This window comes from Durio zibethinus, chromosome 25, assembly GCF_047325235.1.
Source record: "Durio zibethinus cultivar Kanyao isolate XHJ-2024 chromosome 25, ASM4732523v1, whole genome shotgun sequence".
Lineage (NCBI taxonomy): Eukaryota > Viridiplantae > Streptophyta > Magnoliopsida > Malvales > Malvaceae > Durio > Durio zibethinus.
Window position 1 is genome coordinate 8945831 of NC_143186.1, and position 56464 is coordinate 9002294.

At 28.5% G+C, this 56464-nt stretch overlaps 1 protein-coding gene, 1 long non-coding RNA gene and 1 pseudogene across 5 annotated transcripts; 2 read left to right on the forward strand and 1 right to left on the reverse strand.

The window, feature by feature from the left end:
- Positions 1 to 13565: 13565 nt before the first annotated feature.
- On the forward strand, positions 13566 to 18266 carry LOC111276056 (uncharacterized). The gene is made up of 3 exons (XM_022861795.2): positions 13566 to 14051; positions 16705 to 16893; positions 17126 to 18266. The coding sequence occupies exons 1-3, from the start codon at positions 13872 to 13874 to the stop codon at positions 17696 to 17698; spliced, it is 942 nt and encodes a 313-aa protein (XP_022717530.2). The 5' UTR covers positions 13566 to 13871; the 3' UTR covers positions 17699 to 18266.
- Positions 18267 to 19574: 1308 nt separating this feature from the next.
- On the reverse strand, positions 19575 to 34963 carry LOC111276615 (mitogen-activated protein kinase kinase kinase 20-like; annotated as a pseudogene).
- Positions 34964 to 36820: 1857 nt separating this feature from the next.
- On the forward strand, positions 36821 to 40487 carry LOC111276614 (uncharacterized). Of its 4 annotated transcripts, XR_016333805.1 has the most exons (8): positions 36821 to 37435; positions 37594 to 37616; positions 37747 to 37800; positions 38090 to 38228; positions 38843 to 39419; positions 39575 to 39682; positions 39788 to 39918; positions 40298 to 40487. It is a non-coding gene; the product is annotated as an uncharacterized LOC111276614 (long non-coding RNA). The 4 variants fall into 4 exon arrangements; XR_016333804.1 differs by having other exon boundaries at positions 36829 to 37435; positions 39270 to 39682; XR_016333802.1 differs by having other exon boundaries at positions 36830 to 37435; positions 39257 to 39682.
- Positions 40488 to 56464: the final 15977 nt, after the last annotated feature.

A 56464-nucleotide genomic window follows, 5' to 3' on the forward strand; every position in this document is an offset into this window, starting at 1 on the left:
ATTTTGAAAAATATTTTTTTTAAACAAATTTTTTTTGTTTTCATAAATATTTTTTGAAAACTTAAAAAAAGATTTTGTTATATTATTTTGAAAACTTTATTTGAAAAGATTTTTTTATTTTTATTTTTATTTTTTTATTTGAAAAGTTTTTTTATTTTTTATAGAATCATTTTTTAAAAACTCATTTATTTTTAGAAATAAAATTTTTTAAAAATAAAACCTAAATAATAATAATAAATTAAAAATAAAATGAGTTAAGAAATAAAATAAAAATAAAATTAGAAAATAAAAAAAATGAAAAAAGAAAAACCTATAGATCCGTGGACTTACCGCTAGACATGGATGAAAGGGTGTCGTCACAAATTTTTTTACTTAGGTGTGATTGGTCACCTGATATAGATTCTGATCTACGAAACTAGATGTTAAATTAGAGAGTCAGTTACGGATGAAGAAGGTTATAGCACCCCCACAACGTTTATCCAAAAGATGATACCAGTTTGATTTCAAATTATCTAAGCCTTGATTATATTTATTATTTACTGAATTAATTTAATATTGAAAATCAATCTTAAAATTACCTCAATAATTTGGTAATAATTTAAGATAATCTTCTCACTTCAGAAGTATTCATAGAGACTAGTATCCAATTCTGAAGAAGCTTCATCGTCAAATTTATTAACATATTTTATCCAAAAAAAATAAAATCTCCCAATAGTTTGGTAGAACTTAAAAATAATCTTCTAATAGTTTAGATGATAAAAATTATTTTTTATTTTTTATTTTTTGCAAAAATCGATTTATGAAACTTCCCAATAATTTGGTGGATTTTATTTAAAAATTAAACCTGTGAAAATTCTTCAATGGTTTAGTGGAATTCATGAATTTATTTTGTAAGGATTTTTATTTGAAAAATATTTTTTTATATAAATATTTTTTGAAAACTTTTACTTTTAAAAATAAAATGGCAAAAATAAAATTTCTTTAAAACAAAACCAAAAAAAAATAAAAATAAAATGAGTTAAAAATAAAATAAAATCAAATCAAAAAAATAAAAATAAAATGAAAAAATAAAAACTTACTATCTAGTCGGGTCGGTACCAGGACCAACGTACGGATCCTCGTTGGGTCACTTACGGGTCAAAGCTTTCGAAATGCTATTGTTTTGCAATAGTATAAAAGCTAAAGCTTAAGCGTTTTCTTCAAAATTACCCGAGCCACTCTCTCTGAAGCTTTAGGATTCTCTCCCTTCTCTCTAAAATCCCCTAAGAAATCCATTGAACACTTTAACCAAAAACCAAGAATTCCACCGATTTTTGGAAAAATCATAAAAAAATTTAACCAAAAACTGAAAAACCAACCAATTTCTAGAAATATGGTCGAAATATGGCAAAAAAATTCAATTGGTCGTCGAAAACTTCAATGAAAAACTCATGTTCATCCCAAAAAACCTAAAAAAACCCAAATTTCTTCAAATTTTTTCAGACTTCTCCCAAATTTACCCCGATTGCTCCCATAATTATCCAAAATCCTATTTCCAACCCCAGAAACCTAAAATCAAATCTAAAAACTTTAGATTAAACCCCAAATCCCAAAATCAAACTTCTAGAATATTCCTATTGCCTAAAATTTTTTCAGACATTTTTCTCTACAAATTTTCTATTCAAAATTTTTTTTGTGTGTATTTGACTTCTGTGGAGCTATCTCAATTTATAGGCATCTTAGAATCCAATTTTTGGAAACGGACAGAATTAATCCCATGCTTGAATCCTAGGATTGAATTTTATCCAAGCATGATTTTAGGTCTCTAGATTTCAGTCAATCACATTGATATGATCTTATATTTACTTTGACCAAACTGGCAAGATTCTGATTTCGAATTTCCATGTTCACATGTAGATTGGAGCAAAAAAAGAAAGAGGAAAAGAAAGAAAAGAAAAGAAAGAAAAAATGAAAATAAAATAATAATAATGATATTAATAATAGTATACCATAATATTATATTATAATATATACTATAATAATAACAAAAATACTAATAATAAAAGGAATCAATCCAATTAGGCCTAGACACAAATAGATGTCTACAATAATTATCTTAATTTCAAGTGACAAGTGTAATAATTCCAATTTTAAGCTTAAGTATGAGATTCAATTAACAATGGGGAATTCATTTTGGTTTTAGAAAAAGAACGATAATCTTTCTAGAACACAGAAAATAGGTATTTTAAAAACATCCATGGAATCAAATATCAATTCTTTAAATAATGAACATTTGAACAAACTTGACCTACTCAGGCCAAATATTTTTTCAAAAACTTGTTACGTTTGCAATCTTACTAAGTTTGATCTAATATAACTAATCATTGTCCTACACTTGCACTTGATGGAAACTTGCCCTAAAAGTCATTTCCTTTAACTTTGATGTGAATTTGTCTAGCTATGTATTGTTTTTTCATTTCTTGAAAGGCTTCCTCCGAGTTCCACCTTTATTTAAACCACCTTTTCATGTTTTCAGTTTAAATGGTCCCCCTTTAGGTTCAAACTACCCTATTCAGGTTTTCAATCTGAATCATCTCTTTTTTTTTCTTTTTTTTTCTTTTTCTATGTTTGTCTTTTTCATTTTTGCTTTTTTTTTCTTTTTTATGTTTGCTTTTTTTTTAAGCAAAATATTTCTTAACAATGTATAAATTCACAGGATTTGATAATTCATCACCATTCATTTCTGTCAGGATCAAAACTCGATTCTTTTTACTATGTATAAACTTTCCCAATTAGATGTCCATTTCCCTTTGCTATTATGTTGATTTTGTAGGATCTTCTTTAAAACCACTTCACCTTCACAAAAGCACCGAGGTCATACCTTTTTATCATGTGCCTACATCATCTTTTTTTGGTACAGTTACCCATGGCTAAGTGCTAAAACTTTTTCTCTTCAATGAGGTTTAGTCGTTCGAAGCGATCCCAAATCTAGTTTGCCTCATCTAATTTTACCTTTATCAAAACTCTTATAAAAAAAATTTTCTCTTCGATCGGTAATATAACTTTCATCCCATACACTAGTGAAAATAATGTGGCCTTTATGGAAGTTCAAATTGATGCTCTATAAGCAAGTAAGGCACAAGGTAATTTTTCGTGCCAGTCCATATATATATATATATCGATCATTTTCTCCAATATTCTTTTGATATTTTTGTTCACAACCTTTACCGCACTGCTCTTTTTTGGGCAATATAACATTGAATGATGGTGCTTTATCTTGAACTATGCACACACCTCATTCATCATTTTGCTATTCAAATTGCTAACATTATCAAAAATGATCCTTTCTAAAAGCCCAGACTAACATATTCTCTCTCTTTATGAATCTGCATATCACTGGTCGTATAATAGTAGCATATAAAGTTGTTTCCACCCACTTGAAGTAATCAATTATTAATAAAATAAAATGATCCTATTCGAAGCTTTTGGGGTTACAAGTTCGATCGTATCCATTCTCCACATAAAGAATGGTCATGGTGGTGCTAAGACATGTAATGAGACTAGAGGGGAATGAATCTTATTCACGTAAATTTGACACTTATGACACTTTCTAGCATAACTGATACAATTATTTTCTAATGTAGACCGATAGTAACCCGTTCTCATAATCTGTCTAGCCATCATATATTCATTGGCATGCATCACATAAATTTCTTCGTGCACTTCAAGTATCTTTCTTGTTTCAACAATGTTTACACACCTTAACAATATCTAGTTTCAACTTTTCCTATATAGAATTTTCCCATCAAGCATAAACCCTACTGCTAATCTTTAAAAATTCTTTTGTCATTCTTTAAGGCCTGCTCAAGGTAGTTTTAGCACTTAATATAGTGTATAATGTCATAATACCGTGATCACTGATCTACCTCTTTTTTCACATTCGAATAATAGGGAGGTGAATCTCTCATTTGTACTCTAATGGGTTAGATTCCTATATTGTCATTTAACTTAAACATTGCTGTGAAAGGCTAAGGCATCAGCAATCTAATTTTCTTCTCAAGAAACATATTGAAACTAGACCTCTTTGAACTGTCTTATCAAGTTAGTTATGTGTTTTTGGTATAACACCAATTTCAGGTCTCTAGTCTCCTATTTGCCTTTCAGTTAGTAATTTACCAAACCTAAATCCTTATATACTTCTAGTACTTCAATGTTCTTTTTAATGACCTATACAAACTCATGGCATATGCTTTATATTCAACAACATTATTTATGCAATTGAAATCCAACCTTATAGTGCATGAGTAGTAATTTCCTTCCGGGGATATTAGTACTACCCCAATGCCATGCCCCATTATATTTGATGCCCCATTAAAAAACATATTCCATAATTTTCTTACAGACTCTTCATCTTCATCCTGCAAGATCGCCAGAAGTTTTCAAACTTCATGGGTTCATAGTCTTTTATAGTTTGGTCAATAAAAAAGTCAACTATCGTACTCTCTTTTATGGATTTTTACGTCACATACATAATATCGTATTCCAAAAGCATAACCTACTATCTCGCTATCTTACCTGATAGAGATTATTTCTCAAAAATGTACTTGAAGGGATTCAACTTTAATATAAGTAAAGTTGTATGATAAAACATATATTATCTGAACCTACATGTAATCCAAACCAAGGCATAACATATTTTTTTCTAATTAGGAATACTTAAATCCATACTCCATAAACTTCTTACTTAAATAATATATAGCATGTTCATTCTTACTAGTCTCATCTCTTTGCCCTAATACGTATCCCATCAATTTCTCCTACACTGTTAGATACAAAATCAGTGGCCTTCCTGCAACTGGTGATACGAACACCCATGGGCTTGTCAAGTACTCCTTAATCTTTTCAAAGACATTTTGGCATTTTTCATTAAAAAAAAATGAAACTCTCCGCTATATAAAACACCATCTACCACTATTCAAAACCCAAAAACCACCAACAAATTCTTTTTTCCTCTTTTTTTATTATATAAATCCCAAAAAGATACCCAAAAAAATTAAACTCGAAACCCTAAAAATACTCAATGATAGAAATTTTTTTTATTATTTTTCATTATAAATTGTTTGTGTATCTTTGCTTATCTCTATGTGTATTGTATATATACGAGTTTCATTGAGAAAATTTCTAGGTTTTGAATCAATGAGGAGATCAAATAGACTATGACATGCAAAAAATTTCTTGCTTTTTTTTCTTCTTTTCTTTTTTGAATTTTGATTCTTAGTTTTTTTGCCAATTTCCCTTTATTTATTTTCTTAATTTTCAAGTAATTTTTATTTCTTTTTTTTTTTTTTGCTTTCCAAAATTTTTTTATGACTATTCGATTTGATTTATTTCTTTTTCGTTATATGATTTTTCAAGTGCTAAATTTGTTTTTTGGCTATAAGGTGTTAAATTTCTTGAATCTTTTGTTTTTCAATTTTTAGGTTCATCTTCATTCATTTTATCCATCTCTTTTTTTTTTTTTCTAAATTTTCTAAATTTTTATCTTTTTTAGAAATTTTGCTACTTTTGTTTTTTTTTTTTTAATTTATAGTAAATTTAAGGGATAATATTACAAATGCCTTTTAAATTATAGTAAAATGTTTAATGTGATACTTGAATTTTAAAAATTTCTAATGTAATATCTAAATTATGAGTTTATTAACTAATGTGGTACTTTAAAGGTTGTTTGTTCATAACGTATCATCATTTAAAGTTAATCACATTAGGGTTGAATATCATATTAGTTAATAAATTCATAATTTAAGTACTGTATTAAAGATTTTTTAAATTCAAGTACCATATTAAAATTTTACTATAATTACCCTAAATTTAAAATAAAAAATAAATAAAATCAAAATAAGAAAAATACGTTTTTTATGTAGGCCAGCTTGCATTTGATTTGAAGTCCTAGTTAGAAAATTAGAATTTGTATCCAAAAATTGAGTTCTAAATTTGGTTTAGTAAAATTTGAATCTACAAACATCAAAGAATGAACTCAAACTAAATAAAATGTAAGAAAGAAAATGGACCAATCACGATTTAAATCAAATAAATTCAAATAATCCCAAAAAAATTGAGTATTTAGACTTGGTAAACTTCAATTGCTCTTAATTTAAAAAATGTTTGGAAGATTATGGGAACGGATTGGTCCAATTCCCAAACAACACCTTAGCGCGATGGGAAAAGGCTCAACTCTATATATATACTTTCATATTAAAACTATCCTTTAAGGATTATCATGCTATCACAGCTCTAATATTTAAAATAATTATTTTACTTTTAATTAATAATATTTTATATAATTATACTATTAAAACTATCTCCATTGGTAGAGGTGATAATGATTCAGATTAGATCGAATTTGATTTGACTTTTTTAGATAATGCATAGTTTATAAATTTTTAAAATTTAATCTAAATTTAGATCGGCCTTCTCTTAAAATCAATTTGATCTTAACTGAATTTTATCGATCCGATTTAATTCATCGTTTTTTATTATTTATTTTTTATATATTATTTTAATATAATTTTTAATATATTTAAATAAATTTATATATAAAATAATTATTTTTATTTTATAAAAATTTGAAATGTAGAAAAAGTAATAAAAATATAAAATTTAATTCAATTTTTTTTTTTTTGGTTTTCACATCTTGATTCAAAATCCAATTTGAATTTAATATATATATATATATATATATATATTGTTAATATCCGGATTTAGCCTGAACCGAATAAAAAAAATCGAACTGAATTGAACTAAATACTACAATTTGAAATTGATTTTCATTTTTTTTCCTCAGCCCTATCCATTGGGTGTATTTTTGATAATTCAAAAATTAAAAAAACAATAACAAAAACAAATCCAAAATAATCATTAAAAAATTCAAAGCTTCGAGCCTCAAAAAAAAAAAATACGAATCCAAATAGAAAATTAAAAAGTAAAAAAAAAAACTAATTAAAAAAAAAGAGAATTCAAACTTACCCAAAAAAATCATCAAAACATCCAAACCTCCATAACTTCAAACACAACACCAGAAAGTTCAAACCAAAAAATGTGCAACAAAAATCATTTTTAAAAAAATGAGACTTTTAGGCTTCAACAGATTTTAAAAATAAAAAATGAAAAATTTAGTTGTAATGGAGATGGTAAGGAAAAAAAATACTACAAGACACCATATCATGAAAGCAGATTTGAACTTTAAAACAATTAAAAGTTTTCAAAAATTTTAGGCATAGAAAATTGATTAAAATAATGAAAAGCTTGATAAATAGAGTGAAAATGTTGTATATTTTTTCAATTTGTTTTTAATTATTTGAAGTAACAATTTATTTAATAAAATTTCTTTTTTATATTTATTTAATTATACAACATTTTTTTATTACCGAAATAATTATTTTATTATTTAATTTATTCAAATAATTTTTATTTTTATTTATTTTTTAAATAATTTGATAAATTTAACTTATGTACAAAATTAAAATTATATAAACAAAAAAAATGGACTAACAAATATTTAAATTATTATTGCTTCATCCAAATTTATTAGGCCCGGAAAAGTTGAGTTCAGCACCTTTGCTTTAATTTTTTTTTTTTTCATTTTTTGCTTATTACTATTGATCATTTTTGTTTCTCGGTAAAATCCTAAACTTGTGGTTTTTTTTTTTTTTTTTTTCATTTGTTCATTTTGTTCTCTTTTTAGTTTTTATCTTTCTCTCTTTACGTTTCCCCTCTATGTATTATTTTTTATTCAAAAGATTCAAATCTAAATTATTTAATGAATTAAGGTCATATTTTTTGTACATGAGATTATGATAGGATAAAATAAAATGATATTATAAATTAAATTAAATTAAATAATTTTATCTTATTTTGTGTTTAACATATATAAAAATTAGGATATAATAACGTATTTATTTATCAAAATTATCTTTCCTTAAATTTTATATAATTTAAATTATTGATATAATTTTTAAAGATATAATTAGATATATAAGTTTAATTTCATTATTACCTTTAAAAATTAAATTAATAATTTAAATTATATAATCGTTGAAGAAGAATAATTTTGATCAAAAAATAAATTATGTTATCCTAATACTTGAATATATCAAATATAAAATAAGATAATATTATTTTATTTTATTTTATTTATAATATCATCTTATTCTATTTTATCATAATTTTATATACAAGATACATCTTAAATACATATACTTTATATTTAAAAATAATAATTTATATTTTAAAATAAAAAAAAAAACCCAGAGAGTAGCTGGAGACAAACATTAGTGAAGCTTTAAAGTGAACCCATCCTAAAACGGATCGGTCGTGCAAAGATATTAAGTGTAGATAAATGCAACATATTTTCTATTTTTCATTACCCATAGTCGCATTTTGGCTTTAATAATCAAATAGATTATGATGTCATCAATTAATCGAATAGATTAAGACGCGTCTCAAGACTTGGATCATTTTAGTTATGTATAGAATTAGGTTTGGATTTTAATTGTTAAGTTATCAAAAGATTATTCGTGTTGGTTTAAAGTAAGGTTAACGTGGATAATTAGCCTCCATATATGTCGGGTTTTTTGTCTGACCCACAAGTCTAGACGAATTTGATCAAACTCTGAATAAAGACATCAAACATTACTTAATGAATAAAAAATTTTATTTATTTTAATTTTAAAATATATTTAAAAATGTTAAGATATTTATCTCCAAAAATATTAAAATATTAAATATTTTAATATATTTTTAAATTTTTTGAGCGTATTGAATCTCTCAGGTTCGGTCAAAATGAGCTTTAAACAAATATTTCCAAAGACCAACTGGGAGGCTTACGGACACCAATGTATCACTTCTAATGTACATTTTTGTAAATGATGAGTTTTTATTACCCTTTTGTCTTTTAACGCATAGGTTTTTTTTTTTTTTTTTGCCTTATTATTTCATTTTTCCTAGACTAATGTAATCTTCGAATTTGTATCTCTTGTTTTAACACTTACAAAAGTCAAAAAGGAAAAGTGAAAACAAGTAAGAAAAAATATTTGTTGATACGAGTGGTAATGAATTCAATTTTTTTTAAAATAAGATTTTGATTTTGAGTATTATAAATGAAAAAAATAGACATTAAAATAATTTATTTCTCTTATAAAATATAATCCGATTTAATTTTAAAATAATCGAAATTTAAAATTATTATTGAACACCGAAAAATCTAAAAAAAATTTTTTTTAAAATTTTAAAGTTTTAGGTTATTTTATGTTTAAATAATTGTGAGTATTAATTATTTTGAGTTTAAATCACTTTTAAGTATGTATCATTTGGGGTTGAAAATAACTTTGCTTCCTGTTATATATTAACATCTATACCAATAAATTAAAGTTACCCCCAATCTTAATTTATTACTACATCAGGAATTTTATTGTTCCTATAACTATCATTTATACCAATAAATCAAAGTTATTCCCAATCCCTATTTTTTCAAAACAATCAATTTATATGAGAGGCTGGAAAGAACGAATTACGAGTTTAAAATTAGCGATAATCAAATTTCTAACCTATTAATTTTGCAGTACAATTCAAAAGAAAAGGTATTCAAAATTTTTTAAATTCACATAAAAAAGAGATATTTTTCTTTATTTTCAATTAATTCATCAACATGAAACAAAATGAAACAAACAGTTATTGCTTTGGCAAATTTCAAAGGTCTATGAAACACGGAAACGTTATCCACAGAAGAAAACTCAAAAAAAAAAAAAAAAAAACAAAAAAACAAAACAAAACAAAAAAAAACAAGGGATAATGCCACCATGACAGCTGAAGTATTGATTGTTGGAACATTTTTAAAATAATAAATTACATAAATTACATGTGAAAGTGAAAAATTATATTTATTTAAATATCATAATTATTTATTAAGAGTTATTTTTTATAAAAAGTTATGTCTATATAAATAAGTATTTTTATGAATAATTGTGTCTGCACAAAAAAACTTTTATTTAATTATAAATAAAATATTTTTGGTTTTTAGAGGATACAAGATAAAATTATCGTAAATAAAATCCGGAAAAAGTCTCACATGTTTTTTATAATTAAATCATATAATTATATTTTTATATCATTGAATGCTTAATAAATTGATTTTGTCAATACAAAACGTAATTAATTATTAAATTTATTATATTTTTTAAATTTATTATCAATAATTTTTTACATCTCAATTAATCGAGTGATGAGAATGAATAAAATCTTAAAAGAAAAGTAACATTACTATATGCCTTGAAACTTTTCTCAAATTCTCAAAATTTTCAAATCTCAATATCTAACAATTTTAAAGTTTTATCTTCACATTTTTATGAAAATTTTTTATTAAAGGCCATGGGAGCGAATGACAAATTTATAATTTATGTTAGGGATTGAATTTTTATGAAAATAAAATTTCAACAGTTGGTCAACATTGCAATAATACCAAGAGACAAGGAAATAAACTTAAAAAAAAAAAAAGACAAGAAACTAGCGAAGTTTGTGTCGATAGGAGATCTTAACAAATGGGATATTCGAATAGCAATATTCGTGCTTATGTGGCATCTCTATATGGTTGTTATAAGAAAGGCTTGCTTTCTTTATTGCCAAATTAATATATATTTATTAATTAATCCTGCATGCTTATGTGGTATCTCTATAAATTCTGCATAGTTTTATTCATTACCAAATTAATATATATTTATTAATTAATGACATTAAAAAGCGTTTAAATATGATAACTTGTAAAATATAAAAAAAAAATGAATGTACATCTTTTGTTTTCTTAATAAAAAATATCTTTTTTTTGTTCTTATATTTAACTCATTTTTATTTTTATTTTCTAAAATTTTGTTTTTATTTTCAATTACCAAACATGTATTTACTTATTTTTTTATTTTCCAAAAAAATAAAAATAGAAAATAGTTTTATTTTCTAAAATCAAATACTACCTAAGATTCCATTTGACCGTCAGTCTTACACTTTTTTTTTACTATTTGCTATTTGTTTTTGGTTTTTATTAAAATTTTATTTTTTTTTCCATTCATTTTGTGCTTAAAAGAGGAAAAAACAAAAAATAAAAATAAAAATATTTACCAAAATCTAAGTAAAAGTATTCTTGTTTAATAAAAAATCAAATATATTTATTTAGATAAAAAAATTAATTTTAATTTAAAGCAGACAATTTTAATATTTATATTTTTTTATTTTTATTTTTTATAAAATTCTAAAAAAATTTATTCAATTAAATAATTTTTTAAATTAATTTGTTTTAATTTTAAAAATTAATAAATTGAATCCAAAATGTTAAAATTTTGAATAGCTTAAATTATTCAAATCCAAAATAATCTAAACTCAAAATGAATCAAATTTGAAATAATTCAAATTTATAATAATTTAAATCCAAAATCACTCAAATCTATAACTATAATATAAAAGTAACCTCTCAATTTTTACTATTCATATAGTATTCATTGAGGCTCTTGATTTTACACCATTTGTCATCTTTTTATTGGCCATCTTATAAGGTTTTTTAAGCTTTTAAATTAAAATTTTTGTTTAAACATGGGTGAAACTAAAGCTTACGAAGAAGCTTCTCCATTTTTTTTATGATTTCATTGTTATTGAAATAAATCATCGTTGAAGTTATCCAGAAGCTTCTAGAGACAGATGATCATGAAAAGTCAAAAAAAAAAAAAAAAAAGCGAATGAGAAATTGGGAAGGCAATGCAAGAAGGAAAGAATCACCAACCAACATTGACAGAAGCTGCAATTGGCGTTGAAGAACTAAATGGAGAGGTAGGGAGAAAAAGAGGGATAGAGTGATGATATGAGCGAGTCTTTGATTCAAATAGAGAGTCAAACAAATATATCAATATTCGATATGAACCGTAGATCTCTGAAGTTTGCCTTTATGAAGATCGCATCTCTCAAGTGTTAGTTTTGAATTTGTGGGTTTTATTGTTTTTATTCCTTTTAATTAATTGAATAGGTAATATGAGATTTTTTAGTGTATTGTATCAGATAGATAAAGAGTGATTTGGAATTGAAAGAAATATCGCGTGTGCTTGAGATTATAAAAGTTGATGCAATGATAAGATTGACGCATAGAGAAATTTATCTTTGTAAATTGAAATTTGGCTTCTGCTTTTCCTCTTGATATTTGATTTTTAATTTTGTTTAATTAAGCTGTTTGTTTTGGTTTATATGAAAACAGATTTGGTTATGTGTCCATTTTAGCTTTGGATGATTCAAACCAAAGGCATTCACTTGCACTGTATCTTTTAGGTAGAGTAGCCCAAGTACATGAATTCATTTTCATTTGTATTTAGCTACGTTTTTCATTTTAAAAGTTAATATTTACCAAAGGTTGTTATTGTATACTCCATTACAAAGCATGTCACTAAATTAAAGTTTTTAGTTCTTTTGGCCATTTTTAATTGTTAAATTTTATGATATTGGATGTTTAGAGTATACAAAATGCTACTTAACTATTATCGTATAGGAGTTGAATCATTCTATACATAATTTATTTTATACAATATTTTAACATAATATTGACTCAATTTTTTGTGATCTTTTCAATAACAATCCCTTTGTGCTTTACTAATTCTAATTTGCTTGCTAATTTGTTAGATAAAATAATGATTATAAGACAAAATTTTCTAAAATTATTCCTTTCCTGCAATGTACTTTTATTTATTCATTCTTTTAATTGAAATTCAATGATGTCTTTTGATATAGGCAAGAGTTTATTGATTTAAAAGGAATAATTTATTTTTAATTTAATTTAGAGATATATACTTTGATAATTAAAATTTCATTATGTATAAAAACAACAACATTATTTTTTGTTTTTGAATATGTTATGGTATCCAAGATTTTAAATAAGTTATGATCAAATGTAGTTAAGCTTTATAATATTATTTGTTGAATAATCTCTTTACTTGCCGATTAATTTTGACATCAAAGCAAAGCTTTAGAAAAAACATTATGGATGAATTTGCTAAATAATGAGAAAAAGATAAACTAAATATAAGATTTTGTGTCTTTTCAATTTCTTTTATTCCCTTATTATATATATGTTTATTTAAAATTATATACTTTAAGATTTTTTTCATTGTTGATAAATTAATATTTTTTTAATTATAATTAATTATTTATGTACTATTAGTGAAAAATTATATATTTTTTATTAATATTTTTTAAAAATTTTATATTTAATTATTTTCTACTTAAATTTTATTAATTTCGATGATTAAATCTCTCAGCAAAGTGTGAGTCTCTTTCTAGTATGAAAATATTACAAACTCAAAATTTATTCAAAAATTTTAAAACATTAATTTATATAAAAAAAAAAAATCCCACTCGGCCAGCCAATAGGTCTAGGCGGGACCTGGGATAGACACAGCAACGTTGAAATGTAATTAGTTGATGACTTGGTTGTGGGTGGCTCGCCCATCACGCTAAACCGCACCTGTCTCTTCATGATCCACTGTCCAGTGGCTACAAATCGACCACCTCTTTCCCACTAAAATTTCAAAACCCTTTCGAAAGTGAAATTCAAAACACACCTCATTTTTAAATTATCTCAATTATTAAAAAAAAAAAAACAGAATAATAAAATCCCTGTCTTAAGCTTCACTAATCACAAAGACAATTATCATTTTCTGGAAACGCCACCTCACTCTGTGTCTCTCTATCTCTCTTATTTTTTTTAATTCTTTTTTGAACTATTTTCTGTTCCATCTATAATCAAAAATAGATTAACCAGATCGGAAGAACTGGGTGGCGGGGAGGGGAGGGGAGGGGAGGGGAGGGTGAATATGGCGACGACGTCGTTTAACAAGATCGAGAGAGCCCACCAGATGTACAGAGAAGGGAGGTACGAGGAAGCGCTGGGTTACTACACGGAGGCCTTGGCGGTAGCCAAAACGAAGCCTCAAAAGATCGCTTTGCACAGTAATAGAGCTGCTTGTTACTTGAAATTACATCATTTCAAAAAGGTTTCTCTTTCTTTTTTTTTTTTTATTGTTCTTTTGAATTTCCTTTGATTTTGCTTATCGGGGTTTTCTCCTTTTAATAGTTATCTTGCTCCAGATCAGATTGGATTTTACGACTTTGGGAACATCGAAAAAAATTGGTTTTTACTGTTTTGTTTCGACTTTTTTTTTTAGGTGTAATATAATATTTTCGTGGATAAAAGTTGCTTTTTGAGAGTTTTATTAATCTGATTTTGATGAATGAATATGCAAATAATAAAACAATTTTTTCTATATTTTATTCAGGATATTATTTATTTATATTTTCAATAATCTTGAATAATTTTATTTTTTAAGAAAAAAGATCAATATTTCTTTATGTTTCTAGATATTTTAGTAAAAAGTGAAATTCTTTCACTAAAATTTCAGTAAAATTTTGAAATTTATTTATTAATAAAATTATTTAATGATTTTAAGATTTAGAATAGAGATGACAAAAAGAAAGTAGAAACTAAGCCTGGTATAGTTTAGATGTTTTGTGCTAATACTTTAGTGTTTGGTATCATTTTAAAATCACCATGGAAAAAATCATTGAGGTGATTTTATTATCAAGATCTTCATGCTTTGCGATTATTTTATTTGATTAATAATAATTATTAATTCATTCGAATTAAACATCATTGTTTTTTGCTATTGTTAAAAATTAAAAATTATTTTATTTAACAGTACGAAAATAACTATTTTTATTGTAATAATTACACAAGTTAGTGATTTAAATATTGTTTAAAAATAATAATTCATAAAACATAATAATATTTTATTTATTTTATAATAAATGTAATTAAATTATTAAATATATTTATTTATCAAGTAAACTAATTTTTATAATATAATTTATGTAAAAAAGTTTGAACTAGAAAATAAAACCAATCTATTAAATTCATAATAAAAAAAAATTATATTATATATAGAACATTAGAAAAAGTAAAAAATACACAAATTAATTTTAAATTTGTTATAACGAATATTAGTTTGAAAATATAAAAATTTATAACTATAAAATAATTATAATTTTAAGATGAATCAAATTTTTAATTTACATATTAAATAAGTAATATTGATTATTATTAATTTTACATATCACTTTACTAAGTGATAAAAGTTTCACTTTTTTGGATGAGAATTAGATTAATTTCCAAGACAATAATTTGATCACTTTTAATGATCCAAAATCACTATCACGTAGGATTATCAAATGATTACCAAACACGGAAATTTAATCATTATGTGGAAATCATCAAGATTTTTGGAGTAATCACCTATACCAAACACTACCTAAGAGTGGCATTTAGTAGATTTGGGATCAAATTCCCAACATTTGGTATGACGTTCTTTGTAAAAAAAATTGAAACAGTAATGTAGATAACAAGGGTTCCTTGTTTTATAAGATTGTTATCTAAATAGAAATAATGTTGAAGCTATTAATTCAAATTTAGGATTGTAACAAAAGTTGTTTCCTAACATAGATATAGGGGTGTCTACGAAGAGAGCTTTCAATGAACGTAAACGTGTTTGGCTTCTGTTCGTTTATTAATTTTAATAAACAATCTTGAATAGTATTTTAAACGAACTGAACACGTATAGAGTTTTGTTTGGTTCGTTTATGTTCATGGACAAACTCATTTAAGATTATTTGGAACTTGTTTGTTTATTACTTATTTATTGTTTGTTTATAATAATAATAACAAAATTATATTTTTATCTTTTATCCTAATTCTATTTTAAGATTTGTTTATATTTGTTTGAGTTTATTTATGTTCATTTAAGGTTTGTTCATTTAAATTTGTTTGGTTTTGATTTGTTTATTGTTCATGAACATGTTCGTTTATATATGTTTATGAACATATTTGTTTAATGTGCACGAACTAGTTTGTTTAATTTAATTGAACCAAACACGAACTGAATGTGGATATTTTATCATTTAATCAAACCAAACTCAAATGAAAAGAGTAATTTTTTTGCCAAATACGAATTGAGCCTGAACACTTCTAAAAATAAACAAACAAACTACAAACATATGTTCATTTATTCATATTCGGTTCATTTATAGTCCTACATAGATAGTGTTGCTTTCACTCTAGATAGTAATAATCAGCTTTTGTTCCTTGTTTGCCATGATTCAATAGCCTATAGGATAATACAGTATTCAAATGTGAACAACTAACTTATAGGAAGTGTAATGGTTTCTACAACTTTTAGTGGTTTTGATGTTTGATGAAGGATACACATAACTTGCTCACCTACACTGAGTCGTGTTTATGCATCTATGCATGTGCCTGCACACTCACACACACACTCATTCTTAAGAAACTTTAAAAATTTTTTGGATATTCCAAAAAATGTTCTGGAACAGCAATAGCAACAGTTATGAATTTCCCACTAGGTGAGATTGGTGCTGGGGATTAAATTTTTGCCATTATCCTTAGTTTACGAGCATATCTTAGAAGGATCATGTGGAAAAACTTATTAACAAATTCTTTTTGCTTCTACATTTTTCTTTGATATGTGTGGCATGTTAGTGTGTTTTTGTTATTCATGGAATGCAACATACGGATTGTCCATTTTACTTTAATGGATCGAACCTGTTGTCCGTGAACTAATGTTAATTCAAATATAGGCAGCAGAGGAATGTACCTCAGTTCTTGAGCTTGACCACAATCACACTGGAGCTTTGATGTTGCGAGCACAAACACTAGTCACGCTAAAGGAGTACAATTCAGCCCTCTTTGATGTCAACCAACTCATAGAGTTGAATCCCTCTTCAGAAGTTTATCACAACCTTCAAGCTCGTTTGAGGACGCAAGTGGTATATCCTCTTATCTCTATTTGGCTCTAGATCTTTCTCTACTATTCTACACGGTGTCCTACTTGTTAAAGCAGTACTTTGTCTGCTCTTGGCTCTTACAAAATCAATTGCTCATTCATTGTCATTGGGGAAGCTATTACCACAATGGTTCCAATAGTTATGTCTTAAGCTGACTTGTATTTGATCTTTCAGATGTTAGTAACTGAATTTTGTTTTCTTTGCTTAAGGAAAGGCACTTGCTCCAATACCTGAATCTGAAGCAGAGTTAGAAGAAGAGGAAGAAGAGCATGGGCAACCCAGTACAGTGAAGAAAGAAGAGGAACAAGATGACAGAAGGGAAGACATAGTGGTGCCAGCTGTTCAGAAAGATCTTAATGTTGACCTTAGTGAGGATCTGGTAAAAGAAGAAATGATTGCCCCTGGGAAACCCGACGTCAATGAATCCCCTGAGCAGGAAACAGATTATAAGAATGTGCCTGAAAGAAATCCTGGAGTTGCTGCTCCTCAAGAACAGAACGACGAGGATTTCAAAGGATGTCAGGCAATCCCTAAACCCAAGGGACATTCAGATCAGAACAATGTGCCTCAAAGAATTGGAGTTGCTGCTTCTCTAGAACAGGGGATCAAAGATTCCAAGGGATGGCAGGCGATCCCTAAACCAAAGGGACACTCAGCTCTGGACTATGCAAGGTGGGACAGAGTTGAAGATGACTCTAGTGAAGATGATGATGATGATGACGATGAGGAGTCTCAGCCTCAATACCGGTTCCGGGTAAGAACTGTTGGTATGCGACCAGTGAAGTGAAATGTGATGAAATAAAAAAAAAAAAAAAAAGGACTGATGTAAATAACTTTTTTGATTCCTATTATCTTCACAAAGAGTCTCCTATGTTGAGGAAAGTGTAGTTTGAGAAGCTGTGTTTGATCCATCATGTTTAAACATCCAAAGCCAGGGGCATCATATTTTACAGTTGCCTCGCTGGTTTGAGTTCCTCCCAATCAAACTGCCATTCAAAATTTCAGGCTGCCTCCATTATTTTGGAAATGGCTGCACATATTAACGGATGGTCCTCATTGATTTCAGAGTCAGGTGATGCTATTATTTGCCTGCCTTTTGAAGTAAAATTCAGAGTCTGACTCTCCTCTGATTGCTTAAAATGCATCAACGGAGATGAGGATTTTGAATCTGCTAGCTTGTTTACATTGGAGGAACAATTTTAGACATCAAAAGTTATCTTATTTTCTGGAAATTAGTACAAAGTTTGTATTTTATTTATTTGTATATTTATTACTGAAGAGTTCTTGGTTATATTTGATTATTTTGCTCTGGTCAATTCAATAATAACTTAACCGGCTGTAATTGCTGTTGTTGATTCTGTGACTAAAATATTTTGATTCCCAAGGAATGGAATGCGTATCTTGAGTTAAGCCATTACTCCTGTGGGATGGTTTTTATGATTGTCTTGTCATAAATTCTGCCTGAAAGGAGCCTTGATTGTAAATCAGAATAAATGTCAAATGCATTTTTGTTCAAATTCGATTCTCATCAATAAACACAATACAAAAGACCTCTATCAGTAGCAATCGATGAACCCGCGGATGTAGAACCCCTACCATATCTAGAAATCATCACCTTTCTATGATCTCTCAATCTATTTTCTGCTCTGTAAGAAGGAATAAAAAAAAATAATGAAAACATGGCTGAAAACAATAAGCGGGCGGGATTAATTTCTAGTTTGTTCATTCTGTTCGATGCCAATTCCCTGAACAATGTCCAAAGTTGCTTGCTCGCAAGAAGCTTTGCCTCCATCTAACAATTTTCCAGTACCAACATTAAAGCTTAATGGCGATAGCAAGCTAGGAAAATATGGGAGCCCAAAAAAATGACAAGTAAATCTATCATGAACCTCCTTAGAGCCAAAATGCTTCAATAGTGTTTTTCTTTGGGGTTAAATAAAAGTTCAGGATAGGAGAAGCTTCTTTATTTCAAGGCTAGAATAGATTGTAGGTCTTCTAAATAATTTACAATGGATTTACAAATCATCCAATTAAAAAAACTGTTAGTGACAAGATTCAAACCTACATCTTAAGAACGAAATATTTAGACCTTACCAATTCAATCAACCTCGGCACTTCAATAATGTTCTTATTTTAAAGTTGTAAGAAAAGATTTTGTAATATAAAACCAAAACCAAAACCTTATCATGGAAAGCTAGAGGGACTAGTAAAAGATGGATATAAGAATTGGCATGAGGCAGCCCTGCCATTAGTAGCATAGCTTCCGGATTAAACTGGCTTGAATGCTCTCCACAGAATTCAAGAACAGGAAAACAATATTTGATTGCCCATTTAGGTTCATCATAGTCTTTCATGATAAGAACCTATGTAATGGAAACAAGATTCTGACTCCCCAAATCAAAACACTACAATCAAAGGGTTTCAGACCTGGTAATTCAGGGACTTGAGATAATTGTATCCAAATCAAAAAGTTATAACATGGTGGTTATATGTCAGCCAATGAAACCTACCAGCAACAAAAACCATCCAATTCGGGTAAATTTTTAGTCAAATTCGCAGTGTTCCATGGATGTTTTCCAACTATTTGTTTCAGAAGAGTAAATTCTCCAGGAATATGTGCTTGGTTTATCATCTGGGAAAGGATAGATGCTTACCAACTTAAAACAAGGTCCTGAAGTGATGGCTAATCCTAAGGCTTCAGTAACAGGACGTGGTTCATGAGGTTTTACAGCAATCCATTCTTTGGTAGCTGGAACATTAATTCAAAATTAAAATTTTATTATACTTGCAATAGTAATTACATTAATATTACTAAAAAAAAAATTTAGGATTTAGGATTTCAGTGGGCCATTTGCCCCCGCTGCTGCCATTGTAAATCCTTCCCTACTGGAAAATCGAAAGGACATCTTGGCGAAACTGAAAATTCTTGAAAAGAACATTTTGGAGATGTTGATGCTTCTTCTACACGTCGATTCAGTGCAATAGTCTCATCATCACCAGCCATAAAAGGATGATCCAGGAGCATCTCAGCAGTCCATCTGTTCTTTGGATCCTTAACAAAGCACTTCCCAAGAAAATCTTTTCCTTCATCAGATAATTCAGCAGGTATTGCAGGCAATTCATCACTAACACCAATCTTAATCAACAAAGCCGCCATGTCTGTTCCTGGTTTGAAATTCCAGCCTGGTTTGCCTGTAAACATCTCGACAATAGCACATCCAAGTGCCCAGATATCGACAGGTGAATCATACTCGTTTTCCTTAACCGACTCTGGTGCGATATTGAGTGGAGTTCCCCTGATTTCTATCCTCCTCTGGTCTTCGTCTTCTTCCCCGTTTCTCTTTGCCAATCCAAAATCAGCTATCTTGACATCCCCATTACCAAACAAAAGAATATTTTGAATTTTAATATCACAATGAGCAAACCCTTGGCCATGAAGAAAGCGTAGCCCTTTGAGTATCGATCTTGTATATCTTCTAACATCGGATTCTATCATCTTTCCACCGCTTTTCTTGACCTGATCAGCCAAGCTTCCTTTATTAGCTTACTCCAAGAACAAATTATACAACTTCTCACCGTTTGTAGACATCGAATTTTGTCTGAGTCTATTAGATTAATTTTTGTTTACTATTATTTTTGATACTATTATAAAACATAATAATTAATTAAAACAAAAAAAAAAATAGAAACAGAACCAAAAAAAAATTGGGATGGCAGCGGTGCCTTGCACGGCACCACTGGCCACCCACCCCTGACCTCTCACCATACCTTGCAACCACCCTGCCACATCTTACAACCACTATCCGTCCCCCTCTTGAGCTCTTTAAAACCCCCCAGCCTCTTCCCATTAAGGCTTTGGGAAACAGAAAAAAATCTCTCAAACAGCTAAAAAACACAAACAAACCCAAAAACCCCAACGCCAAAATAGAAAGCCAAAAAAATCAACACGAAAAAAACACAAAATAGAAACCACAGTCCTCGTCGATTCGACGAGGAACCCAGTGCCAAGGAGATACCTGCAACAAAAAAGAAAGATCATTAGTTTGAGTCTTTAAGAAAAAAAAAAGGGAGTCAAAAACTTCAAAATTCGATCTACGAGAATTGAGGCTGTTTTCGATCAAAGGGGTACTAGATCTGAGCTCAGGAGGTTAAACGGAACCTCCTGATCAATTTTGAAAATTTTCGATCATCGACGCCATCGTTGGACATGACCTAGGCAGCGGTCGACCTGGCGGTCCGGTGACCAGACGGCGAGAGCCCCGACGCTCTCCGCCAGAGCTCTCTCTCCCCTTTTTTTTTTTTTAAACAAAGAAGAATAAACAAAAAAAAAAAAACTTTAGTTATATATAGAAAAGCAAAGCTCAAAACGACGTCGTTTCGGGCAGGAAAGGATCCGCGCGTGAACCCGAATCCGACCCGAGTTTCGCGCAATCGATCGGCCAACCCGGTTCCTCAGCAACTCTGGATCGGTTTGATCAGACCGGACTGAACCGCTCCCTAGACGGATCCGAACCGTTCCTCAACTGGCTCAATCGAACCGCGCGTCGAACCGACTCCTTTTTAGTCCAACCGAACCTCCGTTGATTGGATCGTTAACCGGTCTGGTTCAGGTTAAAAAATTATTTTTTTATTTTTTTATATATTATTATTTTTGCTATTTTAAGTTTTTATATTTATGTATGATAAGATCTTAAATTTGTTAGGATAATTTTTTAATTGTTTTAATAATAATAAAAATGAAAACAAGTAAGATAATAAATAAATATATATTAAAAATGCTCAAAAAAAAAAAATAATAATAATAATAGAATGATATTTTTATATTCCTTGCCTAGATGTTGGAGGAAATTAAATCATGTTTCAAAAAATAATAATTTCGCCTAGATGTTGAAGAATTATTATTATAAAAAAATACTAAATAAGCTAATAATATTTTTGATAACAAGTTTTCATAAAAAAGAATTTTTTTTAAACAGTTTTTTTTATAAAAAAAATATATATGTTGTTTAAATTATTTTTTTTAAAAATCATAAAAAATCGAATTTGCTCTAAAATTTCGCCTAGATGTTAGAGATTTTTAGAGATATTCGTGTTTTAAAATCCTAAAATTAAAACCAAACCTTAAAATCCAAAACTCTAAAATCCAAACCCTTAAAATCCAAAATCCTAAACCTTCCATATCCTAAAACTAAATTCTAAAACCTTTAAATCCCAAAATTGACAAACCTTCAAAATCCTAAAATTTAAAATCTCAAACCTTAAGATCCAAAGCCTAAAAATTCAAATTTCTAAAAACCCCTAAAATCCAAATGTAAAGACCCAAATTTGATACGCATTTTCGAATCTTTAAAATCTTGAAACCTTAACCTTTAAAGCCTCCACCCAAGCCCTTACTCAAACCCATTTTGAAACTCTAAAGATATGTGTGAAAATCTCAAGTTGAGTAATTTATTCCCGAATGCCGCTTAGATAATGGGGTATTTAGGAAAGTTTATTCCATTGAGTTTTTCAAACGAATCCTTAATTCGCTTTAATAATAGAGTTAATAAATAAAAAGTATACTAGTAAATTAGGATCTTAATATAAACAGTCGTACTTAAGTTCTGTCTAGATGCTGGAGAGTCGGGGTGGTCTCATTATACTTAAGAACCCAACTCTAAAATTGCATTTCATCTTACATAATATTCATTGACATATATACGTCATCATGTTATTCGTGTTGTATCTCTCTATCCTTAACATTTATTTGCTACCTAATAATATTGTTATTTATTTTCTCATATAGAACTTTTTTTACCAAAAAAAATACATATTTTAAAAAATTGATATTATAAAATAAAAAATAACATTTCGAAGGAAATAATTCTTGGTACTCTACCTAGATGTTGGAGAGTCACTAACATTTATCTTCTATAAAGATTGTTATTTCATTTTAAGGATTATCGTGTTAAATCTTAAGCGAAAAAAGTTATTTTAAGTTCTGTCTAGATGTTTGAGAATTTTGAAATAATTCTTTAACTTCAAGATTTTTTCTATATTCCTAAATAAAGAGCTTTAGCAAAATTTTATTTTTCCAAATGAAGGGAATTACTATTAAATTTTAAGTTAAAACCATTTTTATCCAACACCGAAAATAGCGCATAATTAAATGGTACTAATTTATGGGCGTTGTGGGGGTGCTAATCATTCTCCACACGTAACCGACTCCCAAGTCTAACCTGATTTTTCGTAGATCGAAATTTATCTTTTTGATAAACTTTAAACTCGTTTTTATAGTTTTGTTAAAAAGATAAACTTTTAGATGGCCATTCACACCCTAAAAAAGATTGGTGGTGACTCTATTTTTATTTCTCTCGATTTTAAAATTTTTTACGTCTGGCGGTCCCAAAACTATTACGACAGCTTGGCGACTCCACTGGAAAATTTTGAGAGTCAGGCCAAATTTTAGTTATGCGCTATAATAGCTGTTGAATTTAATTGGTTTTATTTGATAGTTAATTTAATTCTCTTTATTTTAATTTTTCAAAATATATATACATACAAGTTAATAGATAAAATAAATTGCTTGTTAGCTATTACTTTATTTTGATTTTGTGTTTATGATTTATTCATGCTATTTTGATTAATACATTACTTTGCACACACTTTGCATATTTACTCGCATACATGAGCTCTAGACCGGGGCTCTTTCCCTTTTATGAGGAAGTGAAGTAGCTACGCTTTCGTGAGGTGATAACCTTCGCATTTGCTAGTGAAACACTTCCACTTAGATTGAACCCTTTCCGTTAGTAGCCTATGATGAGTGAGGATCGAAAAATCTTACTAGTCTATAACAAATGATGATGTGAGGAATAGTTTGAGAACCGTTAGACACATAAACCTTAACCCAGCATATCGTGAGCCATGTAAAGCTAGCCTAGGGTAGAGCCTTGCCGATCTTTTTATAGAAATAACAAAAAATGATGATAAAAGAAAAGCATTTTCTTGAAAAAAAATAAATTTTCTCTTTACATGTAGTTCATTCACTTGGTAATTGTTCAAATTTTACATTTAAAATATTTTAGAATAAAGTGATTTTTTTAAGCATTATCCAACAAGCCAAAAAATAAAAAATAAAAAAAAAGGTTTTCAAAAAAAATTAAAGATTTTTCTTAAATTCTTTGTTTATTGGCCCAATCAAAAAACCAATTTTCATGTCCTAGTTATTTTTTTTTCCCTCTAAAAAAATTTTTTTTATATATTTTGTTTCATCTTTTGCATTTCATACATCATAAAAAATAATACATGTATCCCATCCCATATGCATCATAAAAGGTAGTGTCAATTTCACTTGGTTGGCATAATACAAGCATTGCATTTCATGTAAAAATATAACTTACACTTTATAGGTTCATGCATTCCATTAGTCATAGGAATACATCTCATCATTCATGTAAATATGTCATTGCATTTCGTGCATATAGATTCATGAATAATAGGGTCGTATAGAACATACATTGCATTTCATATCCCATTATCTCTGCAATATAACATTATATTCCTTGTATACACATTCATGGTTGATAAAAATTTTTATTTAGGTCCTTGTACATATAAAAATCCATTGTCATAGGCATATATGCATTTCATGACATTCTTTAGCCATCATATTCATGTGTTCATAAACATACTTTGTGTGTCATTGTTTTTGTGATATTCATTCAATAAGGGTAGTAATCTAGAATTTTTTGTCTAAGTCTTAGAATAAAATGTCATGTTGGTAGAAATTAGAATGGCAAAAATGGAAGATCAATTGGAAGCAAGGATTAGTAATTTGGAGTTGAATCAAGAGGAATTATGGCTTGAGCTTTGAGAGATGAAATAACAGATAGCTTAATTGATAAAAATGGTTAGAGGTAGTGATGGAGTTGAGTTTGTTCCTCCTCAAGGATCGTTGTCATTTTCGATTCCATCAAGTCAAGGTCAATCGGCTCTTGTTGGTCTTAGCACTTTTTCAGAACAAACTAAGGCATTGGGTGATTTGAACAGTGATCAAGGTTTGGGCGAACTCAAGAGAAGAATAGGTGAACTAGCCACGCAAATGACTGAGCTCAAAAGTTTGATTTTCAAGAATGAGTCACTTGGCTTCAACCAACCATCACCAACTATCCCAAGTCCAAACCCGTACCTAAATCCTTCTTATGACTACTTCCAACCTCTTTTCCAAGCACCTAGGATTAGGCCCTCAAATTTCATGCAACCACCAAGAATTTCACACTTGAACCCATATCCATCATCTCATATTTCACAATTGCCTATTCAACATGTTATCTCGTCACTACCTTTTGAACCTAATCTTCGATCCAAAGTATTTTAATTCACCTTAAGACCAACTAAGCTATAATCTTTTTTAGTAAAGCAAACCAACCATAGGACAGAAAAACTCTGGCAACACCAAAGGAAAAATCTCTGTTGATCCAATACGCATGTCCTACATAGAGTTGTATCCATTACTTCTAGAAAACTATCTCATTGCCCCTATCCCTACTGAACCTCGCAAACCACCTTTCTCCGAATGGTATGAACCCAATGCTCGATGTGAATACCATTTTGGCATCATTGGCCATTCTTTGGAAAATTACACAGTTTTTAAATATAAGGTGCAAGGATTGATGAAAGCTAGATATCTTAGTTTTGCTAGCAAAATGACATCAGTTATTCATGAGAACCTTTCATTGATCCATGCTGAGATAGCAGGTAGTGTTGTAGGTAATAGTAAAGTTGATCGAAATGATGAATAAAAAGCTTTTAAAGCAAAAGGTTGTCCTTCCCAGCAATCATAGTCAACTGTTTTTAGAATTTTAAGGTGAAACGAAGGGGAATGAGAGTAGGTTTAGCACTTTTTGGTCTTAGCCCTAGAATGTTCATGATGTGTAAACTTGATGCTTTTGGAAATGAATGAAAACTTCTTTTGACCTAAATTTTCTATGAATTGATGCATCTATTTATTTTATTGGCGTGCCTAAAAGAGTGTAAGAAAGAATGATGGTTGCAAGTATGTCTTCACCAAACTTTTGAGATAGAAGAGATATATCTAGATGACCCATTTTGAATATATGATGGAATTCAAGTTTCTCCTCACCAAAATAACAAAATTTGACTTGTATACCATGCATCATTTGCTTGAATTCATTGCTTTTCGTGCTAGCTAAGGACAAGGAATGATAATTGTAAATATACTTTCATCAAACCTTCGAAGCAATTTTTTTTATATAATAGAATTCATGCCATGCATTTTTGACTTCTGGTAATTAATAAAAGGTTCAAGGATAGCTATCCTAGGAAACGAGATCAGTGTATTTATAGCATTCAAGCTAGTATCGAAATCATGAAAAATGAAAATACCAGTCGAATGGACAGAGTAAAAAAGGCCTAAGGAGAAATTAGTGAAACAGTTACAGGAATGCAACAAAACATGAACAGACAGTCGGCAAAATTAAAATAGATGTTAGCGAAGTTGACAAAGGAAAAAGAATTGTTGAAACATACAAGGCAAGGGAGGAAACAACTGTTGAGACACCATTGTATCCATTTGGGTTCACATATATTCAAGACCCTCATATCCTGCAAGCACCTCCAGCAAATCATCAATCTTATATTGGCTTTTCTGCTAAGATGCCATCAATTCAGACAAATGTTGATCTCAAGTGCACTTTTAATGACTCCATTGCTGTGCCTAATAGGGATAATCCTAAAGAATCAAAAAAATTAAATAGTGTGCCAGATCCATCAAGAGATACGATAATGAAAGATAAATTTGATCTGTTGAAAGAGAGATTAAAGGTAATTAAAGGCCATGATGTGTACGAGAATGTTGACGCCAATGAACTTAGTCTAGTGCCTGATCTCATTATTTCATCAAGATTCAAAGCCCCAGATTTTGAAAAGTATAACGAAACTGAATGTCCTAAAATACATTTGGCTTAATACTGTCACAAAATGGTTGGGTATGCTGGTGATGAAAAGCTGCTTATTCATGTCTTTTAAGAAAGTTTGACTAGGGTAGCAGCTAATTGGTATTATAGTCTGAAAAGCAATCAAATTCATACTTAGAGGAATTTATCACGGGCATTCTTGAAGCAATACCAGTATATGTTAGAGTTGGCTCCAGATCGATTAACCCTTCAAAATATGAGAAAAAACTCCAATGAAAGCTACAAAGAATATGTTGTTAGATGGAAGAATATGGCATCGTAAGTACAACCACCTTTTACCAATAAGGAGTTGAATTCCCTATTTATGGATACCCTTCCTTCTCTCTATTATGATAAATTGATCAATAATACTTCATCAGAGTTTGTGATTTTATTATTTGTTGTAGGTAGAATTGAGGATGGTATAAGAAGGGGAAGAATTATAGATACTGGTGATGAAAAAAGAGGAGATATTTTTGTAAAATAAGCCCAAGAAACAATTGCTAAATGGCAAAATGAAAGAAATCTCATCATGATGTAGGAAGATCCAACAGATGATTATTCACAATGGTTACCATATTATCCCCAACCAATATTTTTAATCGATGATTTTCCTCGACCACTTCATCTGTATGCTCAAATTCTTTCACTACAAATAGAACCAAGGATCAACTTAAGCCATTCACAAAGTCGTAAGAGAAAGAGAGCCAAAGTGTATCATTCACTTTCAATACCTTATATTGAGCTTTTTACTTTACTAATCAAGAATCATATGATCTCTGTTGTTCCTGCAAGACCTAGAAAACCTTCGTACTGAAATGGTATGATCTTAATGTTAAATGTGAATTTCATGATGGAGTTAAAAGGCATTCCATAGAAGATTATACCGTCTTCAAGGATAAAATTCAAGCTTTGATCGATATAGATGCTGCAAAGTTTAAAGAGCTAGTTGGTGGTCTTAATGATTGATAGTAGTATAGTTACAAGTTAGTGATGCTAAAGTTGAAACATCAAGGGAAAAATTTTTGTTTGTGTAACTTTGGATATCATATCAAGAGTACGATCAAGATGATAATTTTTTTGGTCAAGTTCTAAGGTTTGCATTGCATAAGTAAACATTGTGCATCATAGTATTTTATGATTATATTATCATTTGAGGCCTTTTACTTCGTATAAGTTTTTATATATAGTTGGTTTTTTTTTTTTTTTTTAAAAAGAGAAAAGATGTTAAATATGAATAAAGTCTCATTTGGTTAAGTACCAAGGCTAGAGAAATGTCTTTAAAAAAAGGCAATAAAAAAGCAACAAAAAAAAAAGAAAAAAAGATGTTTTAAGTCATTTTAAGTCTAAGATGAATTAACGATCACTATTAAAAATTTTTCAAATACCTAAATGCCAATTTGCTCATTCAATTGACCCCATTTCATCAGTCATGACCTCTTAATAGCCTTGAATTCGAATTTGTGAACCTTATTTTCACTTGATATTATTGTTATATCAAAAGGCAATATTCTTTTCTAAGGCAATAAACAAATGAAATAGCCATTGAAAAAATGTGTGGTTCCTAGAAAATCAAGTCTATATGACTTTCTTTTTTTTTAGAATTCAAATGCGATAATTTGATATGACAAGATTATGCTGTAGTTCCAAAATTTTCAAATTCAAGTTTTGTAAAATGCACTCAAGCATACTACCCTTTCAGCTTTTTATCCCAAAATTGACCCGATCTTTTGTCTTTAGGTATATTTGTTAGAAAAGAAATACCTCATTACCTCTAAGGCAACTTGACTTATGATTAGCCCTTTTGTTCTCTTTTTGTGGGGTAACTTAGATTATTTGATACCTTAAATATGTTTACCCCACATAATCATTTTCTCATCCATTCTATATGACCTTTCTCTTGTAATTACTTTCATTATAGGTGGTTTGCTAAAATGGGGCATCTTCCATGAAACATGTTACTGGCAAAATGAATCTAAGTGTGAGCTATGTGGGCATAAAAAAAAACAACAACAAAAAAAAGGGAAAAAAAGAAAAAAAAAAGGCAAAAAAATTGGTTATGACATCATGCACTTAAAAAATTTGAGCAAATCCAAAAAAAGTCCTGACAAAGTCAAAGTTTTGAAAAAAAAAAAAAAGACAAAAAAAACCTAAAAATTTTTTATATAAAAACCTTTTTTCAAGTTCATTTTCCTTAAGAGCAGTCTTCAATTTAAATGTTTATGCTTGAAATGATAAATAACCATCTTTCATTATCTCTTCACAAAAATAAAAATTTATCTCTTGTTACCCCTTTAAGCCTGATTGAATTTTTTCAAAATAAACCCTGACTAAGGATCACCTTTCACATTGGGGGTAAAAAAAAAGAAAAGAATGCATTTGAAGGTTAAGAATGAGAATGTCTAATAGAATCTCATGTGATAGGGGTAAAAACCCAATATAAAAGTTCATAAAAGTTTTGAATTCACTCAGTGAAAGAATGCAAAAGAAAAATGAAAAATGAAAGGAAAGGAAGAATAAAAGAAGGAAAAAAAAAGAAAAAAATGAATGAGTGGAAAGCATAAAATAGAATATACCTTAGAATGTATCCTTCCAATGAAAAATGATCATTAGTTTCAAATACCCTTAAATACTTATTTTGGGCCTTTTTATCCTTTCCTTTAGCAACCATGAACCTTAACCTGTATTACAACCTTTGAAAAGTCCATATTGGATCAGGTATGAAAGCTTAAACTGGAAGAGTTTCTCTTAAAAAAATAAACATGAATCTTTTGAGTTTTCCTTTTATTGCCTAATTTCTTGTTTGAACCATTAAACCTTTTCGAAAAAAATTTTTTCCTCTTTTTGATTAGATTTGAATTCTCAAGTGCATGGTATGTAAAAAAAATCAAATAAAAAAAATAAAAAAATAAAAATAAAAGTGGCTCTAGGGTGAAAACCCTCAAAAGGGCAGTGTAGAACCAACCCTGAAAGGTCACTCTTGATGCTAAGTATGATGGATGCTAAACAAGAGTAAAGCCAAACCTTTTTGAAAGATCTGAAATATCAAAGCCATAAAAGTCTGAGATGGGTTGATGTCAAAAATCTTAATTTTTGTTTATTCTCAAATAACCCTTTAAAATCTCAAGCCCTTACAATTGATCTTGACATATATCAAAATGTCGCATTTGGAGACTAAGAAAAATGTTGAATATGTTTGATTTTCAAGGAATTCATGCTTTTAGAAAAGTTTATGTTTCATTTGTGAGCTTGCATGAAAAATTATATGCTTCTTTCACTCCCTTCAAGGGTTGGAATCTTTTGAATAAACATCGCTATCTACAAAACTATTACATCCATTTGGAAAAAAAATCCTCACCTTTTTCATTTTTGATAGAGATCGCCAAATTTTTAAAAAAGAAAATTTAAGCCTAGTTTATCTGGCCATCAATGACATTTAAGCCTAGTTTATCTGACCATCAATGAAGTTTTAAACCTAGTTTATTTGACCATTAATGAAGCTTTAAGCCCAGTTTATCTAGCCTCAAATGAGGTTTTAAGCCCAGTTTAGCTGGCATTCAATAAAATTTAAGCCCAATTTATTTGGCCCCAAAAGAAGTTCTAGAGTTTTAAGGTTCTATCCAAAATAAAAAAAAAATCTCGATGCAAAACCTTTTGAAAGATCTTGCATTTGCATTACTTGTATCATGAGAAAGACATTTGACCTACAAAAAAAAAAGGATATTCAAATTTGCATCACTCATCTGTGCATCATGAAAGGGATATTTGCATTTGTATCACTTACATCTGTACCATAAAAAAAACATTCGCATTCGCATCACTTGCATTTGCACATGCACAAGATATTTGTATTCACACCATAAGAAAATTCGTATTTGCACCATGGCATCCGCATCCTAAGAAAAGGTATTTGTAAGAGCATTTACATGAAAAGAACATTGTCATTGTCAAATATAGTTGCATCAAGCATTCACATTTTTGCATTTGCATTGAGATTTGTATTTTTATCAACATTTCCATTAGCATCATTTGATCAAGATAGACATTTGTATCATTGATTGCATTTATTAACTCTGATTAGGGAAAAGCCATTTTAAAAAAAAATTATAAGTTTTCAAAGTTATATTGCCTCTGATTGAGAGGAGCATTTAAAGATCTTGATTTCTAAGACTTTCGGGCATAATTTTGATTTGCAGTGTTATTTCGATCGATTCTTTAATTTTGACTTGCTGTGTTGTCCTAGTCGATTTTGTAAGACTTCTGGGCATGATTTCTATAAGACCTTTGGAGGTAATTTTGATTCGCGGTGTTATCCCGATAGATTTTTTTTTTTAATTTCGACTTGCGGTGTTGTCTCAATCGATTCTGTAAGACCTTCAGGCATGATTTCTGAGACTTTCGAACATAATTTTAATTCGTGGTGTTATCCCGATCGATTCTTTAATTTTGACTTGTGGTGTTGTCCCTGTCGATTCTGTAAAACCTTCGAGCATAATTTTGATTCGCAGTGTTATCCCGATCAATTCTTTAATTTTAACTTACGGTGTTGTCCCAGTCGATTCTGTAAGACCTCCGGGCATAATTTGGATTCACGGTGTTACCCGCTTGATTCATTATTCTTGACTTGCAGTGTTATCCCAATCGATTCTGTAAGACCTCCGAGCATGATTTTTGTAAGATCTCCAAGCATAATTTCGATTCGCGATATTATTTTGATCGATTTTTTTTTAATTTCGACTTGCGGTGTTGTCTTAGTCAATTCTGTAAGACCTCCGGACATGATTTCTAAGACCTCCAGGTATAATTTTGATTCACGGTGTTATCCCGATCGATTCTTTACTTTTAAACTCGCGGTGTTGTCCCGATTATTTTTATTTACGTCTCGACTTGCGGTGTCGTCCCGATCATTTTCTTTATCACTTGACTTGTGGTTAAAAAAAAAAAACTTTTGAAAAATCCACGATTTGCTTTCAGACAAAATCGTTGTCTTTGTCTTTGCCTTATTTTTTATTCTCAGTAATGTGTAAAGAAGGGCAGCTGTAGACATCGAATTTTATCTGGGTCTACTAGATTAATTTTTGTTTACTAATATTTTTGATACTATTATAAAACATAATAATTAATTAAAAAAATAAAAAAAATAAAAACAGAACAAAAAAAAAATTAGGATGGCAGTGGTGCCTTGCACGGCACCACTAGCCACCCACCTCTGTCCCTTCACCATACCCTACAATCACCCTGCCACTTCTTACAACCACTATCCACCCCCCTCTTAAGCTCTTTAAAACCCCCCAGCCTCTTCCCCTTAAGATTCTGGGAAACAAAAAAAAAAACCTCTCAGGCAGAAGCTAAAAAACACAAATAAACCCAGAAACCCCAATGCCAAAACAGAAAGCCAAAAAACTCAACACGAAAAAAACACAAAAACAAAAACTACAGTCCTCACCAAATCGACGAGGAACCAAGCACCAAGGAGATACCTGCAACAAAAAAGAAAGATCATTAGTTTAAGTCTTTAAGAAAAAAAAAAGGGGGTCAGAAACTTCAAAACTCGATCTATGAGAATCGAGGCTGTTTCTGGTGAAAGGAGTTCCAGATCTAAGCTCAGGAGGTTGAACGAAACTTGCTAGTCAATTTTAAAAATTTTTGATCATCGACGACCACCGCCGGCAGTGACCAAAGCAACGATCGACACGACGGTCCGACGATCGGACAGCAAGAGCCCCGGCACTCTCCCCTAGAGCTCTCTCTCTTTTTTTTTTTTTGAAACAAAGAAAAATAAACAAAAAAAAACTTTAGTTATATATAGAAAAGCAAAGCTCAAAACGACGTCATTTTGGGCAGGGGTGGATCCGCACGTGGACCCGGACTCGACTCGAGGTCCGTGCAATCGACCCGTCAACCCGGTTCCTCAGTAACTCTGGACCGATCTGACCAAATTGGACCGAACCACTCCCTAGACTGGTCCGAACCGTTTCTTAACCAGCTCAATCGAACCACGCGTCGAACTAACCTTTTTTTGGTCCAATCGAACCGTTGTTGATCGGATCATTAACCGATCCAGTTCAAGTAAAAAAAATTTTTAAAAAAATTTTTAAATTTTTTATATATTATTATTTTTGTTATTTCAAGTTTTTATATTTATGCATGTTAAGTTCTTAAATTTGTTAGGATAATTTTTTAATTATTTTAATAATAATAAAAATGAAAACAAGTAAGATAATAAATAAATATATATTAAAAATGCTCAAAATAATAATAATAATAATAATAAAATGATATTTTTATATTCCCTGCCTAGATGTTGGAGGAAGAATTAAATCATATTTCAAAAAATAATAATTTCGTTTAGATGTTGAAGAATTATTATTATAAAAAGATACTAAATAAGTTAATAATAGTTTTGATAATAAGTTTTCATAAAAAAAGAAATCTTTTTAAACAATTTTTTTATAAAAAGAAAATATATGTTTTTTTTAATTTTTTTTAAAAAATCATAAAAAATCAAATTTGCTCTGAAAGTCTGTTTAGATATTGGAGATTTTTAGAGATATTCGTGTTTTAAAATCCTAAAATTAAAACCAAACCTCAAAATTCAAAATCTCTAAAATTCAAACCCCTAAAACCCAAAATCCTAAACCTTCCATATCCTAAAACTAAATTCTAAAACCTTTAAATCCCGAAATTGAAACCCCAAACCCTTAAAATCTTAAAATTAAAAATCTCAAACCTTAAGATCCAAAGTCTAAAAATCCAAATTTCTAAAAACCCCTAAAATCCAAATGTAAAGACCCAAATTTGATACGCATTTTCGAATCTTTAAAATCTTGAAACCCTAACCTTTAAAACCTCCACCTAAGCCCTTACTCAAACCCATTCTGAAACTTTAAAGATATGTGTGAAAATCTCAAGTTGAGTAATTTATTCCCGAATGCTGCCTATATGATGGGGTATTTAGGAAATTTTATTCCATTGAGTTTTTCAAACGAATCCTTAATTCGCTTTAATAATAAGGTTAAAAAATAAAAAGTATACTAGTAAATTGGGATCTTAAACATAAACAATCGCACTTAAGCTCTGCCTAGATGTTGGAGAGTCGAGATGGTCTCATTATACTTAAGAACCCAACTCTAAAATTGTATTTCATCTTACATAATATTCATTGACATATATACGTCATCATGTTATTCGTGTTGTATCTCTCTGTCCTTAACATTTATTTGCTACCTAACAATATTGTTATTTATTTTCTCATATAGAACTTTTTTTACCAAAAAAAATACATATTTTAAAATTTTGATATTATAAAATAAAAAATAACATTTCGAAGGAAATAATTTTTGGTATTCTGCCTAGATGTTAGAGAGTCACTAATACTTATCTTTTATAAATTTTGTTATTTTATTTTAAGGATTATCGTGTTAAATCTTAAGCGAAAAGAGTTATTTTAAATTATGCCTAGATGTTGAAAAATTTTAAAATAATTCTTTAACTTCAAAATTTTTTCAATATTCCTAAATAAAGAGCTTTAGCAAAATTTTATTTTTTCAAATGAAGGAAATTACTATTAAATTTCAAGTCAAAATCATTTTTATCTAACACCGAAAATAGCGCATAATTAAATGGTACCAATTTATAGACATTGTAGGGGTGCTAAACCTTTCCCACACGTAATCAACTTTCGAGCTTAATCTGATTTTTCGTAAATCGAAATTTATCTTTTTGATAAATTTTAAACTCATTTTTATAGTTTTGTTAAAAAAATAAACTTTTAGATGATCAATCATACCTTAAAAAAAATTAATGATGATTTTTCTTTTATTTTTTTCGATTTTAAAATTTTTTATGTCTGATGATTCTAAAACCGTTACGATGATACCGTTCTCAACTGTATAATCATCGCCAAAACAACGAATGATTTGTGGGCAAAAACCAAGTTGATCATGCACTTCCTTTTCGTTCTTGAGAGAAACAGAGTCGATGGTTTCACAAGATTTGACAGCCATTACAGGAGATTTTGGAAAACCATGTTTAGGTATCACCAAGTTGACGTTGCCAAAACTTCCACATCCAATCGTATCCCCTCGAATCCACTCCATTGGAGACTCCAAGTTCCACTAAAGAATTCAAGGTTGTTTTCTCAGTTGGGTTTCGCTAGAAATGGAAGGCTTTTATTTGCTTCCTTCTTTACTAGAAAGAAGGGAACGCCAATTGGAGTAAACAGAGGTCAAGGGCTTTACAGTGGTGCAAAGTGCATATATATATATATATATATATTACAAAAAGGTTAAATCATTCGCTGGACGGGACGTAGATCCTGTTTAAATTGATTAAAAAAGAAAATATATTAGAAAATTCCAAAACTTTCTTACCGTTAAATAAAAAAATTTAAATCATTAACTCTAAACTCCAAAAAATTCTTTCACATACGGGAGAATATAAATGTACGGTTAATATTTGATTTATATAAAAGGATATTTAATGTACTAGATATAAAAATAAATCTAAATTTTTATTAAATTTATAATTAATGAATCATCAGACGTAATCCAATAAAATTTGAATAGATTCATTATTAAATTTTAGTGGATTAATTATTAGATTAAATTTGATTTAAAAACTTTGAGAATTGAAGTTGATTTGAACTTGATTGATACTCATATTTTATGCTCAAATTTGAATTATAATTTATTTGAGCCATTTGAATTTAATTTAAGTGGTTTAATTATATTCAATAAAATTTTAAATATTGATATTTAATATTATATTTTTATTATTTATTTATACATATTAAATATATTTTAAAAAATAAAAATTAAATTAAATTCATAAATTTATTAAATTAATACGATAATACTCGAATTTACATTAACTAGATCAAATTTGAGCTAAGCTCGACAATATACAAATCAAACATTATTTTTGACCATGCCAACTCCAAACAGTTTACAAGTAATTTGACTTCAGGTATAGCGAGACACAATTTTCGAGGTCAATTGACATCACTCAAATTTAAAAAGTTTAAGTTATATATATATATATATATATATATATATATATAGAATAATAAGATTAGTGTAATTTTATTGTAATGACCCTACTCAAATTTAATTAAAATATAAAGTGATGGTAAGAAACTAAAATTATTAGTTATTTTTATAAAAAAATATTAATATTTAGATTTTGAAGAATATAAAATCTTTGAATTTTGTAAAAATATGACCATGTATTAAGTAATATGAAAAATATCCAAATAAGTTTTCAAACTTTACTCAAAAAATAAAAATAAATTCTTCATCTTTTATTACATAAAATTAAAATTATAAACTTTTATTTTATTATAATCAATATTTTGTTAAAATTTTTTTAGTTGGATGTGTAATTTATAAAATGCTTATTTTAATAAATAACAAAAAAATCAAACAACATTCAATTCAATTTATAAATTTAAAATTAATTATATGATTAGCTTATTACATAAGATAATATCATATTATAGTAATTTTTAACTGAAATAGGCTTTTTTAATATTAAAAAATTGAATTTAATTCAAAAATTTTAATAATACAATGTAAAAAAAAATTGTCTATAAAATATATATATATATTTTGTCATTTAAGGGGAGCAAAATTTTATATTAAGGGGAAAAAAAAAGCTGTAATTCGAACTCTAATTTTGATGTTTTTTTTAAATAATCTTAATTACTAAATCAAATAGTTGAAAGATAATAAAAAATATGATTATAAAATATGAATTAGTTACTGAATATGACCCCATTAAAGTTATTTTCTAGCTACGTCATTAATTTGACTCATTTATACTTTCAGTCGTCAGTATTACACCGAACATTTGGCTCTATTATAAAAAAAGAAAAATAGGTTTTTAATAACGTAACTAAAAGATTATCGAAGGAAAATTTTTATCGCCAAAAGTCATTAATATTGGCAGATTGGGACGGATTACCTATGATTTCCGCGAATTGAATTTCTAATTTTATTGACGAAAATCCATGGCTAAAGACAAAAATTACCAACGAAAAGATTTTCTGTCACTAAAAGTTGTTAATTTTCCTGTCAAAAATCATACACTGATGCCAATTTTAGCTTCTCTTTATTTCAACGGATTCAACAACAAATATTCCGTCCCTAATTAAATTTAGTCACCGGCGATGAAAATATTCGTCGCTATTTTTTGTCGCCAACACTTAAATAAGAAGGAATTTTTGTTTAGCAATGGATTTTACCGACGGAAAAGTGGCATCGTTAATCAAAATTGGGTTTAAAATTGCATAAAAAATCATCTAATTAAAAGGGTTTAAATTGCATATTTTTTTTGTTTCTCGTCTCCTTCCTCATGTCCTTCTCCCTCCCCAGCCAACCCCAACGCTCCAGCCTCTGCCCCGGCTCCGGTGTGGTCCGTCCGACCGACGCCCCAGATTCCGTCCATTCAACCCAGATGCAGCAGCCCTTTCGTCTTCCTTTCTCTTCCCGTTTCCTCTCCTTTCCCTGGCAGGCCTCCTTTCCGCCGTGCCCTCTTGCTTTTTTCGCGGCCCCCTTTTCACAGATTCGAGGGTGGGTTTTTGGATTTTGGTGTTTTTTCTGTTTATTTTTTTTTTAATTTGAAATTTGTTACAATTGCAAAATTTTATATTTAAAGTATTACACCAGTTTGTAAACATTGCTTGTTTATCTCCCTTCTCTTACGGTTTTTCTGCGGTCTCCACTTGCAGTCGGTGCCGGAGCTACTCCCAAGGTCTTCTATAGCTACCCTGATAATGCTTTTCAAGTTTCTATTTTTATCTTTTGTTGCATTGGATTTTGCAAAGTTATTTTCTAAGATTTTAATGTACAAATATTTTATGGTCTTGAAATTCTGTCTGCAGGCTGCTATCCTTGAGATTTCGTATTCACTTTTGCAGAGATTGGGTACAATAATGGTAAGGAGATCTTTCGTGTCTTGTGAACTTTTAAAATTTAAGATCATTGAATATCCATCTGTTACTCTTTTTTCCCAATATTTGTTTATTCCGACAAGTGGTTGGTTGAGAAGATTGTCTGCAATCTACCATATACAGTAATAAAGCTCATTTTCCCTTTTCAATTTGTGTCAAATCTTATCATCTTTTCCATATCTATGAAGAATATCATTGCTTTTTGCTAATTGATTTATCAAACCGAAAACCAAAAACTGATTACTGGAATTTAATGGAAGTTGGTTTCTTGTAGGTTACACAGCTGTTACAAATGCCTTGATTAATGCAAGAAAGGCTGTTGATAAGTCTTCTGCAGCTGAAGTTGTAAATGTTTCCATATTATCTACCAGTGTTTCCTATGGTGTATATATGGCAGTTTCTAGCAACCTCAGGTGTGTAGATTTAATTTTTTTTAATGTATATTAGTTCTTAAGGCATGGATTTTTCTATTGTTCATGGAATTGCTTTTTCTATTGTTTTAAAGTGTTCCCTTGTGATAATATGACAGATTACAATTATGCACGTTGGAATCTCAATTTCTAACCACTGGGGTGTCCTCTTGGGGACTAATTCTGACTTGCAAATTTATTATATAAAATAATTTAATTGCATTATGGAAGTCTGAATAATAAATGAATCTTTATAATGTAAAGTGTAATGGTTTTTGAATTATGTCAATTGGGTTTTTCAGTTAGAAGTATGGTAATTTTGGATTTTTTGAAACTTGGAACCTTAGGAATGTTCTCACTTTTCTATTCCTTGGCATGGATGCCTTAAATTCTTTATCTGTTTCAATGTAGACTTCCAATCATTCCTCATATGGCCATCTGCTTTTGATTATCTGTTTCAATGTAGACTTCCAATGTAGACTTTTTCTGATTCTTATTGTCATATATGCAAATATAGAATACATGGGTTTTTTTGGTATTAAAAAAATACATACATGTCACCTGTTTCAATCTTTGTCTTTCTTACTCGTTTTATCTTATGTGCTTTCTCTCTCTAGCCTTATAGCTCTATGGTATTTTTGAGACGGTAAATATAAAAGGTTGGAATTTGATGCTTCTTTTGCTGTTTTGTGGAAGTGCCAAATTGGTGAATTTGGTTTAAGCTTAGCATTTGATGCTTTTAGAGGCACTGTCAAAAACCCAATTTAAAGGAATGTGAATGAGACTGCCTCATTTGTGTTCTTGCAGAATTCAAGTTAGAATGTACCAACCAACTTATTGCGTTTTTCAAATAAGATGTAAAATGAGGGATCAGGTATTGACCCCAATTTTAATAAACCTTTTAAATTGAGAACAAAATGAAGACATATTAGGTTAATCAAAATGTAAGGTTTGGATGAGATCTGTTTGATGTCTCCTATTATTATCATTTTTACCATTCATTCATGTCTATATTTATCTATATGATGTAGTTAGCATTGTTAGCAGGAGATTTTCTGCTTTTTCAAGCTCTTGGGTCCTTTGTTCCTTAAAAAACACAGAGGTGTGTGTTTGTCATTCCTATATTTCTGCTGCTGCATCTCACTCAACTTTGCTTTTTTCTCTTCACCAATCATCTCCAATCTGATTGAAAAGGTTCTTTTCTCAACCTCATTTATATATTTTTTTGGTATTCATATTTTGACAGGAATTTTTTTATTACCTAAGGCTTAACATCTTTTTGAAAAAAAAAAAATCTTAATTCAATCTCGCTATTCTGTATATTTTTAAAAAAAAAACCAAACATGAAGCTTGGCACTAGCAGTCTAGAATCAACTGCGCCTGTGAGGGGTGCTCCAAGTGAGCTTGTTGATGGCTTTTTGGCTGTGTCGTCATTTGAGCTTCCAAATACTACTGATGTAAGTTAAAATTTTCCGCCAATTCGTAGTATAGTATTTTTTTTTTCTTCTGAGAGTAAAGGAGAAGCTGTAGGGCTTATTTTATGTCTGGTTGGTCTTATGCAGTTTGATGGGTCCAGAAAGAAGCTATTCAGATGGTGAAACCTGCTAAGGGTACCACCACGCTTGCTTTCATCTTTAAGGAAGGCATCATGGTTGCTGCTGATTCTAGAGCGCTAGCATGGGAGGCTATAGCTGTATGTTTCTTTTTTTTCATGTCAATCTTGCTAGAGTTATGGAATTGAATTTTGTGTTGATTTTTTTTTTTCAGAAAATTTTTGTAGGGAAATAATTTATTTATGGTCATTGCATATTAAACCTTAAAATTAAAGAATTTATTTATGGTCATTGCTCTGTATTGTTTGTGGAAGTCTGATATAGAGTTATAGGCTTATAGCATACCTCGCTTGGCATGCTGCCTAAGGCTAGTTATGTTGTGTGCAACCCACAGTACATACATCATTTCATCAAATAGACAAACTCTTAAATATGAGCTTGTAAGAGTATCTTATTCTTTTAAATTGTCGTTCACCTGCATTGTCCATTGATTGTGATGTTCCAAGTTTTTGCTAATAGGTACATATGATCAAATGAAACTTGCTTTTGAACTTCAGAGTTGGATGTCATTGAGAGATTGAATGTAAATTATGGATATTTTAGATTAGTATAAAGTGTGTAAAGATTATTCTTTTGAATAATTGTATAAAGTTTGTAATAATTTTGTAAAGATTATTCTTTAGTCAATGAAATGAAAATTTTTATGTATATTTTTAATATATTTTAAATGCAAATATTTTCATATAAAATGCTCTTTTTGACTAAAAAGCCATAACGGATCTATCTCTTGTAGTAAGGGATCTATCCCTTATGGTTTGTAAATTCATAGTAAAAGTTATACCACAAAAAATAATGTATTCGAGATGAAATTTTTCATCGCTCCAACTTTTAATGGTTAAGTTTTTTGTCACTAAAGTCTTTAGCGATAATTAATTTTTATATGAAAACACTTTTAGCACCGAAATTTATGAATTATCAATGGAATTTTTGTTGTTAAAAGTATTTTCATACAAATTTTAATTTTTTATTGTGGCGGAAATTTTTTGTTGCTAAAGTGTCTTATTATAGATGAAATTTTCTTTAATGACAGAATACTTTTAACTACAATTTTGCCAGTATAATAGCAACGAAAAGTGGGTCACTAATACATTTTAGCGACGGTAATCAACTTTTAGTTTTGGTAAATTTCATTGCTAAAACTCTATTTCCTTGTACTGGCCGTTGGTGATTGGTTGATGATCTCAACTCCAAAAAAGGTATTTTCACTAGATGCTATACACTTATGGATGGCGATGGATGATAAATAAATAGATATTTGGTATTATTGTGTTTGATTTTGTCGGATTAGATACTTGTAAACTGTTAACTAACATATTTAAATAATAAATTTATTATTTGTGACGGATTCAAATGGATTTCGGATAATACCTTATACTTATCCAATATTCGAATCCATTTAAGTTTTTTAATGGATAGTATTAGATATCAAAATTTATTATCTGTTCACATATGTAATTTTATATTTGTGGAAGGATTCGAACTTTAGCACACACCTTTATTTGTTATTAATTAAAAGTAAACTTAAATTTTAAATTTAATTCTTATTTATTTTATATTTTGACAATAAAATTTAAGTAAATGTTAAATTTGAATATTTAACGAGTTGTGCTTATTTAATTAGATACAAATTCAAATAAAAATACTAAATTTAAATAGATAGTTAAAAGAATTTAGATATCATAAAAATTAAATAGATTCGAATGCGAAAACATTAATAATAATCTATTGCTATTCCTATTTATACTATCATACCACAAAATGTTACATGAAGCAAAATTAAAAATTTGAAAGACCTTTAAAAGTAAATATCACAAAATGTAATTTTAAAAATATATTTTCTAGTTTTATCTCGCTTGAACTTTTTTTCAACTATAAATATTTATCTTATTTTTTTTAATTTCTCTTCATTTTTGTTTGGTTTTAGAGAAAGATTGGACAAGAAAACTAAATTAAGACAAAATTTAATTTGAAGTTTTTTTTTCTTTCATTCTGAATATACACTATACACCAAGGATGTTATAATGAGTTCCAATTCAAGATAATGCATTTTGTACGTAGTTTGTCTGATATTTTTACTCGTGGTTTGTGGAATAGTATTTTGATGTGATTTTATGCTTTAATTGTTGTGTGTTGATACGTGGAATTGCAAACCCATCCATCTAAATTTGAGTTTTTCTTTTATGCCTGAGATTGTTCAATAAATGGATGGTTAAAGAGTTTTTATATAAAAATTTAGGGTGATGGAGGTTTCTAATTTCAAAATCAAGACAAATAGCGAGTTTCAATGAAAATTTATATAGAATTTATAGATCATTCAATCCATTAAAAGAGATTATTGAGAGTGAGATTTTAATCTCTCAAATTACAAAAGGGCCATACCAATATGCTATGATATCTATTATTAAATTGAAATTATTATCTAATAAATCTAAAATGAAAAAAAAAATTCAAATGCAAAAATATTTAATTGGTTTAATTTATACAAATTACAAGTTTCTACAACTAAGTAAAACCCCAAATATGTCATGTCCATAAAACTATTGAACTATAACTTAAAAAATTAAATCTCGGTCTATAAAGAAAATATCTTATAATAACTTAATTGGTTAAATCTATTTTTATTATTAATTTTTAATACATGATTTTGAATCATTATTCTTTTAGATGATAGTAATAAGTATATTTTATACTTGGGTAATTGGCTAATTGCCTAATAGGTTGGGTAAATATTAGTATATTAATAATATTTTATCATATCATATATGATAATGAATATGAAATTGACAATTAGGCACTGGCCCATGAAACAATGAAGCCAATGCCATTACCCGTTCAAATTGGTGGAGGTAAATAATTTCTCATTGTTTCAAAATTTTAACGTTTTGGTCCTTGAATCTTAATTATATTGTATTTAATATCTGATTTTACTCAAATATTTTACAATAAATGCTAAGTCTTTTTACATAAATTCTGAACATATATCTCATAATTTTATTGCATAAAATCTAATAGACTTTTGGTTGCCTAATATTTTTATGGATTTTTTACTTTTGATTTTCTTTTATTCATTTTTTTAAAACCGTTATTTGTTAAAAAATTTTATTTTCTAACATTTATGTTTTGACTTTTGATTTTTTTTTATGGCTTGTGATCTTTCATCTTTTTTTGATAAGAGGGTTATATAACTTATTTCATGTTTGTATTACATTTTTTTCCAATCATTAGATTTGTTTTTGTTTTATTATGTTCGTATTTTTATAATTTTTTATTTATAATCATAATTTATTGATTTTTTATTTAGTGTTTCAAGTTTGTTTTTTAGCCAATGGGTGTATTTTCTAGTGTTTGTACTGTTATTATTTTTTGCTTTTTGTCATAATCATAAGTTTTCATTTCAAGTTTGCCTTGTAGCCATTAGATTGATTTTTGAAATATATGATTGGAAGATCAAATTTTGTGTGTGTCGATTGTAGGATATTTATAATTATAAGATTGAATAACGTTTTAACACATAAATAGTGTTGATTGATGAAAAGTACATAAATAAATTTATTTTTGTTATAATTTTGTTTCTATTTGCAATTTTTTAGTTTATTTTATTAATTTTTGGTATTTCATAAGGATTTTATATTTATACTATTCTTTAAAATCATAAAGCAAATCGATTAAAGAATAAGAATTATGAAAAGGGTTGCTACAAATAAAAATGATTATCGGGTAATTGTTGTGAATGATCATAGTATGATTCATTTTGCTATTATCAAAAAGATGTTCAATGGAAGAGTAAATAGTCAATGACATATTTTTTACTTTGTAGGTTATAATTGTTTTGATGATCATTCAACTAAGTGCTTATGGATTTTGAGTTTTTGTGCTTTTCTTTAAAATAATTTTTTATTTTAAATTTTTTGTTAGATATTATTGGTGTTGCTTTTCACATGGATTTGTCTTATTTTTAAATTATTGATGATAAGTTTGTAAATTATTTGCTATTATGCCTTCAAGATTTAAGGTATTCTTTTTTGTTTTAATAATGTTTATATTGACAATATTATAATAAGGATGATTTATTTAAAAATTTTTAACTTTTATATTGTTATTGAAATTAAATATCATTATTATTATTTTTCGTTTAGCAAAAGTTTTACAAGTGTTAGTTTGTGGATAAGTTTGTTTTTGAATTTGAAGAGAAGCTATTAGCTTTGAAAATCGAATCTCAAATTGTTATACTTACTTCTTTAATTTATAAGAGTTTTTGAGATTAGCCAATGCATAAAAAATTACAAAATGAATTTCAAATTGTTATAATTACTTCTTTTATAACTAATAGTTATAATTTTTATGACATTCTAACTATGTTGTTAATTCTCAAATTTTTTTCATTATAGTTATGATTTTATTTGTTTAAAAATATTATGATATTTGAATCCATGGTTTTTTTGTTGTTTTTTTTTTTCTTAACCTTGTGATAAGTGTTTGAGTTAAATTGTATTTTTCTTACAACAAATCCATTTACAAATTAAATACTTCTTGTTTTATTTTTTTAATATAAAAGTTAAAAGTATAAGTTTTTAATATAAAATCTAATCATTTCTATGGATGAAAAAATTTTTAAAGAAATCTTAAAAATGGATCATTTATGAAAATCCTAACAGTGGATCTTTTATAAAGAAAACCCTAAAGGTGAGAAAGTTTAAATTTTTTTAATTTTTTTTATAGTTTTTTATAAAATTCATGTTTTTCTTTTTGTTTTAAAGATTTTTTTAGAGTGATTTTTGGGGTTTTAATTTAAATAATTATGTTTTAGGTTTTGTATAAAGATATCTTCCTAATGAGACTGATAACAATTTGTTCATTTTAATGAATAAAAAAATGAAAAAGATGAATGGTTTCAATTTATTTTTTTGGTTTCTTATACAATTTATGTTTTAATTTCTTTAACATATTAGTCTTTTTATTTTCATTTTTAAGCATTTTTTAATCTTAAAGTTAAGAGTATAATTTTCATTGTAATCTCTTCTTTATTATCTATTTCTTCCTAAAAACTATTAATGACATATTCCTTGATATGGATGAATTAGTGAAAAAGGTTAAAATTTTTTGTATATTTATTTGTTCATTATAAAATACATGGGGTATTATTTTGTAGTAATTTTTAAGCTTTTATATTTAGTAAATTTTTGTATAAATTACATTAGGTAAGTAAATTTATATATTAATTTAATTGGAAAGAAAAAAGTACACTTTTTCTCATATTTTACAAGTTTCATGCTAAAACTATTGTTTGATATCATGTTAATTAATCTTTCTTACATTTTACAATGTAGTTGTGATTTTATTTTTGGTTTTTGTTTAATGTTTTTTTGGTAATTGTTTGATTTCAAGTAGTTTTAATCAATTTAAGAAAAAATAAATTCTATCAAAATTAAAATTTTTGGTTTTCACATTTTTTGGTAATAAATTTAATTATTTGTAGTAATAATAAATATAAAATTTATTTTTATTTTGAAAATTGTATCATTATTGTTATTAAGTTATAATTAAATATTAGTGACATTTGAGGTACCTTCCATTTACCATTGGTTATATCACTTTTAAAATGCAATTAGTTTTTTCACTTTCTTGAATTTATTTGTTTGTTGGATATTTTAATTTGTTATTGATGGTTTGAGTAGTAATATATGACAAAGATTCATGCAATTTGCTTTCCAACCACTTTTTTTACAAGACGTTTTAGTTTTATATAGAAATTAGATATTAGTTTAATATATTTTCTTAATTATTATTTAATAATTTCATTAAAAATCCCATAATGTTTACCTTGCTGAGCAATTTTAAAATAAATATGAGGGGTATGTTATGAATAACGTTATATTAAAATGTATATCATATAAAATAATAGTTTTTATAATTGTATTTTATCAAATTTTATGTAGATATGGAAATGAGAAAAAGATCTACTTATCATAATTTTTAATGAAGTTTTTAATTTAATCATTTATTTAACACAAAATGATTAATTTTTAAAAAGATGCAAAGATGTTTCAATTTTATGGAACAAACTTTTATAATGCCAAAAGAAAAAGTTTTATTATCATAATAATTTATGATTAACATTTTTTTATATTTTTTAAAAAATTAAAGTAAATAATTGACATTAATTCAAATAAATATATTAAAACATAAAAGCTTAAATAATAGGTATTACTCATGTAAATAACCTATGATCTTTTTATAATTGATTTTTGTGTATTTTAATTACAAAAAAAAAAAAGTTGAGTACGATTAATTTCAAATTGGCATTGAAATAACACTCAAAATATTATTTTTTTATTTTCTTCAAAGACTCTACCAAATATGTTATATTTAAATAGCCAATTATAACTAAAATACATTCTTTTTTTTTTATGTTTATGTATCCCATTATTAAAAATAAATATTTCGTAAAAATTGAAGAAACAATAATATTTTGTGATTCTTTAATATTTGCTCATCATTTTATTGAGTTTCACTAAACTTCTAATTTTTTCATATAATAACATTAAAACTTTAATGGAAATAAATAAATATTGTAATTGAAAGGCCATGTTAATAAATATTTCTAAAAGTTTCTATTTGGAACTCTTTCATTTCATATTTATACATATTTACATGATTGTTTGGTGATAATTAAGTGAATTTGAATTGTAAGTTTTTTATTTAGCAAATAAATTAATATATATTTCGATATTTAGTGTATTAATAACCACACAAGTTTTTTCATTGTTGATTGTAACTAAAATTAGTTTATTTGAATTCAAGAAATAATGAGATTGAGTTTGAACCTTTATTACACTTTTCATGTTTTTGTTCATCAAATGAATAGAAAATATAATGAACTGTATACATAATAAATCTACATCTTATTATATATGATATACTCCATTTATCTAAAATTATTTATTTGTGTTTGATTTGTTGTTAAATTAAATCTTTAATCATTATTTTAAATGATAATGAAAAATAAAATTGTTAAAAGATTATATTTGAAAATTTTAAAACGAATTATTCTCAATTCATATTTTTAAAAAATTCATTAAAACATAATACAATTTCATTTCATTGTTTTGTATTCATTAATTTTATGATCTAAAAAGAAAAAAATATGATACTTTGTTATGGTTTGACAATTATGAATATCGAAATATTTATGTTATTCAGATTATAAACAACCTTACATTCTTTATAAATTTCACAATTAGAAATTAAAATTATTAATAATCTAAAAAGGAAAAAAATTTCTCACATGGACAGCACTTTATTGTATTCCTTATAATAATTATAATAATCAGCTAATATTTTTTTTAAGTACGAACAATCAACAAATTTTGTATAATATAAAATAGCCAACTCATGTCTCAAAAGAATGTTTACCTTAATATTTAAAAATTTCAAAAGTCTGAGATGAAATAGAAAGAGTTGGCTTAATGAGATGGGAAATAGTTGACACTCTTTTTTATTGTCTAGCACATAATAAACTTTTGAATGCAAAAAAAAAAAAAAAAAAATCCAATACTTGAAATTTAAATGGAGGTGTTGTTGATGTAATTTTTGGTTTGGTGACGAAGGAGCCTGTTGGAGTTGAACTGGAAAGCATGTCAAGCCTATCAAAGAGGAGCCAAAAAAAAAAGTTTAAGGGGCATTAGACTTAGGACTCTTGGGCATGCTCCATGCTAAGTCAGTATGTGCCCGAGAAGGAAGAAAAGTAAAGTATAGAAAATGGTGGCGATGGAGAAAACAAAGAAAGTGTAAAGTTTAGAACAATGCATGCTTGGTTTGATTCTCTTGTTATATCTCATGGATGATGACGTTGACAATCGTGCATTGGCACTAATGACACGACAACTGGAATGTTGTTGACATGGCCATTAAGATATAACATGTATAAAGAAATAAGCGTAATAGTATTTAGCTAGTAATAATTTAGTGGTAATTTTGTTTATTGTCATCCATATTTTACAATATCTACTCCATAAAAAAAATTAAAAAATTAAAAAGAGACAAAGAATGTCTAATAATAAGTTCAAAATAATTATTATTGGTACTTTGAATAGATCATAACAATATTTTTAGGTCTATTGTGCAATTCTCTTTTCAAAATGCCTTTCTCTTATTTCTAAATCATTTTTCTCTTTCATCTCTGTCATATTTTAACTATTATCATTACTATCATCTAGAGTTGGCAACAAGTTGGATCGCGGTGGGTTTTTGCTCGGCTCGAATTCGATTCGATTTTATATATATCAAATTCAAACTTGATCTAACCCAATTTTTTTTTATTTTTTCATACCCGAACTTGATCCGACTCGATACTGTATAAACAATACCCGACCCAACCTAAAATTAATAAAATATTATTTTTAAAATATAAAATATTATTTTTAAAATATAAATATTTAAATATATAACTATATAAATAATTAAAATAAATAATTAAAAAATAATTTTTTATATAATATCGGATTTGTCTAAAACCCAAACACCACTCAACCTCAATTTTTTCCTTAACCTTACTCGACTCGATTTGAAATTCAATTTTCAAAAAAAAAAAAATTGACCCTATAAGGTTAGCTGGGATTGGAATAGGATTCGTCAGGGACAAGTTGGGTTGCTGACCTTACTATCATCAACAACGAACTTTTCTTTCCTCTCTTCTATTCTTCCTTTTTCTTAATTCTCTTTCCTTACTTTTTTTTTTTCTCGTGTTGCTATTGTTACTTTTATGGATAATGTTTTCATTTCTCTTCTTTCCTTTTTCTATCTTTTTCATTTTAAAATCATTACCTCACTCAAACTTCCTCACAAAATTAGCAAAACTATTTTTTGGTTTTATTTTTTACTTTTTTTATTTTTTAAGGAAAAATCAATGAAAAAGGTTCAATTGTGAGACTTTAAGTTTTTTTTTTTAAAATTTGAATTTAGATTAATGTTATTTTTTAAAAAAATGGTTGGAGTACTATTTTTTTTATTTGATTGTTTAAGCGAAATGCATTTTTTTTCGATATAGGCATTAGATTTGGGGATTTTGTGAGTGATCATTGTTTTTGAACTATCGATCTTGTTCTTTCTCTCATTTATCTCTTTAGGTCTTAGCGCTACTTTATAAAAAAATTACTATGTTAGTGAAGTAAAAAGTCAATCTCAATATGGTAATTTTTGCTATAGTATCCCTTTTGAAGATTTTTATTTTTAAAATATAAATATACAAATTTAACAATAAAAATTATTTATTCTAAAGACATCTAGACTTGAATAGTTATTAAAAGTTTAGTGTAATATTAATTGTACATCTCATTGTTAATTTTTCATATTTCCTCAAAAATTCAATTTTTATCAAAACAAAAAATTTAACTCCATTAATAAAAATAGAGATGTTCATGGATCGTGGCAGGTCGGGCTCATGCTTGGTATTAATAGTTTATATACTTGTTTAGGTTTAGCTCGGCTTGAAATTTCGGGCTTTAAAATTTTTCCAAACCCTGCCTAAATTAAAAAAATAAACTCAAACCCACTCATTAAACTTAATTTATATAATAAAAAATTAAAAAATATGATTAAATTAAGTTTAATGCGTTTATATTCAATTCACATATATATATATTAAAAATAAAAATTATATATAAAAATTAAGTTTAATGAAATATATGTAATTTTTATTTTTAATTTATATATATATGTGAATTAATTTATATATAATTCAAATATATATAACAATAAAAATTTATATATATGTGAATTCAGGCTGGTTGGGGCTTGAGCTTTAAATATTTTGCCCAAGGCCCGTCTTGAAATTTAAATGGATCTAAAAATTATGTCCAAGCCCGTTCAACGAATTTTTATTTTTTATCCAAAACTTTTCAAAACTTGAGCAAACCTTCAAGTTTAGGCAGGTAACCTGGCCTTTGAATATGTCTAAATAAAAATGACCCATTTTATTTCTTTTTCTTTACAACCATTTTTTAAAATATGTACTTTAAGTATTGATTATAATAATAGAATATTTATACATATTATTTCTTTTAAAATGCATAAACATATAAAAACTGGTAATAAAAATTATTCATACTAAAAATATATGTACTAAAATGAACGTTAAAGGTTTAATTCTAAATTAAAAAAATCCTATGATTAAGCTTTATCTTTTTCATAGTTTCTTTGTATCTTAAAATTTATAAAAATAATACCTTAATTTTGTTAGTAAAATTTTTCTTTTGGTTAAATGATGATCTTATAAATGATAATTCATAATAATATAATTGTCATTTTTGTTTCTTATCTATTGGTTAAGATGTTGATTTTAAATGATGATTCATTTATAATAATAAAATTATCATTTTTATTTCAAATTCTTACTTTTGAAAGGAACGCATAAATAAAAAGGAAAATGAAAATCTATTTAAACTAAAAATATATAAACTTAGTCATTTATTGATCTTGATGGCTAAATGCAAGCATTATTGTCATTAAGATCTTGAATTCAAGGGCTACCAAAAGTATTAGAATATGTATGTGTACTTGATAAAACACTATTAAAACCATGGTTAGCATCATAAGTTTAAATGATAATTTATTATTGTTAGCTCAAAGACTTGGAATAAACCAAGAGGGGTGGTGAATTGGTTTTAATAAAATTTTCAAAGATAATATTCAATAACCACAAATTATCAAACTAGATAAGAACAATAGATGAATATAAATAAGAGATACGGTTAGAGAATTTAACACCAAGATTTATAGAGGTTCGATCCTTTCTTAGGCACCTACGTCCTCTCCCTTAGCCTTTCTTGCTAAGGAGTTTAATCCACTATTTGATGAAAATTAACTAAGCTTTCACAAAGCTTTTCAACTTAACAACATACACTCTTAAAGGTTATGCTCCCCCTTAAGCTTACACACTTACAATACAAAAAATTCAGAAGTGTTTGGCAAACTTTAAGAACCTTACAAAGGCTAGGTGTTTGCTAAGTTGAAGTACACAAATGTATAAATAAAAAAGTAGAGAAAAATTTATATGAATTTTACAATTTTTTTCTTTTTACAGCTTTGAATGCTTGAGCAGATTGGTAGGTGAATAGCAATAAGTTTCCTTAGCTTTTGTTGTTCTTAGTCTGTAATAGAATGCTTGATTTATAGTTAAAAAGAAGTTGAGAGCCATTTGATTGCATTTAATGCTTCAAACCTACAGAAATTTTGAACAAAAAATAGCCATTGGGAGTTTCAGGCCTTCAGGGGATCGATCTCTTCCTTAGGGGATCGATTGGTTCATGTTTGAGAAAGCCTGATTTTTTACCTATTTTTCCTTACCCGATCGATCCCTTACTTGAAGGGATTGATCTGTTCTTTTAGGTGATCGATCTCCTATGTGAGTTGATCGATCCCTTTTCTGGGTTTTCACACTTGAAGGACATTCTGTTTGAACAACCGATCGATCCCTTTAAGAGGGGATTGATCCCTTGCCTTAGATGATCGATCCTCTATGTGAGAAAATCGATCCCTTTTGTAAAAAATTACACGAGGAAAACATTCTGTATGAAAAAGTGATCGATCCCTTAAATGATGAAATCGATCAATTTTACTAACCAATTGATCCCAGCAGGGAGGGGATTGATCGACTTTTGCCAAATCTTAAGAACTTTCGATTTTGGTTGAAAACATGATCAATCCTTTTGCTAAGGGATCGATCCCTTTCCTAAGGGGATCGATCCCTTCTATCAAAACTTGCATAAATCATGTTTTGTTTCGAGAATCTGAGTTGTTTTGGTTCTCAAATGAATTTTGGCAAGATAGAAGGGTGAAAAAATGTTCAATTTAAGCTTAGACAAGATTGAAACAAGTTTGGCAAATTTTTATTTTGTCAAATCAAAATTCTTAATCAATTCAAGGACAACAATCTCTCCTTTTTTTATATGACAAAACCAAGTGAAAAATTTGCATGAAAAACATTTTTTCTTTTGAAAAGAAGCTCCCTTTGTACTTATGAAAGGCAAACTCCCCCTGAATTTAGGCATAAGATTTAAGGCAACTAGACAAGAGTAATATCACCATAACCATCACTATATCCATCAATATCAAAGCATCATTATCAATATCAAAACATCATCAGATTTTCATACATCATCAAATTTTCCTACCAATGTTTCTCCCCCTTTTTGTCATAACAAAAATACTAAATGAAGCAAAGCAAAATTAAGGAATAAACAATTCAAGGCCACCCAAGGTCACTTCAAACATGAAACTACACAATAATGCCACAAGCCACAAGAGAATAAAAAATGAGTTGCATTAATAAAAAGATCAAAGTCTACAAGCTATAATGCAAAGTTATATTTACAAAAAATATGGGAAAATACAAGTCAGGGCAATAGGAAGGCTTCATTGAGGTAGAGGTGGAAGAGGAGAGTAATGCGATGACTGTCCCATGTGCTGAGGAGTAGACGTCATATGCTCAATATCTCCTCGAAGATGTCGGACTTATTGCACAATGTCATTTTGAGTTTTTTTCATGGACTCCAATCTAGTGCTCATAATGCCAAGCACCGAGTGCAAGTTGTTCATTTGAAGTAAGAGCATCTCTAGGGTACCTTGAGTGTCAAAAGGTGTGCTAGGGGGTTCTCCTTAAGGTGCAGGCATGTCTATAGGGTCTTGCTCCTCCTCTTCCTCCTGTGCAACACCAATATCCCTCTTTTTAACCCAATGGCCATATGGAGTTTCAACATACCCCATACTATGCAATATGGGAGGCCCAAGAATACTAAATGGGTCATTGACATGCATCTCTCTATTGCCTCTAGTGTTTACTTCCAAATGTCTCAAAAGATTACTTATAGCATACCCATATACTAGAGTAACATCTCTATTCTGGACAATCCTCATCATGTCACTAAAAATGAAGTGCACCAAATTTACTTTCTGTTCATGCTTGATCTTGCACATCCACCAATAATCTTATTTCCTAATGATGGAGTACTGGGTCCCAAATGAGGCTAACACATGGGTTAGAATAAGGTGTAACAACCGATCATGTGTGGGTAACCTAGAGGCTTATGTGGAAGCAACTAGTAAATTGGGATTCCTAAAGATATCTTAAGCTAGTTGCACCATATCACATCTAAGATTTGTTTCCCCTTCATCAGCTAACATAAAAGCCTCAACTAGCACTTATTTTGTAACTAAGATTTTCTTTCCCATTACATATGTTTTGAACCTATCATGATAATGCCTATTTGTTCCTTCAATTTGAACACAGCTGGCATTACTATAGAATACTCTTACTAGATTCTCGAATAAACGACTCTCCATACACAAGTAAGGCATCCATTCAAAAGACTCAAAAGTATACAAATAGAGAAACTCTATGGATTGAAGGAAGTCTAGTGAAATTACCCTTCCAGGTTTCACTTCTTGATGAGTAAAGTATGTCTCATATCGCTCTTTGGCATTGGGATTATTGAAATTTTGATTGAAAGAAGGCTTTATGGTGGAGTTTGAGGCCTCTTTTGAAGGGTTTCATCATCCAGCCGTGACTTTGGTTTTGAGTGCCATGAAAGATTATGGGTAGCGAGTTTACAAGAGAAATTTCTAAGAAAAGGAGTTGGGAAAGAAGATGAATAGGAGAGAAAAGATGAAAAGGTCGATCAAACAGGTGAGGGCCCGAATTTATCACATCTAAAATTTATGAACCGATCGATCGGGTGAAGTGGGGGATCGATCAGTTTTGGGCTTTTACATGGAACTGATCGATTAGGTTTGAAGGGGGTCGATCGATTTTGTGCCTTTCCAAGTCATTTTGGCTACTGGTTGAATACCCGATCGATCTTGTCAAAGAGGTGATCGATCAATTTTTTTTGGGTTCAACGAAATTGTCTACTGCCTTTACACTTGATCGATCATGTCCAAAGGGGATCGATCGGTTCCCTATGTTTTCTTTTTACCTTGGCTATGGGGTGAAAAACCAATCGATCCATTCCAAAGGGGATCGATTGGTTTTAGTTGTAGCATGTTGAAAACCATGCAATATGATCATTCAAACAAGCATTTTACAATCATGCACAAACCAGAAAAAGAAAATTCAAAAAAACATACATTTAATCAATCAAAAGTGCACCATGCATCGTTTAATAGCACTAGTATTGTCACATTTAATGGGAATATGATCCATGGTTATTCTAAAATCCTCCAATTGTTGCTTAATCCACAAAACCCGGGCACAACAACTTCTAGTTGCTACATATTTAGCTTCGGTTATAGATTGAGCAACACTATTTTGTTTCTCGAAAAACCATGATATGAGCAATTTCCAAATAATTGACAAGTACCAGAAGTACTCTTTCTATCAATTTTGTACCCACCAAAATTTGCATCGAAATAGGCATGTAAAGCAAAGAAATAGCCTTTTGGATACCATAATCCTAAATTTGGAGTGTCCTTAAGGTATCTAAAACAGTAGGCAAATGTGTTTCTCTAGGAAATGATTGAAATCTAGCATATAGACATACACTAAACATAATATCAGGTCTACTAGCAGTAAGATATAGTAATGAACCAATCATAGGCCTATATAGTTTAGAGTCAACACACTTACCTCTTTCATCCTTGTCAAGCTTTGTTGAGGTGCTCATTGGTGTCAAACAAGGCTTTGATTCTCCTAATTCAAACCTTATGAGCAAATTCTTGATGTATTTGGTTTGTTTTATGAAGGTGCCATCTTTTGTTTGCTTTACTTGTAGTCCTAAGAAGAATGTGAGTTCTCCCATCATGCTTATTTCAAATTCACCTTACATAATCTTAGCAAATTCTTGACAAAGAATTTTATTAGTAGCACCAAATATAATATCATCAACATAAATTTGCACTATGAGAATGTCCGTACCTTTTGTTTTAATAAAAAGTATAGTGTCAATCTTCCTTCTATTAAAACCATTTTCAATCAAAAAAATTGACAATCTTTTATACCAAGCTCTAGGAGCTTGTTTTAAACCATATAATGCTTTTGTTAATTTATAAACATGATTTGGAAATTTTAGATTTTTAAAACCGGGAGGTTGCTCTACATATACTTATTCATTTATAAAACCATTAAGAAATGCTCTCTTAACATCCATTTGAAAAAGCTTGAAATTTTTAAAATATGCAAATGCAAGCAACATCCTTATGACTTTTAACCTTGCTACCGGGGCATAGGTTTCATCATAATCTATTCCTTCATCTTGCCTATCCCCTTAAGCTACCAATCTAGCTTTATTTCTAATGATATTCCCATTCTCATCCATTTTATTTCTAAAGACCCATTTGGTGCCTATGGCGGGATGGTCACTAGGCCTAGGTACAAGATTCCATACATGGCTTCTTTCAAATTGGTTCAATTCCTTTTGCATGGCCAAAATCCAGTGATCATCTCCTAACGCTTCATCTATATTTTTGGGTTCAATATGGGATAGAAAAGTAACATAATTACACACATTAAAAGAAGATCTAGTTCTAACCCCTTGAGTTAGATTACCAGTCATTTCACTATCTTTAACATACCTTCTTTCTCTATGATGATTTGGCTTTTTCTCTATGTATTGTGGCTCATCTAGAAACTCATTTTCTTCATTTTGATTTTTTTTCTCAATGTCATGAGGTGCATCATTGATCCGTTCTTGAAGTATACCTACATCATCATCATCAAGAAGCACCTTTCTTGGAAATGGGTTAGATTCATCAAAGATAACATGTATAGACTCTTACACCACTAATGTTCTTTTATTGAAAGCTCTATAAGCTTTTGAATTCAAAGAATATCCTAGAAAAATTTCTTCATCACTTTTTGCATCAAATTTTTCAAGATCATCTTTTTCATTGTTCAAAATAAAACATTTGCAACCAAAAAGATGAAAATAACTTATGTTAGGCCTTTTTTCTTTAAAAAGTTCATAGGGGGTTTTCTTCAAAATTGGCCTAATCATAGCTCTATTTATAATATAGCAAGAAGTATTTATGGTTTCTGTCCAAAAATATCTAGGTAGATTGTTTTCGCAAAGCATGGTTCTAGCTATTTCTTCTAAAGTTCTATTTCTCCTTTTTACTACTCCATTCTGTTGAAGAGTTCTAGGAGTAGAAAAATTATGGCTAATACCATTTTCACTAAAAAATATATTAAAGCCTAGATTTTTAAGTTCCTTTCCATGATCACTTCTAATACTAGTAATTAAATAACCTTTTTCATTTTGTATTTGTTTGCTAAAAGTGATGAATTTTTCCAAAGCCTCATTCTTTAAATGCAAAAAAAGAACCCATGTGAATCTAGTGAAATCATCAACAATAACAAACCCATATTGTTTTTCACCAAGACTCATTGTTCTAGTAGGGCTAAAAAGATCAATATACAATAATTGAAGAGGTCTAGTAGTTGAAATGCAGTTCTTAGGTTTGAGAAAAATTCTTCTATGTTTTTTTTTAGCACATGCATTACAAACCTTGTCATTTTCATATTTCAACTTTGACAGACCAACAACCAAATTATTTTGAAAAAGTTTTGAAATTACATGCATACTTGTATGTCCAAGCCTTCTATGCCAAATTCAATTCTCATTTTCTTTTTGAGCT

Coding starts and splice junctions, on each gene's coding strand:
- LOC111276056 (XM_022861795.2), top strand. CDS start 13,872: ATGGCGACGACGTCGTTTAACAAGATCGAGAGAGCCCACCAGATGTAC. Junction 14,052..16,704: donor AATTACATCATTTCAAAAAG/GTTTCTCTTTCT, acceptor ATTCAAATATAG/GCAGCAGAGGAATGTACCTC. Junction 16,894..17,125: donor CTCGTTTGAGGACGCAAGTG/GTATATCCTCTT, acceptor GCTTAAGGAAAG/GCACTTGCTCCAATACCTGA.